At 36.7% G+C, this 72,089-nt stretch overlaps 1 protein-coding gene across 1 annotated transcript; it reads right to left on the bottom strand.

Moving 5' to 3' along the window:
• Positions 1-59,894: 59,894 nt before the first annotated feature.
• On the bottom strand, positions 59,895-71,704 carry LOC139733148 (COP9 signalosome complex subunit 7b-like). The gene is made up of 8 exons (XM_071643988.1): positions 71,646-71,704; positions 69,020-69,291; positions 67,947-68,022; positions 67,061-67,209; positions 66,456-66,598; positions 64,948-65,053; positions 62,363-62,496; positions 59,895-61,810 (listed from the first exon to the last, which is right to left on the bottom strand). The coding sequence occupies exons 2-8, from the start codon at positions 69,188-69,190 to the stop codon at positions 61,771-61,773; spliced, it is 819 nt and encodes a 272-aa protein (XP_071500089.1). The 5' UTR covers positions 69,191-69,291; positions 71,646-71,704; the 3' UTR covers positions 59,895-61,770.
• Between the last annotated feature and the right edge of the window lie 385 nt (positions 71,705-72,089).

The raw sequence follows: 72,089 nt of genomic DNA, 5'->3' as shown, positions 1-72,089 counted from the left end.
CCCCCCCCCCCCCCCCCCCCAGTCCCATGCTAGGAGCTAGTGCACTTGCCGGCTGAGAAAGAGAAGTCATATTTGTATACCCTTTGTTGACATCAGGCTGTGAAAATGTTGGGAAATAATGCTGACGGGGAACTTTGGGGGAAATATTCTGTTTTCAACCCAAAATGGTAGGTTTTACAGGAGGGAACTCCCCTCTACGTGTTCTTTACTTCGCATGTTATACTAATTTTATTCCCACGGAGCTTCGTGCAGCGAATCATTGTCATTTTTTCAATGTGATTTGATGACTGCAAGGAAAGCGAACTATAATATGAATGGGACAGGCAATATCCAGTGGTCGCTATCTGAGACGGAGTCAAGTCACAAATGCATGTTATGCAAGTCACAGCAAGGGCTTTGCTCGTGGTTGTGTGCATTAATAACAAGCGAAGAGCCCTGTCTCCTAAATCAGTCTGATAATCTGATACCTCAAAAAATGTTCGAGTTATTTGTAATTTAGTTGCTTTCAAGTTGACACTCCCGGGTTGACGCTTCAATCTGACGAAAGTCAAATTTCTTTATACTAAGTATTCTATAGCCATACCGAAATACCACGAATGTGTGCTGCATGCATGGAACTATCGGCAAGTTCATCTGCCATATCTGTACTTGTGCAATTCGAAATCATAACTATTAGTTGTAGTCGAGCTGCCCCCCCCCCCCACAAAACCTTGAAGTCTGTAAACTACATGAGTACAGTATTTCCGGAATGATTAGACTTCTTTAATTTACAAAGTTTAGTGTGATAACATTTTCTGACAACAATTCATCCCATCAAGTATTTAGAATTTCGCTGCACATTATCATCAACATCACGTCTATACATCTATCAAACTAGAAAACACAAAATAGAGTGGTAAGAATTCAAATGACTTACCAGTATATGATTATCTTGGTGTGTGGTTTCGGAAGAATTCTCTATGGAGCGCTGTATACACGTGCAACATGCACACATGGCCGGCCGGCGTGAAAAATGCCATCAGAAATGAATTTATGCTCCAGATCAACAATAATGTCTGCTAAATTATTGAGAGAAAAATTCTTGATCAGAAAAGCAATACAACTATATCCGTTTTTTGTGTGTGTGCATGTGTGTGTGTGTGTGTGTGTGTCTATATATAGTCATTTCCGTAACAAGCGAATAAAATATATCCGGTGTGTCTTACCGTTGATTATCTACAGAATGGTCCATGGAGCGTTTTGAGTGCAGGGGGAGGGGAGGGAGATGTCAAAGGTTATGACTTAAAGAAACTATTGAAATGATCGTGACCAATTAAAAAACCATCATAATTTTCAGCTGCCATGTCATTATGACTAAATCTTAATTCTGAGTTTTGTCCAGAAAGGTTAACACAACAAAATATCTATGTTATATTGTTATAACGTGGCATGATGACAAAAGAAAGTTACAAAGCAACTCGTATACCTAAATTGTTATTTCATATTATAGCTGCTTAGATGAAGGTACTTCAAACAACGTTATGTCAATCAATTACATCTTAAAGAAAAGAAAAATGATGGAAATTGCAATCGTATATACAATATAATGTAATTATGTATAGGCTGAGTTTGGCATGGATACTGGTATTAAAACAAATTCTAAATAGAAAGAGAAAGAGAAAGAGAAACAAAAATAATTGCAGTGTTTACGTTCTACATGCCGTCGTAAATTATTACAATTGCTCAAAATGTTTGATTTAATGTTTACGTGTCGATGCCGGATAAATAGTCGCAGGACCGAAACGCACCATACTCATAATTGATTTGAATTGATCCAGTTTACAAAACACGTGATACCCACTAGCCCTTTTAACTCATGTTTATGTGACAATTTTTTAGTATAGTGTGAGAGTGTGGTCTTCCGTTTATCTCATATACGGAAGTATGTCCATTCAAGCAATCAATAATATTTAAAAAGCGCATGACGCTAATTTATAGCCTTCCCTTTCGGATTCCTTTCTTCTTTTGTTTTTACTTAAGTGTTTATATTCTTTAATCAACAAGAACAGAACTTATAATGACCGTACTTATACGGTTTCAATAATCGCTATACCTTTCAAGATGTATACATTACTTCAGGGCTTGATTTCTACTTCGCAGTATTTATCCAAGCAATCAGAAACCATGTTATTTTGAAATTGATAAGCGAAAATGCAATTAACTATAGACCGATTCGGATTCGTTGAGGGCAGCAGACAAATTGTGGCACTGGGCGCAGCCATGAGGTCATTTTGAGGTGTCTTAGCCGACCCCCCCCCCCCACCCCACGGGCAACATGTTTATCGCGCACTTGTAACAAAGGTTCGCGCACTAAGCAAGCATTCGCGCACTCAGTACGACACGCCTATTGGCTAAAACAACCATGCATCAGTTTTTCATTCCGCGCGCGGAAGGTGGTGGGGGAGAGGGGGGTCGGCTGAGACACCGCAGTAATGGCGCTGCCCATGCCAAAAATACACATAGCGCGTCACAGAATCGGTCTATAATAGATTTCATGCCCTTCTGTGGGAACAAAATTAGGAAGGGTTATGGTGCAGGAGACTACTATACAGTGTACCATTAAAAAAAGATATTGAACATCGGACGTATAATTCAAGGAACGTGCGATTGGATGATGTGACGTCGAACACATGAAATATATCTACAGTACAAGAATATGATTATTTGCTAAGATATCTATACATATCAACATTACTGTCTTAGGTAACTTGTCTTATCCTATAGGGATATGGGAAACATAAATTCACGAAATCACGATTATTGACAGTAACCATGGGAATCATTTACATTTAACACATGCTTATAATGGCGGCCCTCTGCATAATCGTTTCTTAACTATAAATGTTATTCTTATCACTGCTGCATAGACATGCATACTGTATATTAAATTTCTTTCATATCGTTGTTTATGCAAGTCAAAAGATTGTGTTAAATTTATTTTACATATTTCCTACATGTTCATGATTATGTACTTATATGTATCGTGGTTTATGCAAGTCAAACGACTCTGCGTTGAATTTACTTTGTATATTTCCTGCATCTTCATGATTATGTAACTTATGTATATTGATTTGCAGAAAATAAGGTATCTATCAAACAAACATTCACATTTATTCACACATTAATGTTTAAACCTTTTTTCATATAGGAAATGCTTGCAGCAGCGGTTTTGCCCCTATAGGGCAACCCTTCAAGGCGACGAACTTTATTATCACATCCCAATCTTTTAGGGGAGACTTATATCCACATGAGTCCCAGCATGTAGCATGATTACGTGCACTAAGTGATTCTTTATGGTGTCCATTTATATAAATCTACACTCAAAATACACTCACATTAGTCACATATATCATCACACAGTTACACACACACATACACACACACACACACTCACTTTCTCTCTCTCTCTCTCTCTCTCTCTCTCTCTCTCTCACACACACACACACACACACACACCCACCATAAAGACCCAAAGAATTAGTCTTCTCTTTGGCTTAATGAACCATGATCTTTAAAAGCTTAATGAAATTCGGACCAAACAAATTCGAAAAGAAAAAGAAAAAAAGAATGGAGCTTAAAAAAAGAGTAGCTTGAGTGACTTTTACTTGCTAATCATTGTATCTGTGTATGAACTCGTACCGTACATTTACTGGCGAAAGCTGTAGAAATAATATGCTGAAATGCAGAAACATATAAAAGTTCTCTTTGCCTGATTTTCTCTGATTATATGAGACGAATATGGCGACGAATTCTCTAGACAAGCCAATTTTGCAGTTCGTGTGCTTATTGTCTGCCCGGTGGCTGTGTTTTTCTTTTAAAGTCAAACGTTTTGCTTCAAGTGTTTCATAAAAAAAAAAAAACGCATGAAAATAAAAACAAAGCAAAAAACAGTTGACGCAATCGCTTTGAATGTTATGCTATTATGGGCAGTGCTATTACTATAATCATCATTTCTATCAAGGGACGCTAAATCAAAAGGTTTCATGTGTGAGAGATACAGAGAGAGCTTCTTCATGAGTGCTCAATTTATAAGGAATTGATATTAGAAAATATCATCATAAAACAGCTATACGCATAAAACTAATGTCATCTGCGATTGGCTTCCACTAAAAAAAGGAACAAACTAAGGTCAAACTTCAAATACAAATACCACAAAGTATATGGTCTGCGTTATCAGGTTGAGTGATCACAGTCCACATGTTATTCGGTGATTCCCCGTCTTCGGTCCAACATGCAAGTAATCCCATTGTAAATTCATGGAGACTGGCATATTATAGCAGGTTTTGAAAATGTGATTCCTGCAATATGATTTTAGACAGAGCATTTCCTTTTCTAGTATATATATACTTCAAAGTACAACCCATCAAGAATTGTTGAGGGATTACAGTATAATTACCATTACCGTCCATAAGATACTCGTATATAGCATGTATAGGCGAAAAAGGAAGACCTCAATGTTAGTGGTCCAATATTCACCTTGAGTTTACAGATAGCCAAACACAATGTACTTCCGACTCGGCATATTTTATCTGTAACTATCTGTGTATATAGCTGATAGGAACAGATCGCTCCTGACTGCAACTACCGTCGCACTGTTGGAACACTGAGCTATTGAATGAAGCAAGCCATTTCCAGAAGGCCACTGTTGGTTACTGTATATATCCATGCAGATGTAATTTGTGTTTATGGCTTTAACGTGTTTGCGCATAATCGAAGGTGGAAGTTTGGCAAGCCTGTAATCGAAGATCCATAAAAATTTTGTTACGTCAACAACGTAACGACGTGCGAAATAAAGTGTAATTTGTCGGGTTGTATCTTGTGTCAAATTGCCTACACATTTTGCAAACAGCTTGAGTTCAAACAGCTTGAGTCAGCAAATTGACTGCTAATTCGATGCCTGTACATTTTTCTTCCAAGTACAACTAGTATTAAAAAGAGAAAACAAATGAGCGCAAAAATTATGTATCATATAACTCAGCAAGAAAACAAACTGAAACGCAATTTCGTTACAGTGATTTTCTTATCGCATACACAAGAAGGAACAAACTCTGTTATATAGCAGGACTTTGACACAGCATAGGTATAGAATCAACCTCGGAATCATCTTTCGAGTAATGAATTATCAACTGGTTAGTGTTTTGGCAACCTCTCGAAGGATTATTTGTCGTTGTACACACTCAGAAGTGACGTTCGTTTTACCGATAATTCGACACGTAATATGTGCAACGGCTAAGTATTATGATTTCCAAATCGTGGAGTTGAGGTATTGGAGAACGAGAATTTAGGATATTTTCATTTTTCTAGCATTATGAAAGAGCACTTGGCTTTTTCAGAAGGCAGGGATATTATACTATCTGTATGAAATATATGAAGAGAAAATAAAAAAATGAAGAGAATTCAACTTATTTTCCCTTTTCTAGCATAATGAAAGAGCATTTGGCTTTTTCAGAAGGCCGGGGATTAGTGTATATATTATACCCTCATTATGTCAGTTTCGACAAGTTGAAGAATGTCTACTTTTTGTAAGATATGAAATGTTGTTGAATTTTCTCTCCATTTTCTTATGTCATTGCCTCATCATGTGGCATCAGGAATCGTTCTACACTCTCCGTGTCCAACGATGGCTGGATTTACCTAATTAATTCAAACCTTTTGAACGGATTTTCAACTTCACTGATTATATTCTACTATGACATTTCTGCGATTACTATTATCATTTTGTTTCATTCCCCTCAAACTGCTTGGCCACGAGAGCTCGACTGTACAAAGTATATCATGTTAACATGGGAAAATAAGGAGAACGTTATCATGGAGATTATACTTGACCTGAATAGACGGTTATAGCCTTGTCACCATCGTAACTGGACACAGCGTAAAACCACATCCTTTGCTGGTAGAACATCTGATGTGTTAATGTTAAAATCTGGAGTCCCCCAAGGATCGATATTGGGGCCTCTTCTTTTTTTCACTTTTTATGAATGATCTTCCGTCTGTTATTGACCACGGTAAAATAATCATGTATGCAGATGACACTGCTCTTATGTATACTGTGCTTCCAATCCAAGGAACATTGAAACATGTCTTAATCATGATCTAAATCGAGTGAGAATTATGGTTAGAGAGAAACCACCTCACCCTGAATACCGAAAAAAAAACATGTTTCATGATGTGTGGAACACCACAAAAAAAAAAAAAAAAAATCAATATTGCAACACCCACCAATCAAAATCAATGTGTCCAATGTATCAATAAAGCAGGTTAACAGTGTTAACTATTTGGGAGTCTGGCTAGACCAGCACATGACTTGGCAGGATCATGTAAAGTACATCTCAAGCAAAATTGGTTCTAGGATGGCCCTATTGCGCAGAGTCAGAAAGTACCATACCACAGATAGTGCCAAATTGCTCGCTAATTCTCTTATTCTCTCTTATTACGACTATTGCAGTATCTCATGGAGCAACTGCAGTAAAGGACCAAAAGATATCCTGATTAAGCAACAGAAGCAGATGGCAAGAATTGTCCTCAAAACAAACATGCTCACTTCTACCTCCGAAATGTTCTGTATCTTGAAATGGATTGACATGGAAAAAAGATGGGAGTTCCAGAAAAGCAAATTATTGTTTGATATCATGAACGACAGCGCCCCATCCTATTTGTGTGACATATTCACATTGTCCTTCCACACTCATGGATATAGAACACGAAGTTCCGAGAATTTTGGTGTTATCATTCCAAGAGTAAAAACAGAATGTGATAAACGTGCCTTTTCAGTTGACGGTGCTCTACTGTGGAATAGCCTGCCACCCCCAGTGCGAAATCATGTGGAGTGAACTTCTTCCACAGTCTCCAAACAATTGAAACTAAATTTGGTAGGCATTATGGCCCTGAGGTATAGATGTGAAACACATAATTTTTGTGTTTGTCACACAAACCGTTGCCAAGGTAATCACAATATTACCAAAACTTTGCAGATTGAATAACTTTTCCATCATTCAAGCAATTTAAGTCAAATTTAGTATGTATTATGATTTAGAAATGTAGTTTTGCAAGACACCAATGTGTTAATATAAGGAAAATGTGTTGCCATGGTAACCACTCATTTTTGTATCAAAATACACCATTCAAGTTATGAAGGTTAAACTTGGTGTGTATGATGGTTTTTAAGTGTAGTGATGCTGGGGAAAAGCATGTTTTCATTTGCTGTAAGTTTTATATTCAGTGTTAACTCTGTAATTGTACAGTAAAATAAAATTATTTTGTTTTTTAATTTTACAAGTGCATAAACTTGGTATTAACGTCATTGCCCTTACGACATCACATATCATAAAGCAACACTAGGGGCGGGGGTATTAATCACCTTCAGTGATAATTCTAGTTGTTATTAGAAATAAATTGTGAATTTTGAAGTATATAATATAATAATGTATAAGTGAAATAAGAGATTAGTATAAATAATAGTTATTGACTTGGTATACTGATAGAAACAGAATTTAATGGTTGTTTGGGTTTTTTTTTTCAGGCACGTATATTTTGATACATATATGATATATTAATATTTATTAGAGAAGGTTCATTTTTTTTTTGATAAACCTAGTCAGTATTTTTTTTTCATCCTGGTTGTAAATTGATATATTTAGTCTTATTCCTTATTTTCTCATTTTTATGAACAGTTCTGTTCTGTATGATATACTATCTATTGTGTTATGTTAATGTTATTTGTTGTGATTGTTACCTTGTATGTATGTCTTTACAGGGCCCCCTGGAAAACAGTACTTGATTACTGACGGGGCCACCCTGTATAAATACTAGTAAAACGAAATAATAATAATAATAATAATAATAATAATAATAATAATAATAATAATAATGATAATAATAACAGATGAATAGGAATTAATGAAATAACGAATGTTGCATGTGATATTATCCCCAAGCTTATTTTTTTTTCTGTATTACAGTAAGAAATGGGGAAAAAGTTGCACAAAGGGCGACTTCTCTATAAAAATGTTGGTGTGTGTGTCAAAAAAAATCAAACAAACCCGCGTTCATATTGTACATGTGCAGACGTTGTTTGAATATTTTGTTGTTTATCATGTTAATTAAAAAACAGCAAATAGTCAAAGTATAAATGGCATTGTCATATCTTGCACACTATTATATATTTGCGTATAAGTGAAAAAAATAGTTAACTTGAGTGAAAGAAGGGTTAAATCTGTTTAAAACTTGTGGGATACACTGGTCACCAATCAGGAGAAATTAAATACCTTAAAGCGAAATTCAGGCTCTGTGTCCAATAGATATGAACAAAGGAAACACGCCTTCAGTCTTTAGAATATGAATCAATGAAAAGAAGTCTTTGTACACTATTGGTTATCTACTTATCATTATTATTGACGTCATCCATAATCCGTTGTATTTTCCATATTTGTTATCATTGTTATTATCATCAACATTGATTTCAATATTGTATTTTTTTCTTTGACATTTTCATGTTTTTTTATTGGTGTCATTACAGCCATTTAGTTGGCAACGTCAAGACTACTATGTAATACGAATACATATTATTTTTCAATGAGAGCGTGCTTCGTCGTGTAGTATCTTTATTTGGATAATTCAAAGCTGGTATAAGATTAAAGAAAGAAGAAGATACTATCAACTTACTAGCTCCACCCGGAGAATCTTCCCCACACGTCGGCTGTTCTTATATTATGGTACACGTAGTGGCAGGTCAGTGTGCTAAATGATTATATACTTCATAACATAGAATACAATTCCAAACAGATTGCATCAAAACAAACGAGAACAGGGTTGCATGCATGATAGATACTTATATTATTACATTCCTATTCAAAACAGTTATCCCCCCCCCCCCCCCCCCCCGAAGATTGCAGAAGAAAGAGTGAAGGAGAAAATGGAAGATTCAAGCTCTGGGAAACCAAATGTTTTCGAAAGCATCATTAACTGCTGCTAGAGATTTCCTCTTCACACAAGTGAGGAATGTAAAACTTTCTGGGAAATGACCTCGAGACTTAATTCGACGTCTGAGCTGAAGAATGTGTTTCCTTCACCATTCCTCTCCTGTTAAAGTCAATCCAATTGCATCTTTTTTATTTCACCTGAAGGACTGATTTGATAAGGTATCGATTTTTGGTGTCCGAAAGTGCTACAAAAGAAAGTTGAGCCCTTAAAGAGAACCTCCTCGTTACGTTCGAGCTGACTTTATTAAAAGATAACATAGAAATTAAGCAAAGTAATAACAGTTTCATTCAATCCGACACGCAAATTGAACAAAAATAAAACGATTTGTAATCATAAGGATTCCAATGTTTTCACAACATATCGATATTAATCAAGATCACTCAATTAGTAATATCAATGGAATCAAATCGTCTCAAGTCTTTAGACTGGCTTGCACACCAACTTCAAATCAATTTCCTTTTTTTTTCAGTATAGAATTCCTGTATAAAGTAATGTCATTCCGATGCCATGAATTTTTTTTTTCAAGAATCATGATTTAGCGACGGTGCCTTATGAAAAGATTTACGGAATTATTCACCGAGATTAAAACCTGCAAAACCTGTAAATATGTAAATATAATATTGCTGCTGTGAATATTGTAAAAACGTTGTAATCTATATCATTGAAATGACTGGCCTCGAGTAGCCTGCACGCTATTGCCAGTTCTTTTTTGCCAAAACTGTACTTCAATTATTGACAGTTGTAACTATGTTGAAGCTGTTCGGTAAATAAATTTCATTTCATTTCATTTCTTGTCATTTCATTTCAGATTGTAGTCGTCCCCATAAAATTGAGATGTGTGAAGTGGCGACATCGTTACCTTGTATGAATAGCACTCACTACGTAATACCGTGAAGCTGGCTTCGTGTTAAAGGTACCGTTACCATTCAATTGGGAGCAGTGATTTAAGATATCACATTATGATGCATATATGTAAGTCAGTTGTATGAAAAAAAAAATCCTGCCATGTAAACATTTCGCAATAAAGCATAGATATAAAGGGTTTTTACTATTGTTCTATATGTGTGTATATATTTTCACTTCTTTTTGTATTCTGAACGTGATGAATGTGATGTTTTCTTTTTAGTACAGTGTGTGAAATAAATTTGAATTTGAATTTGATTTTGAATAAACCATAACTGTGGACGGTTTAGTCTAGAATCATTTAAGATGTAACCATTGCTCATATTTTGTATGTTAAACAATCCCTAATATTAATCAAACTGATTCCAATTTGTACATAGGTTGTTTTTATCCCTAAGTCACATTTCAGAACAATTTTGAAGCACTGAAGCTGGGTTTTTGTTTCATCTGCAAATGGCAAACTATGGTTTTAAGCTTTAAGCTACAACACGTAGCTCCATCCCGTAACTATGGAGACAGACAGCTTTGCCTCCTCGAAAACAATGCGCCATTGTAATTTGATAGCACACTTATGTTTTGCGATTGTTTAATGAAACTGTCACACATATCTGTTGATGCAACTTCACCTCAAGTCCACTCTAACAGAGAGTAAGGAGTTTCCCTTTTAATGGCAATATCTTCCATCGGCAAAATATATTTTCATGTCGCAAATAAGATATTTATACTCCTTTCTGCAGACACAGCAAAGTTGACCACTGGTGTATGTATATATATATATATATATATATATATATATATATATATATATATATGTATACATATGTATGTATATATATGTGTGTGTATATATATATATATATAAACATAAATATATGTATATATATATGTATATATATATATATATATATGTATATAAATGTTAAAATTGGAAGCACAGGTATTGTGAAATTCTTGTCAGAGGAACCTTGAACTCTGATAAGCGTCTGTGAGATGCGTTAATCGTTCAAAGAAGAGCGAATTATATAGACGGAGAAGAATACTGCCATGAGTTACTTTAAAATCCCTTTGCTTTTTTTCTGTAAAAAGTGCAGCTAAGTGTACACGCGCACGCACGCACACACACACACACACACATATACATATATATATATATATATATATTATACACATACATGTATACATGTATATATATATTTTTTCAATATGATAGGCCTGTATATCTAATATATTATATATATATATATATAATTATATATATATATATATATATATATATATATATATATATATGATTTCTTAACTGCTGTAGCTCTCACTGTGCCTCGTGGTTATATGACCACGGCGTCTCTTCATCTGCTTGAATGACAATGCCAAAATTATCATTATTTTGTTTGTTTCCTTTTCACAACCTTGCGTGAACATCCTCTTGTTACCGGATGTATGTGAACGTGCTACATCGGTATAACTTGAGCAGAGCAATCCGATGTCTCTCTTTGGCAAGTATATGAAACTAATGAGTGACCTTGGCCCGTACAACCCAGTCAGGAGAAAGGCGCAAAATATGTTACTAATCTGCAATGAGTTACTACTACAGAGAAAAAGAAACACCTTTGTAAAGAACTCAAGGAAATAACTGAACTGTTTGGTTTGGTTTTGTATTTCTTATCTTACCTATTGAGTTGAAAGTAGAAAATAAAAATGAAAGCGAGGTGACATCCTATTATGACTCGTCAGATGAAATATTCTTTCAGTATTAAATGGGAAATATGATTATGACATACGCCTAAGCAAGAAACAAAAAGTTGCTCGCTCATGAGACTGCAAACCTCTCAAGTTCAGACTTTTATTGCCGAGTCTATGCAAACCTTGCACCATTTACAGTAACGATATATCATGCACATCAGATATACATCTTCAGAAAGGACAATTCGGCCATTGCAAACTGCATGCTGACATATTGCGGATATGTATCACGGTGTATTTCTCTTTACAGCAATCAATATTGATCCGCAGAGTTTAGAAAAGAAACTAAATTTTAAAAGAAATCCTGATCAACCAGTTTCCTCGACACATTTCCTCTGCTGCTGCATTATACCAAGGAAATCATTTCTCGATATGTGTGGTTTCCCATCAGCTTTTGAAATAAAATTGAAAATGAAAGGAAAATTCACCGGGTGTAATATTTCGTCGCATTTTACGGATGGTTTATGATCGAGTATCGCACGCCAAGTAGGCCTACACTGTGGTGTTTAAAAATTGCCCCACCACACAGTACTTGTAAATAACTAGAATTATCACTAAAGGTGATTAATACCCCCGCCCCTAGTGGCGCTTTATAGTATGTGATGTCATGAGGGCAATGACGTTAATACCAAGTTTGTGCACTTGTCGAATTGGATACAGAATAATTTTAGTTTAATGTACAATTACAGAGTTGACACTGAGTTCCACAAGGTTTGAGTAAAAAGTGTGGTCACCATGGCAATGCATTGTCTGATACAAACACAAGGGACATTTTGCATAACTACACTTAAAGACCATCATACACACTAAATTTGACCAAGCTTGAATTGTTTATTTTGATACAAAAATGAGTGGTTACCATGGCAACACATTTTCCTTAAACTAACACATTGGTGTCGTGCAAAACTATACTTGTAGCTCATGATACATACTAGATTTGACTTTAATTGCTTGAATGGTGGAAAAGTTATTCGATCGGCAAGGTTTTGGTAAAATTGTGGTTACCATGGCAACGGTTTGTGTGACAAACACAAAAATTACGTGTTCCACATCTATACCTCAGGACCATAATGCCTACCAAATTTGGATTCAATAGCTTGAAAACTGTGGAAGAAGTTCACTCTACAGGATTTAAAAAAAAATGCGGTTACCATGGCAACGCATTGTCCGATACAAATACAAAGGACATTTTGCAAAATTACACTTAAAGAGCATCATACACACCAAATTTCACCTTCATAGATTAAATGGTTCAATTTGATACAAAAATGAGTGGTTACCATGGCAACACATTTTTTCTTATATTAACACATTGGTGTCTTGCATAACTGCACCTCCCGATCATCATACATGCTTAATTTGACCTTAATTGCTTGAATGATGTGGAAGTTATTCAATCCACAAGGTTTTGGTAAAATTATGTTTACCATGGCAACGTTTTGTCCGACAAACATAAAAATTATGTGTTCCACATCTATTCCTCAAGGCCATAATGCCTACCAAATTTGATTTCAATTGCTTCAAAACTGTGGAAGTTGTTCACTCCACAAGATTTCGAAGAAAACATGCGGTTACCATGGCAACGCTTTGTCAAGTACAAACAAAAAGAGTGTCTTGCATAACTACTCATATTGATCATCATAGATACCAATTTTGAAAATGATTGCTTAATACTATGGAAGTTATTCAATCCACAAGGTTTTGGTAAGAATATGGTTACCATGGCAACGCATTGTCCGACAAACACAAAAATCATGTCTTGCACATCTATACCTTAATATCATCATTTACCCTAAGTTTCATTTAAATTGCTTCAAAACTGTAGAAAGAGTCCGCGACGCAAGATTTTGCAACAGACCGACCTACCGACCGCCCGCCCGACCGACGGCCCGCCCGACCAACATCACGGTGATTCCTATATACCCCCTTCACAACTTGTGGCGGGGGTATAATGATGTTTGGTCATAACATTCAACAAACTTGCTGTACAGTGGTATTACAGTCAATGACATTTGCAACGTTTAAACGGTAATCGTTATATGAAGTAGAGTGTGCAATTTGCTCAGCATCATTTGCTTTTCACCAACCATGTACCAGCTGTTTGAATTTTTCGGGAGAAAATGGAAAACATATTTCCTATATAGAACGAAAACGGCAGAGCAAACAATTATTTTGTATGAAGTTTAAAGAAAGAAAAAAAAAAGTTTTCAAAAAGTTTTAAGAACAAGCCCACCTTCATCGTGGTGTGAAGGATAGTTCCAAGTGTATATTCATCATCTACTAATGATATAGTTGTAACTCAATAGTGTTATAAAGAAATGTCACGTAACAAAAATACCAGTCATTTTTTTAAAAATCTGCATTCATTCAATTCCTTATACATGTGGGTTGAGATAATGCAGCGATATAAGTGGAGCACATAAGTGAAGGTTTCAGGAAAATTAGGCAATCTGTTAAAAAATTATGCATTTTTAAAGTTTCTGTCTGGTCACTGCTGGATGAGAAGACTACTGCAGTTGATGATGTAACATGCGTGGAACAAATGAAGAGTTTGTTTGCAAAAACCGATAAGTCCATATTTGCCAAATGGAGATATTTGCGATTAAAGTTCAAGAAAAATAAAGAGAATAATAAGAAAATTTTTGCTTCTTTTGACCATAACTTCAAAAATATACCTTTATATGTAGTGACCAATATATAATTTAAAAAGGTATTATTTTGTACTTTTTGACAGAGATCGTACTCCAAAATCTTCAAAAATGGACTTATCGGTCTTTGCAAACAAACCCTTCAAATATAAGGAAATATAAAGAGAATTCCACAAATTTCACTTTTTTAAAAGACTTCACTTTTCCTCAACTTGTGACATATGTTAAGGATAATATTACACCCATGCCTTCTGAAAGAGGGAAGTCATGCGCTCTTTTTTTATGCGAGAAAAGTGAAAATATGGGGAATCTTATTTTCTTTATATCTTCCTTATATCGTTCTACACATACTACATCACAAGCTGTATTAGTCTTCACATCCAGCAATCGCAGAACTGAAGCTTCAAAAATTCGTCCCTTTTGAACGGACTGTCCGACTTTACTCAAACTTTCACTTATGTGTTCTGCTAATATTGCTGCTTTCTCTCAAGCCACATGACGACTGTTTATGTAGGTGGACTTGCCCTTTAACCAGATAAAATTACGGATGCTAACAAAACGGCAACATTATGTATGGTGCTGTTGATCACCTAAAAAGAAACTAAAAAGATCCCGTTGATTTCAGCCGAGGAGGAAGTACAATAATATTTCCTTTAGGTCTTGAGCTCATAATTAGCCGGCCTGTGAAAACAGTGCAGAAATTAATAACCATGTGTGGTACTGTTGACAAGATACTTCGCTTACAATTCAGGTGCCATTCGTGAACAGTTATTCTACCTCTGGGCCGTACTGTCCGATAATGTTTCGTTTAAAGTAAAAAAACTACAACTTCAGGTTCAGTATGAAAAGTAGTGATTTAACTGGGGCAGGCAAGCCCCCAGGAGATTTTGAGTTAAGCGTTCAATACAAACCAATATATCCGAGAGCTCACTTTGCCCAAATCGATTTGATAGGTAGCTACATAATAATCTAATTTACATGAATCGCGTTGACACTTCTGCATAGAATTACTTTGATCCTTCCATAATATTTCTGATAATTTTTCAGAAGATTCCTTCATACTCTTTCTTCAATATTGATTATAAAACCATATCTTTACCTTATTTTCATACCAAATGTCGCAGTGGTTCTTTTATTGAGAGATCGCGAAAGGATTAATGCCCATTCTGGTCTGGCGATAAACTCTGATATACTATATATCAATTTGCCCCACTTCTTTTTCCTCAGGAACACTCGTCGCACTTTTCATAAACTAGAGCAAAATCGTCATCATTCAACAACTCGGATTACACTCCCCCACAATGTAATAAAGGTAACCATTTGCATAACTGTGAAGCAGCATGAAGTAGGAATAATTGACTGTGAATGTTTGAGAACACTGACATAATAGTGTTTTATTTTGTTCCATGTGCAGCTGTTGCTGAAGGATTGCTTGCCACTGACTTTGATAATACCAATCTTCTGTCCTTTAAAGATAACTTTTCAGCATTTCGACCAGCGCGTAGTCACTGACATGACATAAACGTGCTTTTTCGTTGGTTTAAATTGTTTGTTTAACGGTTGTTTAAACGGTTTTGTCTCATTTAAGACGCAGAAGAAATGGAAGTAACATAAAATACAAAAGGTGCGGTACAAAAAGTTCATCGTTACAATAAGCTTACAAGGAAAGACGTCTATGAGACATTTTGTTTAGTTATCTCCGTCTTCGGCATTATCAACAGTTCCCGAATCAGAAGAAGGCTTCTGATCCGCTACGTTGTCGTCAAAAAGTGGTGGAGGTGGAGGGGGTAGCGCATCGTCCTCCGCCGCATCGTTCTTGACAACTGCTTCCCCTTGTCCATCATCGGACTTTAAGTCCTTCTCCTGTTCTTCATTCAAACTGTCCTGGTTGCTTTTGGGGGCATCATCCTCCTTGTCCTCGTCCTTTTCGTCTTTATGAACGGGGACTGAAAAAGAGCCGTAGACCACATTGCCAAACGCTGTGTCCCCCGGCTTATTCCGCTTCTCCACCGCACTGTAGTCTCCGTCGACATTCGTTTCTGCGGTGACGTCCTGGTCGGTCTCATCGCTCTTCGGGTCGTCGGAGTTGGTTGCGGCGAATGTCCCGTGGCTGGTGATGCCCAGCCTTCCTTCCTCATAACCTTCAAGATTGGTCTTAGCGTCCAACTGGGACGGGACGAAGCCGTTTTCGATTGTACCTTGCCCTCCGTCGTCGATCTCCAGATCGACGCGGATCTGGCTTGCAATTTTAGATCGAGGTTGGCTGTCCATAATCAATGTGTCGACGTCGTTGTCTGTCTTGGCATGCTCGCCGTCATTGCCATCCTCCTCGTCAGATTCATACGGACGACTAAACAATGGCAACTTGTGACGCAGCGAGAGGATGGCGCTGCGGTGTTTCTTAGATCCATTCACATTCTGCTTCTTTTTCGATCGACGTTTGACATTCTGCTCTACGTCATCGGCAGGTCTTCTGAGCAATACTATGATAATCACGATTATTATGATAATTAATACCACACCACCGACCACTCCGCCAATGATTGCACCAAGCTTAATGTCTTTCGGAACCCCGGGAGCTTCGGTTGTTGTATGTATTGACGCCATCCCAGTAGTGGGTTGCTCGCTTCCTGACGATGTCGTCCCAGCAGTTGCTTCAGTTCCGACAGATATCGCGCCGTCACTAACCTCGACAGATGTCGACGAGGCCGTTCCCCTTGTTATTGTTCCGGCAGTCGATGGCGTCGCTTCCTGACTTGTTTGCTGGCTGGTTAGGTCATCCGATATCGTCGTGAGCTCCGGTCTAACGGAAATCGTCATCGAACGACTAGCGATTTCATCGTTCGGGTCTGCAGAAGGGTGTCCATCATACAGGAGGCACAAAACAGTACCATTGATCTGCTCCGATATCGGAGTGGAGATACTCATCATGATAAAAATGTCGTTATCTGTCAGTACGGAATACATGAATCCACCAACCACCTGCCACCTAACAAATGTGTCCGGGAGTTTGGTCGAGCAGTTCAAAGCTACGTCGCCCCCACTGGTGACATCTCCGTCTGAGACACTCAGGAGAAAATTTTGTTCGTCAATTACAAAGATTGGACCAACAGTACACTGAACGCCTTCCCAATTGCATGTATCGTTTACCGGTGGTTGAGCGAAGCAGGTGTAATTCATCCCGTGCAATTCAGGAGCTCCTTCCAGCGTCACATTCAATTCATTAGTTTCTTCAGTTTTTATTATAGGATTGGTGTCATCCTGTCGCCAGGAGAGCGTCCAGCTAGGATTCGAGCTTGTGGAACTGCAAGACAACGTGATATTCTCTCCATCGACTACAAATGTGTTCCTCGATCCTATCCCGCCGCTATTTTCACAATTTACGGGATAAATGGGAGGGAAAACAGTGACATTGTACACTTCTCCTTCAACCGTTCCGTTCGAGCAACCGTAAGTTCCCGCGTCTCTGCAAGTGACATTATCCAATTCGTAATCACATGGGGATGAGCAGGTGACATTGCTCATCGCGTTACCTTCTGTCCACGTTATGCTTCCACTTAGACTGCAATTTAACGAAAGGTTTCCGCCCACGAAGCTCGACACTACGGAATATGCAGAACATGTCCAGTAGACTTGTGCAGCCGACAAACAGGTCAGGATGCAAAGCCAACGAAAATCAGCCATAATGCAACACGCGATAACACCTGACAGGATAAGAAACACAAAGTGGAATAGATGGGCTGTAACTCTTGACCGCTTAAATGTTAAAAAAAAAAAAAAAAACGCTTGGTCTTTATAACGGTTTATCTGAGAGTAGCAGCGGCAGGTACATATCACAGTCTGTTTGAAGCATACTCCAAGTGGCATTCAAGGACATTTATTTGCAAGTTGACCTAAAACGCAAGCAAGTAGTAGGCATAATTATGCCAGAATGTTTCGGTATTTGTGGAATCAGTGCTTGGTCTCTGTCCTGTGGCTTAAAAATATATGTATATGTGATTTCTGCGCTTCCTCCTTTCCGTGTACACACAGCAGCGGAAACTTACTGCGAGGACTGTATGCAGTAGGTGAAAATAATTATCTTTGCGGTAGCACGCCTTCATGTATAAATAAGAAAAAAAACCACAAGGCTTCTTCAAAAGCCGAGCAGCCTGCGAGCACACGTTCGCCCGCACAATACGAAGGGTGACATTCCATGCGCAGACGAGATCCCTTTGTGGGGGCTAAAAATGAGGAAGTTACATGCGGAAAAAATCAAAGGGGTTGAATAGGGCGCTTTTTGTGCCCAGCTCTTTACCAGTCACATATACAGATTTGGTACACAGTCTAAGTCACGGATCCCGAATATCACTGGCGTCAATCTTTGGACTCGTGTTCAGTCAACCTGCAAATTCGCACAACACTTCTCGGTGTGTTTTGTCGCAGCATGTAATGTTTCCTCATTCGAGCTTCGCAATGTAACACTGATTTTTTTTTCTTTTGTTGTAGCCAAGGAGGACAAAGATGGAGGTTAACCCAATGAGGTCTATAACACGCATTTCTTAAAGGCATCTGCCCAAGTACGCTTGGGACCAGTCTTCAACGGGTTAATGGAGGAGGAGGCGTTGAGAGTGGCTGAGCATTATGATAAAGTTACAAAGACAACATTGACTGAAGCATTTAATGTAGATTGAGAGATAATGAGCAAGAGAGAGAGAGAGAGAGAGAGGGAAAGAGGGAGAATGAAAATGAGAAACACAGAGGCAGATCAAGAAAGACAGAGAAGGATAAGAGAGGGAGGGGGAGAGAGAGAGAGAGAGAGAGGGAATGAGTCATCATTTTACTACCACTTTCCATCTTTCCATTCATCGTTCATGTAGCATGCGTCTATTAAAGTAGCACTGAGCTACTTAATTGTGCTTCCATAGAGGAAAGATCAACGATGACCGAGCTATAGAGTTACCCTTTTTCTTTCAATGTTGTCTTTTCAAATCCATGTATAAGCATGGAGCCACTCCATTGTGTAAGTTATGTATCTCAGTGAAAAGAGATAGAATAATATATATCCGACGAAGGAGAAAGAAGATATGTGTCTGTAAATGATGTCATAATGCAAACAAAATGTTATAGCGAAACCAAAAGTGGAAGCGACGAAAACTTGAGAGGATGGGATATCATCTTTCTTTCCTAGAAAGTTCAAGATTATTGAAAGAACAATGTAATTTTTTGTTGTTGTACATGGTATACTCCTCAGTAAAAATGCGGCACAAAACCCTTAATTTGTGCATTGTTCATTTCACCCTTTTGTCTTCGTCTTGTTATTCTGACATAATCGTTACTCGTAAGTTCGCGTAAGTTTCGAGTGATAGTTTAATAAGAAAATGCTGTAAATGGGATAATCAAATTCCACTGCCTCAGTACTGGCTTTATTCTTCGGATTCTTCTTTTCTTTTTGTTGCTATTACTTTCATTCTGTCATAGCTTTTACTTGCATAATATGTAAATTATATCTTTGTACTACACATAGTCGTCTCCCAATTCAAACACTATCTTATAATATAGAAGAAAATATTTGATCATACTTCAGCCACTCAGCAGTAAGCGAGTCTACCCCCATGTGGAATAAAGCATCGCAAAAACAGTTGTACTCGAATAATAGTGATAATATTGATAGTGATAATGTTAATAATAACACACGACGATGATGATGAAAATAACAACGGCAACAATGTCAACAATAACAATAACACGGCAAAAACTAGACAACTGCTGCACGACGAGAACCCATTACAGAACGTTGTCATGTTTGTCGGAAAAAAAAATGAGGATTTTCTTCGAGTGTATTTCCTCCCTTGATATTTAACATTCCTTACAGTTTAATTCGCACCCATACACACACACACACACACACACACACACATATATATATATTATATATATATTAATAATATATATATATATATATATATATATATATATATATATATATACATATACTGGAAGAAATTAGACTGAGGAGGACGTTGCTCTCGATCTTAGTCTCACTTTCATTTGTCAAGCTTTCGGCCAATCAATTGGCCTTCCTCAGGATCTACCAACAGAAATAGTTATTATATAAATAACCTGATGTGTCATATAATGTGTAATACAATTTCATATATTACCACTCTTCTAAATCATTTCCTTTATATACATCTAACCTAATCTCATCATCAAAATAACATCATATATCCAGAAGAATATATAGATAGATTCTTATATCATAATACTGCCATATAATGATCATATTTTCTCATAAACTTAGCATAATAATCACAAACAGAATCATACATACATTGGATATTTGTATTGAATTGAATGATTGATGTGTGTATATAAAGCAAATGATTTAGAAGAGTGGTAATATATGAAATTGTATTACACATTATATGACACATCAGGTTATTCATATAATAACTATTCTGTTGGTAGATCCTGAGGAAGGCCAGATGATTGGCCGAAAGCTTGACAAATAAAAGGGAGACTAAGATCGAGAGCAACGTCCGCCTCAGTCCAATTTCTTCCAGTATATGCAACCAACAATGAGGCACCGCACACGTTTTGGACCCAGGGAACTATCTCTCGCACTATATATATATATATATATATATATATATATATATATATATATATATATATATATATGTATATATATATATATATACATATATATATATACATATATATATTATTTCAAGTTGTGTGCGCGTGTCTTTTTCAGTGTATGTATGCACGTATGTAGACATGGATTTTATATTATGCATGCGTCCACTTATACAAAAGTCTTATTTGCATTTAAGACTATGTAAGACAATTGAAATTGTAATGCAATATGATATGCCGAAATTACTTTGTTTATGTTATATATGACATTTTGCTGGATGGAAATAAAGTACAATTTAACAGAAATCTAATGTACATCAATCATTTACCCGAAGTTAAGAAATAACACAATTTTTCTTCCAAAGGTCTCTCTTTTCTGTAAAGTTATTTATCTCCACGTGAACAATTGTTACACCTGTGCACTTACACTTCGTGCACTGCTAGTGTAGTTGGCAAATCATTCCGAATGAATATTTGATTGGTATTTCCTTTGTTTATCTTCTCACACCTTAGGCTAAAAAAAAAAAAAAAAAAACCACAAAGCGAAAGTTCTATAGCTTTCTAGTAAACTGTTCACGAAGTGTCGCCAACATGGAATGAACTCAAAAGAGCAACAATCAGTATTGGACTCTAACGTTGGTGGCGCTAAAGCACTGAAGCGTTTCAGATTCATTGCGCTAATGAGTCGAACCTTTGAAACTTCAAGAAATCACATCGCTTTCTCATACATCTGAAAGAGTGATACCACAGAATGTCAAATATCCAATCTAACCTCATCTCATCATCAAAATAACATCATAATATCCAGAAAAATATATAGATAGATTCTTATATCATAATACTGCCATATAATAATCATATTTTCTCATAAACTTAGCATAATAATCACAAACAGAATCATACATACATTGGATATTTGTATTGAATTGAATGATTGATGTGTGTATATAAAGCAAATGATTTAGAAGAGTGGTAATATATGAAATTGTATTACACATTATATGACACATCAGGTTATTCATATAATAACTATTCTATTGGTAGATCCTGAGGAAGGCCAGATGATTGGCCGAAAGCTTGACAAATGAAAGTGAGACTAAGATCGAGAGCAACGTCCGCCTCAGTCCAATTTCTTCCAGTATATGCAACCAACAATGAGGCACCGCACACGTTTGGGACCCAGGGAACTATCTCTCGCACTATATATATATATATATATATATATATATATATATATATATATATACATATACATATATTATTTCAAGTTGTGTGCGCGTGTCTTTTTCAGTGTATGTATGCACGTATGTAGACATGGATATTATATTATGCATGCGTCCACTTATACAAAAGTCTTATTTGCATTTAAGACTATGTAAGACAATTGAAATTGTAATTTTGTTTGTTTGTTTGTTTGGTTTATTTCTGCATTTTCTTTCTCCGAATACAATTGCAAATGAAAACAAAATGATACAGATACATACAAATCAATACAAAAAAAAAATCATTTGCGTAACAACATTCAGTCTGAAGTGGCATAATTATGAATCAAAATAACATATTAAGGCTTACTGTATCTAATAACAAAGGAGAAATCAATACAGGGGACCGTCATCATAAGCAGAGCTTGACGTGGATGAGGCCCTATCTGAATATGTGATACCAATGTAATACAACACCAATTATATATGTACTCATAAAACTCTTAATCTTAATACACAAAACACATTTTGCTACAGAAAAAAAAAAACAGAAAAGAAAAATAGTGACTTGGCGCTTTAGAACAAGAAAAAAAAAACAGCACGCAGCACCATTGACTGCTGCATGGTATAGTAGACAATAAAAGTGTAGGTGTGTGCGAGTGACAGTGCGTCGTGTGTGCAGGTGACAGTGCAAGAGAGAATAAAGGCTGTAGCATGCCTATTTTGGAGGTAAGGTATACGCTTTAATGAATGTATGCAATATCATTATCAAAGAAAGGAAAGGAACGGGAGGGAATGAAAAAAAAAACACTTTGCATGGATCAGGGCTTACTGAGACTTCAGAAAAAAAGAAGAAAAAGTACATTGATCAAAAACTACTAACTGGAGACATATTTCAATAATAAATACTTTTTTAAATGAGCTTTAAAGGAAAACAGTGAAGTACACTGCTATAATTGATCAGGTAGGTTATTCCAGACATCGGGACCGTAATGTCTAATTGATTTCTGAGCTAAAACAGTTTTGGGGTTTACAAGGTGAAAATCTGTCGAACGGCGAGTTGGATATGTGTGTAATGCAATATGATATGCCGAAATTACTTTGTTTATGTTATATATGACATTTTGCTGGATGGAAATAAAGTACAATTTAACAGAAATTGAATGTACATCAATCATTTACCCGAAGTTAAGAAATAACACAATTTTTCTTCCAAAGGTCTCTCTTTTCTGTAAAGTTATTTATCTCCACGTGAACAATTGTTACACCTGTGCACTTACACTTCGTGCACTGCTAGTGTAGTTGGCAAATCATTCCGAATGAAAATTTGATTGGTATTTCCTTTGTTTATCTTCTCACACCTTAGGCTGAAAAAAAAAAGCGCAAAGCTAAAGTTCTATAGCTTTCTAGTAAACTGTTCACGGAAGTGTCGCCAACATGGAATGAACTTCAAAGAGCAACAATCATTATTGGACTGTAACGTTGGTGGCGCTAAAGCACTAAAGCGTTTCAGATTCATTGCGCTAATCAGTCGAACCATTAAAACTTCAAGAAATCACATCGCTTTCTCATACAGCTGAAAGACTGATACCACAGAATGTCAATAAATACTCACCTGAAAATATCGAAGTACTTACACTTACACTTCGTGCACTGCTAGTCACCAAGTGTAGTTGACAAATCATTCCGAATGAAAATATGATTGGTATTTCGGGATCCTTTGTTTTTCTTCTCACACCGTAGGCTGAAATAAAACAAAAAAGCCCATGAAGCGAAAGTTCTATAGCTTTCTTGTATATCACTGTATATGTGGTTAGTAGGTATAGATTATTTTATATACATCATTGTAATATATCACAAACATGTATTCTTTGATATTGTTATAACCATATCTTGTATTTATGTGTTGTACTCTCATACCCCGGAATGGTGTCGGAAGAGTCGAATAAAATCTAAAATCTAAAATCTAAATCTAAATCTAGTAAACTGTTCACGGAAGTGTCGCCAACATGGAATGAACTCCAAAGAGCAACAATTATTATTGGACTCTAACGTTGGTGGCGCTAAAGCACTGAAGCGTTTCAGATTCATTGCGCTAATGAGTCGAACCTTTGAAACTTTAAGAAATCACATCGCTTTCTCATACAGCTGAAAGAGTGATACCACAGAATGTCAATAAATACCCACCTGAAAATATCGAAGTTATTTTGATTGCTCAAAGTCAGTGAAAGTTTGTCATTATAGTGAAAAAAAAAAACAGTCAGCGTACCACCCTAGCAGACCAAAATTCTGGTCTGTACGTTCCTAATAAAAATTATGATTATTTTTTAAGGTTATCTCTTTCACTTTTTTATCGTTGTTTTTCACCAAAAAGTGCATTTCTTCAGGATGTACACACACGTGGTTCTGCTCCGTTCGAATGAAAAACAAATTGTTTTAATGATTGATTCTTTCGGAGTCTCAATTATTTTTATCAAACGCAAACAAAAGGGAACTGATCAGAACTGAATATAATTTTTTTCATGGAAAACTGAACAAAGAAAATGAGATTCCATCGGGATCACTAATCCATTATTTCTGTTTACATTGTAGCAATACTGCTGCCATTGAACATCACATCTCTGCATTTCTATAAAATGTCTATAAAGTGGACTTGTCCTAAAAAAAACCCCAACAAAACACAAAAACGGCTAGCACAGGTCAGTTCGAATAGAATTGCCTGTTGGTGAATCGACGTGGGATGCAGCATACACTCATCAATAACAGCTATCTCCGATCGAGCGAGATTATGAGGCCGCGTGTGTGCTGCGTATACAGATTGAGCAGCACCTCGCAGACAACTCCATGCACGCAGATACTGCGCAGTCCCCGTATGCGGCCAAGATAATGACATTCTGTGGGACTTCTGCTATTTCTTTAGAGGAATTCCTTCACTGAGTTGTCAGCCCCCACGCGACTGGTACACAGGTCACACAGAATATCCGCAAGTAGAACTTAAAGGAAACCAAAACCCAAAGAGAAATGTGGATTGAGTGAAAGCAGCAACATTAGTAGAACACATCAATGAAAGTTTGATGAAAATCAGACAATCGATGCAAAAGTTATGAATTTTTAAAGTTTTGGTGTTGGAACCGCTGGATGAGGAGACTACTAGAGGTTATGATGTCATGTGTGGACAACAATATAACGAAAGTATAAAGTGAATTCCACAAAAATTCATTTCTCATGAAAATTACACATCCCATCAACTTGATACTGACATATGTTAAGGGTAGCAATTATTCCCCCTGCTTTCTGAAAGCGGGTAGTCAAGTGCTCTTTCATTAAGCTAGAACTTGAATCTTGAATCTTTTGGCTCACAGACGTCGTGTAACAGTAAAACATAAAATGTACCTTTATATGTAGTGACCAATATATCATTTAAAAGGTATTTTTTTGTGTGCTTTATGACGGAGACCGTACTTCAAAATCTTCAAAAATGGACTTATCGGTTTTTGCAAACAAACTCTTTTTAACTTCGTAACGTGCATTTATCTTGAACAGAAAACACATCTGTTTCTAAGGCAGCTGCAACACAGCAAATAAATTATCTCGTTGAATTCCAACCTGAATATTTTGAAGTTGTTGTGATTGCTCAATGTCAGTGAAACGTTGCCATTATACTGAAATAGAACAGTCAATATACAACCATTTTGCTCCCATGTAAAGATGTGTTTCTCCCCTCTATATTGCTTATCCTGACCGAGATGAGCCAAATCAAACACTTCGTCACGTTAATGTATACTGGGGACCACGGTATAGAGCAGTTGTATCACCCCTAAATGTGTATATCAACGCTGAATGTAATATCGACCCTAAATGTAATACATCTTAACCCTAAATGTAATAACAACCCTAAATGAAATACATTTTAACGCTAAATGTAATAAGTGAGTTAACCCTAAATGTAATACATTTTAACCCTAAATGTAATACGTGTCAACCCTAAATGTAATATCGACCCTAAATGTAATATTCTTTAAACCAAGATATAATATCGACCCTAAATGTAATACATCTTAACGCTAAATGTAATAACAAGCCTAAATGTAATACTTTTTAACCCTAAATGTGATATCGACCCTAACTGTAATACATCTTAACGCTAAATGTAATACATTTCAACCCTAAATGTAATATCGACCCTAAATATAATACATCTTAACGCTAAATGTAATACCGACCCTAAATGTAATAACAATCCTAAATGTAATTCATGTCAACCCTATTGAATGTAATTACGACCCTAGATTTAGTACCGTAACCAACGCAGAATATCGGGCAAAAGGTCAGGGGGTAGGGGATATGACGCAACCTTCTATAGTATTCAAGAGCAGCAAATGAAAAATAGTTGCTTAGATTTGTTTTTGTTGTTTACCCAGGTAAAAATCGCACAGTCTTGTTAGTTCCTTTGTTTGCTGCAAAGTTAATTAGGTCCATATGACATAGCTTTTAATTCTATTACCTTTATCATACAATCACACAAACATTTTGTTCAGACTTTGCTCAAAGTATTGCAAAGAATTGTTGCCCATTTTTTTTCTTTTTCAACAAAATTGTAAACAATCATGAACACTGAATGAAAATTGGAAGACAAAATTTTTGTGTGATTGTATAATAAAGGTAGTAGATTTAAAACTATGTCACATGGACCTAATCAACTTTGCAGCAACTGTGTGTGTGTGTGTGTGTGTATTGTGTGTATGTTATCTCTACGCATTCTGTTTTCTCCATCTCTCCAAAGAATTTGTATGAATAGAAATAAAATATTTCACCCCTACTAATGAAGCAAAATGTGGGAAATCTGGAGAGCTACGCAGCTACGAAAACTGGCCAGCCTGGCATTACTCAGTTTGGATCAAAACTATTTTTTACATTACCTTATTTCTCCGTTTACTCCGAAGAATTTCAATACTTCGAAGACTTCACTGTGTGGGATTGCTACAAGCGTTACATTTCTATAAAACAAGAGTCACTTTCATTTTTTTTAAGGAAAGGAACTCTTCATAAATATGTATATGTATATATGTATATATATATATATATATATATATATATATACATAGATAGTAGTTGTTCTGCGTATTGGCAGTACTAGAAATAGCAACAGAAATTCGCACTGTCATCCCTGAAGAAGAGGAAGGATCCTCGAAAATTCGGATTATTCATTAAATCAAGATTGGCTATTAATGCATTCCCTGCATTCCTCTGTTGTGACTTTATTATTGCTATATACATAGATAGATATAGATATATACATAATTATATACATTATGAAGAGTTCCTTTCCTAAAAAGAATTGAAAGTGTCTCTTTATATAATTATATAAATATATATGTATATATATATATATATATATATGATAATAAGATTAAAAATAGTAATAATAATGGTAATAATGAATGACAATAACAATAACACATGTCAGGACCTACACTGTATGTCAATCACTAATGTGACATATTTGAAATCGACAGTACGTTCTCTTCCATAACCTGTTGTAAGTACTATAACTATCTTTTAAGTTTATGTCCCCCCCCCCCCCTTAGTTTCTGAGTTTTCCTGTATATGCGGCACATCTAGAGTGCACTTTCGTTTTGTTCTCACCTTTTATAAGCAACAAAGGTTGCTTAGATGTACGTGTGTGTGTGTGTGTGTGTGTGTGTGTGTGTGTGTGTGTGTGTGTATCTGTGTGTATCTGTGTGCAATATACAAGTTAAGCTTTTTAACAGTCTCAAGTATTTCCAACAGGCTACCCAGCTGCCCATTGTTTTATATAGGTTAAGTAATTCCTTGAGACTTCTTCTAAATCTAGCTGTACTTTTGTCAAGCGAAAATTCACTTACAAAAATATTTTGTGTTCACAAAATTAATAGTCACGTTGTTCTTGTATTTGTGTATGTATGATATTTCGTTGTCTATGAAAATAAGTGAAATCAAATACGCAAACAAGGATTAGTCATTCTTCACAGGGAGATACGCAGCATAAATAGCGTCATCACATTCACATTGCTCAGTGTCACGTCCTGGGCGCCTGCTCGCCTTTGTCTTTTCACAGTGTCATCGGGACGGCTGGCATCGCCCAACACTATTTTGTCGCACTGTAGGAAAAGCTACACATTTCCGCATTCAAATCTTGGTTACTCTACTCTGACGGTAAGTAATCACTCATATGTTACATTTCCTCTCTGTTCTAATGACAAGTTGTTTGGCCTTCATGTATCGGGAAACTTGGAGGTGCAACGCTGTGCGTCATGAATTATTCAGAATTAATGATATCGTTTCGCATAACAAGGAAGATTATATTGTATTATGATCATATTACAGTTTGGATGTGTTGTGAAGTAATCCAACCGCTTCCCTCTTCAATCCCCCTACTAGCAGGAAACTATAGGAATCTTATAGCAAGTTATATTTCTGATAAAGTTCCAACAACAGTTCCTCAGCAGTTCAGTGAACTTGAAAAAAAAATTATCAGACAGAGAATACGTTGTTTCCTCTTATCACCTTATTAACGTTACACATGGGCACATACTCAAACTTCAAAACATGGCTGCCACTTTCTGTCTAGTTCGCTCCGCCATTGTAAACGATTTTTAACCATATGGTTCCATATTACCTACAAAGTAATACATTTGAACATCTCAAAAAGTAACTACTTCGCAGCGAGTGAGTTTAATCGGAAATCAGATTCTTTGATACAAGAAACGATCCATCAGACCCAAAAGTCCTATTTTTTCCATATCAATGCGAGAGGTTTAAGTGAGGATTTCTATGTTATGATCGTATAGTAACACACCCACCATCTATTTTATGTGTTGCATTTATCTTTTTGTTTCTATTTTTTCTAAGTTTTTGTTTTCCGGATATCGGCTTCGATTTTTCAAAGTAGATCAAGATCAAGATCAAGATCTTGATTGCACCAACTTTCCAGATATTTCTTAATTCATGTCTCCGTGTATAAGAATGTAGCCAATTAGAGGTGATTGAAATAGGTCATACATGTATCCGCTCTTTACTTTTTAATATGGCAATTATAGAAAGTATTCTTGAACTTAAAGTTGAAACAATGTAACAATTACCATTTTCTTAGAGGAAAAATGAGCAAAGAAAATGGGATAGCTCAGTCGGTAGAGTACCGGGCTAGCAATCAGGGGGACTCGGGTTCGAATCCCGATGGAATCCCATTTTTTTTTTTTGCTCATTTTTCCACTAATGAATTATATTCTTTCTGGTCACTTTATTCTGTCTTCATTTGTTAATTACCATTTTAGTCAGGACAATGCAGGAGTGCTTGAATGAGTCATGTATCCGCTCTTTATTATAGGTTTTTCCGGCTGATTTCTTTTATTTTTTTTCACATCAACATCAAGCGCAACCCTTCGGATCACAATATAAATGTTTTGTATTAAAATGTTAGGCTTAAAGAAAAACTATATAAACAAACAAACAAACAAACAACTAAACTACTAACATGGACACCTTGTGAGTATACGTAAGTGTTTGGAAACCGACCTTTAGAATACCGGAAAAAGTGTTACGCATGATTATGATTTTGAAAGAAAGAAGAAATTAAAGACTTAGAAAAGTAATAGACACTGAAGACACAAGAATGTACAGTCTTAACTATTAATTTTACGCAATGTACACTTCAGAATGAATAATATGCAAATCAAAGTGATAGAGAAAGAGAGAAACGGTGATATACTGTAGGACGATAGATTGTATACAATAGACGGAAAGATAGTGAGAGGAAATGACATAGGAAGGACTGCAGACAAAAGGATGAGAGTGAGATAGATGAAAAGGAAGAATGAGAAATGGAAATAGAGAAAGTGTGTTTGAAGGAAGAAGGGAATTAAAGAGGAAAATGAGACAGATACCAGACCGAGAAGGGTAAGAACAAATACTGTTCTTAGAAGAGTGTAATTTTACATGTTCATGTAGACTTGTATAGAAAGAATGAAAACAGCCAAACAGTATGGTAATTGTTTCTTCGAAGTGAGACCTAAAACAGTAAAGATTTGAAATTTTAGAGCTCCTGTGTTTTAAAAGATCATCAACATTATTCGCAACCACTCACTCAAATTGGAGTAGGCAGCATAGTTTACATAGCATCATATTTCAAGTCTATTCACTAAATTCCGTTTAAGTTATACCAAACGCACGGAATCGTTGAGTCTTTAAACCTACCAACCTACCAACCTACCAACGATTATTTTTATTAAACATGTTAAACATAGTAATTAAATTCGTGTACGAGCTGTAATTTCAGCTATGGCGGATGTAACAGAGACATCAAAATTCAACACTTTCTTCTGGCTGCGAATGTGTGAACGAGCAATTGGAAGAGGAAAGCTAAAACTTGACGTTTCCACGTCATTTCATGAATCAATTCTCATCCCTTCCTCCTGAACAGTTACGCTTATCTGTTTCAATGTTTACTGATCCATCTCTCCGACAAATACCTATATCTACCCGAGTAATGTATTTATAATTAATTAATGAATTTATTAATTCTTCCGTCCATATCAATGATACGATATCTATTCTGCAGAACCTGATCTGGATTCATTATGTTTTCGCCGTGGTCAACTTCATCGGGTTTATCGCTTAGTTGTCGGCGCTGTCTTCTGCTGCAAGGGACTGACTTGTTGCCGCTCTGGTTCGGACAGGGCAGTTCCGGTGAGAATTGGTCCATGAGGACCACTTTTACAATTTAAACAAACATTATACTAAAGGCGTTGGGAATGAGGGCACCTGAGTTAGTGAGGTCACGGTTTCACTTCGCTTCATCGATGTGTAACGGTTTTTTTTTTTGGCGTCCTGAACGCTAACTGAAAAGTCTGTACATCAGTTTGGTTTGTTTTTTTGTTTGTTTGTTTGATCGTTTGAATGTTTTTGTTTAAAAAATAGCTATCTTTCGAGGAAGGGCAATTTCGTTAATCATTTGTTCTCTTACAAAATTAAAGAACATTCCATGCTACACAAGCAAAGCGAAGTACTATTAAAAGAGAGTACTAAGGCAAATTGTTAAGAGGGCATCTGGTAATACAGTGACAATAGTGGACAAGATTTTTCTAAGAGAAACTCATTTATCAGAAGACAAAACAATCCATGTAAAATTATATCTGAGCAGTTCAGTTCTTGTATCTATGCCGTTTACTTGTCAGAGATTCGTTGTTCTTGAATATCAATTGATATTCATTCAAAACTTCTTTTTGTTCTCAAGATCTACGCGTTTAATTCTGCACCTTCCAGAGGCTCTACCAAAGGTGAAAAAGAGAGAGTTTATTTTTTTATACATTGAATATATGACAATTATCTCTTCTTCTTTTTTTTTTGTATCCGCCATTGATGCCCGACTGTTTGAGTCAAACATGAAACCATCATAAAAAGGAACATAACTACTGGTGCATGTGTTTATAAAACTAAATACAAATAATACATATCATATACAATATACAATATATGTATATATATATATATATATATATTCTATTTATGTTCGTGTACGACATATAGTATACTAAAACATATTAGTATAACTATTCTTGAAAGCTATGATTACTGGAAAAAATATAGGATATACATAAAAGATCTTTTCTGAGATACGGGCATGTAGACTTCTTGACGTTTTACTTCCTTCTATCGATGAATATATATTTTGCCAATGTTTACTTTGAATTGGTATCCCTTTGTATGTGCTTGGGTGTCGATTTTTGTGAATTACATTTATTCTTTGTCTTACCCTCTTAGACTCTGCTCCAGTTGAGTCCATGGCCTAAACAGGAATCATCACCCTCTTCCCAGTAATGAGTGTATCTACTGAAATTTAATTATTATGATTTCATTATTTTTAGGGGGTATCTAAATCGATTATGTCATACGTTGTGAATGCGTGGATAATTCTTATTCCTTTATTTGGCAATTGTTTATTTATTTCCTCTTTTTTTGCTGTTATTTTTTTCTCGAACGCAGCATTCTTCTACTTTGATGTTATCTTAAGGTGTGGAAGCAAAAGGACGAAACAAAAAAGGCCTTTTCTCACATTACATTACACTACATTATAGGTATAGGTACCCTTTCATTATATGCAGCAAATCTACGCTTTGATTAATGTGTTGTATAAAACTATAGACTCGCAGTTGTCTGTGTATCTATGACATGATTTTTTTTCTTTGCGGCAAATAGTTATTTTCCACTGACAAATACCTTTTCGTACAGTAAGCTGGTAAGTGTATAGTAAGTGACGTCCTTTATTGTTCTGGACTCTCTTCTTTGGCAACTACGTTCTTTCGTCTGCTTGCAAATAATATTTGCTGCTCATATCCTAAATCTATATTGATGAAAATAAGCTTTAGCACCTGCATCGTCAGAATCCTATAATGTGGATTTGAGTTTTGCAGCATATACAATTCTTATGTGTTAACAACGACCATACACACGTATATCAATTCATGGTACGTGTACATTTACTTAATGGTATTTATCGTGTATTTTTAATGGTACCATTTTTGCAAACATTAATTTCGTTGTTGTACAGTTCTGTTATTTAAATAAATCGATTCTGAATGCATTTTCTTGAAATTCTCGTCGAATCTTGCTTAAGGATATCATCTATTCTTTTGGCTTGCAATTGGGATTGACAATATTTGAAATACATGTATTAGAAATAACTAAGGCTTGTAACTGCCTTTTTATGCCTCCGCCACGAAGTGTCGCCGAAGGCATTATGTTTTTGGGTTGTCCGTCCTTCCGTCTGTCCGTCCGTCCGTCCGTCCGTCCGTGGTCAATTTTGTGGACAGCATAACTAAGAAACCGTTTGAGGTACCAGTATCCTAATGAAACTTGGCAGGTATATGTATGAGGGGGTGAAGTTGTTCCTGTCATCTTTTGGGTCCAGATGCTCAAGGTCAAAGGTGAAAGTCAAATGCTCAAAATTTCACTATTTCCCTCATATCTATACGCAATGCTTGAAGGTATTTTCTTGAAACTTAGTGCATACATGTATTACCCAATTGATATTCTCTATAGTGAGAGTTTTGCATCATGAGGTCAATGTTCAAAGGTCAAGTGAAAATGTTAAAATTTCATGTTTTTTCTCCGTATCTTGGAAACGGTTCCAGGTATCTTCATTGAACATAATACATATGCATGTACTGACTGATGGTGACTATCTAGGAAATTTGGGGGTCATGGGGTCAAAGATCAGGGGGTGAAAGGTCAAGCTCAACTCATTGAATGCAATGCCTGCAAGATTTTTCTTGAAACTTGGTATTATACATAATGTATTACCGAACAGAGATTCTCTGGGAAGTTTTTGGCCAAGAGGGTCAAAGGCCAAGTGGTAAAATGTCAGGTGAAAGTGATAGATTTAACTTCTTCCTTCATATCTCGGGAGTGGCTGAAGGTATCATCATGAAACTAATATTTATGCATGTTCTGCCTGACAGTGATTCTTTTGGAATTTTTTAGGTCATAGGGTCAAATGTCTAGGGTCAAAGGCCAGGTCAAAATTCTAGCAACTTACAGAAATTACACTTTTCCTCTATACCTTTAAATTTCCCAATGCATAGACTTTTGAAAAGGTTGCGGTCAAGTAAAAGTCCTCAAATTCCAAAATACATGCTCTCTTAAAAGAATGTAGTCATTCATCCAATTAAATCTAGTTCAAGGAAAGTGAACGCTCAACACATTATAACACGTCATTTAATATTTTGCCAAGGAGATGAAACTGTCATCACACATTGTCAAGATGTACTATAGACCTATTAGGAGAATGATACATTATGGCGGAGGCATACCAGTCGTCATAGCGGCATCTCTAGTTTTGAGATGTATTCTATCTTCACTCTACTTTTAATAGATAAAAACGCCTTCGAAAAATTAAGAGTTACAAGGAAATGGACTTAGGAAGAAGTTAAATGGCTAAAAAATCATATTAGTAATTGTTGTAGCTTTGTAGCTGGTATTCCATTTTTTAATAGAAGACTATAATTGTCATGAAAAACATCCAGTGATCCTAACTCTTTCATAGCAGACACTTATACTGCACCAAGTCGCACAGAGGACTCTGAAGACTCTTTTAATGAGTGAGATAGGTTCCTCTTTCTCTTTCTCTTTCAGGAGCAATAAGCTTAGTGCAAATACAGTTGAAAATAATGTGGTAGAGGCATCGCATCGCAGTGTCTATTGATTAGCAAACTGTCAGTTTTTGCGTAAATTATAAAACCCAACAAGCCATATACGATTTTGAAGCTACGTAACAAAAGTACTATAGGGGCCCTTCTATGTTCGCTGTTATCGCAAACATTAAGCTATTTAAAGGAAATCAAAACCCAAAGAGTAATGTGGGTTGAATGAAAACAGCAACAATAGTAGAACACATTAGTGAAAGTCTAAGGAAAATCAAATCAATAATAATAATAATAATAATAATTATTATTATTATTATTATTATTATTATTATAATCATAATTATAATTATGATAAAATCAAATTCTTATATAGCGCATTTCAAAGCGCTTTACAAACAAGTTATACCATAATACAAAATATAACAATAAAAATTGCAATTTACCAAACACAATATAATTATTACTCTACAATTACTATTTCTTATACGTAGGCCTACATAAAAAGTCAGAGTTACTAATACATCTGACATGACTACATTAATAAGTTCAAATTCGACAAACATAATTCTATGCTATTTTGTCTAGATAGGTTTTGACTTTTGTTGGAAATTGTCTATAGGCATTTGACTTCTCAGTGGGTCTGGCAGAGAATTCCATAAAGTAGGTGCGGCAAAAGAAAAAGCCCTCCTCCCATAAGACTTTGTTCGGATGGTAGGTACAAGTAAGTTTCGAGCAGAGGATCGGAGACATCAAGAAGGCTTGTATGGGGTTATGAGTTCTGTTATGTATATAGTGCGTGGCTGTTCCATGTATGCAAACGTTATGAATCTTTAAAGTTTTGGTGTCGGAACTGCTAGATGACTTGAAGAGACTGCAAGAGGTTATGACGTCATGTGTGGACAACAATATAGAGAAAATATAAAGGGAATTCCACGATTTTTTTTCATGAAATGTTGTGATATACATGTATATATATATATATATATATACAATTATATACATATATATACATATAATTATATACATATATATACATATATATGTTTAATCATATTACATATAATATATATATATATATATATATATATATACAAATAATGTGAATAACATATTATGAAATACAAAATAAATGTAAGACATAACGCATATAATCCTAAATTCTACCTTAGGTGGACTTGCTTTTAAAAATCACATTGGACTTTGTTTTTATGTTGTCTTATATATTCAATTCAGCCCCAATTTAAGTAGCTCTTTGTTGAAAAACATTGGTTTAAACATTAGATGAACATGACATACATGACATGTCCAGCTATTGTAAAAGACCTTGTAATGTACGTTTTCGAAGCATGCAAGGTCCATCTAAGGTAGGCTTTTTATACAGTATATTATGTAGGCCTACACAGCATAGTTTGGATCTATTCATGTACCATTTTGCCGTCTCCGAACCCAACCTTGATTGCAAGTGAGAAGACAGGCAAATTACAGGTGCAATGTTTTTGATTTATAAAAGGCTTCATGTGATCCCTCAAACACACGCAATTACAACAACAAATTCATGTCCCATGATTTTTCAAGGAAACAGAAACAAACTCACTTTATAATCTATACGAATAATATTGTTTCCCTGGTGATTCTATTAATAGATGCGGCGATCAAATATAGAGCACTGTTCGTAGCATACTAACTTTATTGCGGAATTGTATCGCCAAGTACCGGTAGTTCCATTGTCATAGAGTGCTACAGCGCCTCAAGTGCATACGTCATATACCTTATGTCTTGAATTGCGTAATATGGTAGATAACAACAAGACATCAAAACGAAAATTGAATATTTTGAAAGCATTGATAGCACATTGTCGATCGACTTTTTATACCAGTTGGCACTGTTGAAATATCAACAATAACTGGAAAATTGGGGAATTGTAAATAATTATAGGTCTTACTTACCCAGGGCATCAATACTCCAATGTAAGCACAGTGTTCGCTCACTGAGCCCTGTTATTATCTTTCATCATCAGTAATGCACAAATTTATACACCTGAAGAGAGACATCGTGGATAAAACATATTTAGAAGGAAAAAAAATTGTAATTAAACCGACCTGAAACCTCCTACTTATGAGTTCTTACATATAGTCCTATCCACTGAATCACCGTGCGCCGTGTTATTGAGCAATTAAAAAAAAATACAGATCATGAGACATAATGCAATAATTATACATAAAGATAACTATGTATCGGGAAAACGATGCACACTATGCAATAGAAACGAAAGAAAATTTCAAACAATGGTAAAAAATGATCTACTAAGATGCAAAGCTTGTATACATTGTAGATCACTCGAGAGGAAAAAAAATAAAAACAATACAATGCAAATAACGGATACATCCATATTCATTAAAAATATGTTACGTTAAAGCATTTGAGATAATTATGTAATGTATATGATTATGACGCCACAATGATATAAAACAATAATAAACGGAACATATAAAGTACAAGAAAATATAAACACATATTAATTACGTAATACTTTTTTTCACACAATATTGACAATTGTTTCATTTTCGTTACTTTACCAACCATTGAAATGTATTCTTACTGTAAGTTTTTAATAATTATTTTCTTTGTGTAAGTTTGATTAAAATAATCAAATGGGCTAAAGGGGCTATGAGCAGACAGTACTTTGTGTATTGTGCTGTATTGCAACTTCACTTAGCTTTTCATCGAGAAATGATTCAATTCAATTCAATTCAATTCAATCCAATCCAATTCAATTCAAATTTTATATTAGTTTTCGACGAGAATATATCCCTCTCATTTGTAAGAGAATAAGGTTTCATAAGCAAAACAAAGCAAACCGAGAAGAGTACTAGTAAACAACAATAATATTATTGTGGAACCTTATAGTAATTATACATTTTCATTAAAACTGAAATAATGAAAACAAAATAGCATTACACAAACAACGAAAAATGGAGGGACCCACTAAAAAGACAAAGCTTGTAGAATGTGGGCACCTCAGGTAAAGAACGTAAATAGAAAAATAAATTGATGCATGGAGAAAAAAAAAAGTCTAAAAAGGGGGATCTGAAGGCCCAGTGAAAAGACAGCTCAACAAACAGACACACATGAAACGAGACTGGAACAACAATGAAACTAATAAAGGAAGACTATAAGAGAAAAGACAGAATGAGACAAGCCCAACACGACAGGAAGACAACACAACAGGCAAAAAGGCTCAAAAGACACAGCGATCGTGGACAAATGTATATCGAAAAAGATAATGAATAATGAAAAGGACAACCAAACATAAAGAATATACAGATGAGATTAGAAATAACATAACTAACAAGACTAGAACAACAATCAAACTAATAAAGGAAGATTAAGAGACAAGACAGAATCAGATAAGACCAACATGACAGGAAGACAACACAACAGATAAAAAGGCATAACAGATCCAGCGATCCTCAACAGAAGTAATAATGATAATAATAATAATTGCATTTATATGGCGCTTCATACTGACGTTTTTAAGCGCACTTTTGCTACTCATACAAATAGACTAGAAAACACAATAACATTAACAAAATCAGCGTTAACAGTACCAAAAGAAGAAGAAGAAAGAAAAGAAAAGAAATGAAAAATACATGTGATACAATGGTACAATAATTGATAACTGTGTGCGCCTCCAGAAAAAAAAAATTACAACTGATTAAACAGGTGAGTTTTGAGAAGAATTTTAAATGATTCGACAGATGAGGCATTCTGAATATACAGAGGGAGTTTATTCCAAAGAGTGGGAGCAATATAAGAGAAGGCTCGGTCACCATAACGGGTTTTTGTACGTGGGCCATGAAGTAATTGAAGAGAGGAAGATGAACGGAGGGGTCTGACAGAAGAGGAGGAGCGGAGAGAGACTAGGTTTTGAAGATATATGGGTGCAAGATTACGTGTGATTTTGTACGTCAGAAGTAGGATCTTGAAAGTAATACGGGAATGGACTGGAAGCCAATGGAGTGAGCGGAGAACAGGAGATATATGGTCATGTCTCCTAAGTATATCGAAAAGGTAATAGATAACTGAAAAGGATAAGGAAATATAGAGAAACAGATGCAGAAATAACATAAAGAGTCGAATCCTCGTCCTGTAAATGTATTACAAGTGTATCATTGGGGACGAGATAGGTGAAGGTATATCAGCGGTAACGCAAATTCTTCGAAAGCGTAATAAAATAAGCCAACTAGTTAAATTCTGTTGAATCATTAGATTGTAATGCAGAGAACTTCAATCTCCTTTTGAATGAATACGCTCATAGAGTAGAAGGGGCATATTTTATAATATCATAATTCAGAGAATTCCCATAAGTTGGGCCAGCTTAAGTAAGTGTGTTCTTTCATACCAAGAATTGTTCGTAAAAAAAAAAGTATGTAAAAATTCATTGGAATGTCGAGTGGGATATTAGTGGAATGTTGGGATTCTTTAAGGAACATACAATCGAAGATGAGTGGAAGTGAGCTGTTGCTGTACATGTAAATAAATTGTCCTAAATTGAATAAAAACAATTCTTTAGTTTTTGACATTATTAGAGGCAAATAACAGATTTGTATGAGAGCGTATGGGAGAAAAGCAGTTGAAGCGGTGAGCTTTCTTTTGTAGCAGAGACACTCTATCTTGTAGATTCTATTGAGTAGTGCCACACAATAAGACACCATAATTAAGGCAAGGTAATATCACTGAGAAATATAACTTAAGTAATGTTTTTAGGGATATACACTTTCATTATATCGATAAGGTCTATATCAACTGCTTATAGGCCTAGCTAATTAACTATCTGCTAAAGTCTGTACAAACCGCTAATTAACTTATAACGGCTGTGATAACTGCTTACTCAGGAGGTACGTCTATTCTGTGCCAATGAGTCAATTGTGCACAAATTTCACGTACAAACCAATGCAGAGAAAATTATTGTGACACACAGAGGGTCAATAAACTGCATCTGTATATTGACCTTATTGTCACTCTACAGTGCAAATCAGTAGGTCAAAAATTGTTAAATTACAACTTTACTACATTCGAGGTTACTGGAAATATGGGGGGGGGGTGTCAAATCTGAAGCGCGATGTTTTCTTATTGATCGGGATCAACTTCCCTAGCCCCAAGGGGGTTTCTTGGCATTTCAAACATGAGTTTCTCCGTGAACAGACGATCTCGACGACTGAGGAAGGCATTGGCTGTGACGTAATACCTCATGTCGTCGTTCAGCTCATCTTTGGCTATGTCGTCGAGGAAGACCAGGATCAAGTTTTTGTTGCGCTTGTCCTTGAGGACGCGTTGGTGAGCCGTCTTGAACTCAAGCAGTCTCCATTCGTCTTGGAGGAAAGTTCGGCTCAAGAGAATAATGCTGCGACGACTCGACTCCACACTATTGACGATTGTAGTTGCCATACAGCCTCCGGGGGCAAAATCGCGATGACGCACACACAATTTGTAACGATAGGCATTTTCCTCCAGCATCGGCAGAAGTTGCCGCAGAACAAAATCAAAATCGTCATCGCTGTAGGCGATGTAGCCATCGTACTCCCACCTAGGCTCGTCGCCGAGAACGTCATCATTTTCATGCAGCAAGTGAAAACCGTACCTCGTGTAAAGAATCACTCGAATGGCTCTGCGGTGACGGAAAGTCACTGCGAACACGATGAGGAACATTGACATCAAAACAGATGTCGCGATCACAGCCGTGTATTGCTCTATTGTCAAGAACCGAACGTCAGAGCCGTGACATCCGAAATCATGGTCGACGACTTGTATGACTGGAAACATCTCTAAAGTTGACGAATTGACGTAACACTCGATATCATAGATGTTTTCAATGCTGTCCAGATTAGACTGAAGCCATTGCTTCAGCCAGAAGAGCGAGCAGTTGCAGATGAAGGGGTTGTCGTGGAGAGTCAGTGACTGCAAGCTCAGGCTGTAGTTAAAGACTCCGTCCTCCAGCGTCTCGAGGCTATTGTTGTGCAGGTGTATCACCTCCAGGTCAGGATTTGCCTCAAAGGCTATTTGAGAAATAGAAGAGATTTGGTTATGGGATAGGTCCAAGAGGTGGAGACTGGACGAATTTGGGAAAAGAACATCGTCAACGAGCTGGAGCGTATTTCTTGAGAAATCCACCTGCTCAAGATTTTCAAGTTCCACTAGTGCCCCTATTCTTATTGCTCTGAGACCAACATCTCGCAAAACCAGGTCCTCGAGATGCATTCCCGGTGTCAAATCTCCTGGCTCCAGAGTGTCGAGTGCCTCGGACAAACAGTGCGTGCAATTGAAGATGGCGGTGTTTTGTGGAATCTCGGGAAGTCTCTTGTGTGCTGCGTGTGAGCAAAATAAGACGTGTTCCCTATCGATATCCCTTTCATAGCAGGTGCACGCTTCTGGGCAGATACCCTCGTAATAAGGGCACCAGAAGTTTACGAGCGGGACAGATACCATGCGTTTGTCCTCCGTTGGTGGTGGCGTTGAACAGACCCATGTAACGTTGTCGGAAATAGACAGTGCCGGGAAGTAGTATGCGAAACGCCCCCTTCGGATGAGAAACATAGTATCACAACCACACGAAAAGGGGTTACCTGCTAGTAATGTGTCCATGCGAATATGCGGAGGCATGACGATACCGATGAACGTCACTAAAGATTCGGGATATGAGGTCAGGTTATTGCTTCTGAGATCGATGAAACGAAGGCTATCGACATCAACCACATCTACTCTATCGAAGACGTGGTTGAAGGACAGATCAACAGATTCTAAAGACGATAGACCGCTGAAAGTGCCATAACGCACCACTGTCATCAAATTGTGAGACAAATTTGCACGGACGATGTTCTCAGAATAGAAGAATAGAGAAGGAGAAATCTCCTGTAGAAGATTACCGCTCAGATCCACCTCTGTCAGGTTGGTACTTCCGTCGTCGAAGGCGGCCCCGTGAACTAGTTGAATGGAATTGCGGGAAAGGTCGAGCGAAGTAAGACTCGGCATTGATTGGAAAGCGGCCTTAGGAATCTGCTCGAGTCGGTTACCCTGCAGTAGGAGATGACGAAGCGTTGGCAAGGGGACACAGGTGACTTCAGACAAGTTCCTCAATCCCGTCTCGGAAACATCCAGCGAGCTCAGTTGCGATCCCAGGTTTCTTAGAGCGCAAGTGCTCGTTAACGGCGTCGGATTTGGGTTAGATCGCAGACTGAGAACGGATAAAGATAACAGACCTCTGAACGCATCACCTCCGATAGCACTGATGTTGTTGTTTCCCAGGAAGAGCTTCTTGAGTGCATGGAATCCCGAAAAAGAGTCGTCTCCAATCGTTTGTACGTTATTGTACGATAAATCCAGAACAGATACGTTGCCGATCACATTGCCAAACGAACTCGAGTCCAAGATTTTGAAGTCATTTGACACAAAGTTAACCGATGCAGCAGTGGAAATACCGCCTATTGCCTTCAGGTGTCGTGTTTCCAGCCCCGTGTAGAACAATTCCAAGCGCTGAAGTGCTATTAACCCGGTGAAGGTATTTGATGGCAAAGCGCCTATCATGCAATTACTTATCTGGAGATTCTGCAGAGTTGATGTATGTCTCTCAAATATTTCTTGATCGAGATCTTTGAAATCAGACGGATCACCAGATATGCAATTTAAAGAAATATTCCTGACAAGAGGTATGGTATCGAGAGTGCTACTGAAGTTCGAACCAGCCGATATGAAGCACGTGACCCCGTCATATGACCCCGTTTCTCCTTCACTGTTATCCTGTCCTCTGCAATAAAAGCAATTATTTTTCGTAATGCAGTTATCTCTCTTTTGACGATAGAGGGCATCATCGTTTCTTAAGAGATTGCCTCCATACGTCTGAGCAAACCTGTCAAAGCTTCCAGCTGTGCAGACGTCTATTAACAAGAAGACGAAGACCCCAGGGACACTGGAGAATGCGGCGTCCAAAAGTTTCATCTTGTCCTTTCTCGGCTTGTACTATAGCCCGCAGTGGATGTGTTTCACCCTGCAAAGAGCAGAATTATATATACATAGTGCATTGAGAGGTAAAGACAAATGTTGAATTGGGTATCATATTCATATACATGCATTTGAATATTAGGTACCAGATGAACGACGCAAATCATACATAGGCCTACTATACACTACAAATCCGGAACTGTGTTTGGACGTATATATTTCAAACATATATATATTATATATAATATATATACATGTGTGTGTGTGTGTGTATGAGCTTATATAAGTTTATGTAAGTGCGTATACATGTATGTGCATGAGCTTTCAAACAGCAACCGTGATTGAAATACATGTACATGCTGATCTATTTTTGTGTTATCGTTTAATTGTAAGTATGATTTTCATATTGAAAGACAGGCGATTATATAAAAACTAAATATTTATGTAGTAGTAGGCGGCATAAAAAAGAATCATGGCTTTAACTGATAAACAATGACCATCATTACAACGAGATAGCATTGTGGATGGATTGCCACCGGAGTTTGAGCTTTAATATCCTGGTAAAATCATGCCCTTTGGTACAGCCTGCATAAATTATTTCGCCAATGTTTTCTCACAGTACCTCACACTAACACAGCACGCAGACGCTCAAAACAATCATTCATTATCATTCAACGACCAAAGGACTCCTGACAAACGCTCTCGCATAGGTCTTTTTTTTTTTGCCTACGTGTAGTGTCGAACTCGTGAGCCCTGTTTGTCTAATGTCGGACTCATGGGCCTTACCAGCCTAGTGTCGAGCTCATGGGCTGTATGACTCGTGGGTGTCGAACTCGTGACGCCCATCCAATAATTCAAAGCTAGGCAACCGATCAGTGGAAAAATAAATCATGCTAAAATGCTAACTTTATAAGAACAAAGTTCAAACAGGAAACCCTTTCCTCAACTTCTATCATCCCGTTTTCTGACACTTCCCCGTATATTATCATAATTCATCATACATTTTGATTATGCCGTCGTTGTATTGATATATATAATCATGCAGATACATACATTACGTATACAAGCAGGATAGGTCCCCTGAATTACTTTGCAATATACCTGTCAAAGTAATTTAGATATATTGTTTTAATTTTAGCACAATTAATGTATATGAATGTTATGAAATTTTAGTATCATAAGTCTCCATTTGTGCTTAAGTGTTTCTTCCTTTTTTTCTAATACATAATTTTCATTTTCATGTACATGTAAATATTTTCGTACTCTTGTGTGTGATGTATTTTTATGTGATAAGGAGGATACGGACTAACTACAAAACATGCGTGCAATGAATGAATGGATGGCTGAACGGGCTGCCTCAAAGATTTGGAGTGGTTGGGCCACTCACATTAAAAGTGCTGAAAACTGCAACAGTTTTTGTTAATTAGCAGAAATTGTCTTCGGTACATATACAACGGTCCTTAAAATCCTAGATTCGCAGGACGAGAATAGGCTACGTATAGGCCATACCAATTATAATGATAATAAAAGTAATGTCGATTTCTAACGACAATAAGTATTACGTATAAGTAATCTCCTACAAGGTGACAGATCTTTCCTTTTATAACACTAAGGATATACCGTCTTGTTTATCTTATTAACATCCGGTTTCACTGAGATGGAAACTTCCGCAAAGTTCACTGATCATAGTTCTGTGGTTTTTTTTAATGTCACTTGGAAGGCACCTCTGTTTTCTCCATACATACTGGGACATGTATTATGATCAGTCAGAACAAGATAGGACAACCCAGATAGATAGATAGATAGATAGATAGATAGATAGATAGATAGATAGATAGATAAATAGATAGATAGATAGATAGGTATGTAGATATTGAGAAAGCAGAAAGAGAGATCAGGAAAAGGTTAGGCAGAAAGCACAGGAATAACAACAACCAAAACGATGCGTCACTAGATTTGCTCCGCTCGTTAAAGTTGTTTAGAGTAAGATGGTATCACCGTCTTCACGTTCAAAGGGGTGATTATAAGCAGCAGCATAAAATGCTCAACTATTATCACAATGCCTCGTATCTGCTAGGCAGCAGTCCCTTGTCTGCATGCAATATGGGCACGTGAGCATGGTGACAGCAGATCATATCCCATACTGGACAACAAAGAACAATTAGGATGTGTATCATACATGCACTCTTCCTGTCACGGTGTGATATGATACTACTAGCCTACTAGTAATTGCAAATAATGTTCCTTGTACGAAAAGAGGAAATTGTGTTATAGAGATCAGGCATTAGGTGGGCGAGTATGTGTAAGTGATTATGTGGCAATTTGGCAAAACGATTCCTGGTAAATCAAATGTCCCGTCAAATTTGGGCTGAAATCATCAAAAGTGGTTAAAAGTGGAAAAATGGGCTGGTTCAAACATGATCACTTCTCTGTTACCATCTTGTTTACATACCAGTTACTTTCTTTGTAAAGGAAATTAAATACACATCACCAGCAATTGACGTCTATCACCAGCAATTGACGTCTTAGACTGACATGAAGCTAAAAGGGGCAGCATCAATTCGCATAGATCTAAATAATATAATTATGTTTATATTCATAATGATTTACCGGAGTTATCTCTGCGGTTGAAGCACTCTTTTCTTATCTAGAGTGCTCCGCCATGCTTAAATTATCCTAGCAGAGCTATCATAACAGCTACCAATATATAGAGGGATACTTGATTAAATTTGAAATATCTTCCTTAAAATCCCCCCCCCCCAGCATTATTTGAATCCAAGATTTCTCCAGCGCTTTCGGAACTCTACCACAATGCTCTGACAGTGCGTGCTATAATTTTACTTCCTTAGCACACGCAACATCAGGGCCAACTGTTCACCTATCACGGCTCAATTGGAGAGGGAAAAATGATGTAACAATTAACACTCTTTCGACCTACTACCATTTCGCTCCGGAATCAACAAACCAATTTACATAGTGATACAAGGACGAACTCGGCAATCAACGACGAGAAATTGATACTTCGATTCACCCTATCCGGGCTGCAACTGACCTATAATGATTTTATGTCCATTATCACTCAGAAGGGTCAAATCTACGACGTGTCCTGTGAACAGGTATGGATTTCTTCTTCAAGAAAACAGTTAGGTAACAATCCGAAAGTCATAAATGCTGCTCTGAGTATTTGGACTACAGAAACTGAACAAAAGAGAAAATACTACGGGACACAAGTGAGTAAGTCGGCGTTTCTTCCGTTGTTACAGCACAGGCCAAATACCCAATGTAGAAGCCTATCAAAATCACACGACTATTGGTCTGACAATAATCAATCCTAGTCTTAAAACTGATATAAAAAATAACACAGGAAGGATTACTCGAGTTATACAATCAACAGCCCAAACTTGGAGTATGGCATCAAAGTGCAACATCAAAACATTTCTTGACGATTCCTTTTGCATATTCAAAAAAACAAAAACATTAGCAAGTTGACGCTGTCATGCTCTCACAATTTCTTATTCATCTTATAAAGAAATCGCGAAAATCTCATATTTCAGCTAGATGTATGAATATACATTTTGCCTTAAATCACCTAAAATGAAAAAAAAGGAAAAATATTAACTCTGTTATACATCTTAGTATGAGAAAATTCTTTTACTTGAATTAGCTAAAAATAACAATTTTTACGAATTTCATATATGGCCTACCAGAAGATTTGCGAGGTATGACATCATCAACTCGCTCATTTGAATATTCAGAAGGACTGGTCAAGACATGTTTTTCGAAAAAAGTGTGAAAGTTTTAAATGTCATATCTTCCTTATTTCTCATCCGATTTTTGCCATTTTTGTATTGTTCTGTATGGAATACTTTTCTCTTTTCTTTTGAAGTTTATTTTCGGGGTAGATTTCCTCTTTGATAGCTATATCGGCAAGCAGGGACCGAAGTATAAGCAAGTGTGTTCTTGGTCAGTTCCTGTTGTAGACTCTTTCTTTATTCTACCCACTGATGGGTTGTTCCACAGGCTAGTGAATTTCAGTATTCAAATCATAAGAAATACAAATTACCCAAAACGCTTTACAGACCTGAGATCACAAATGAAAAAAACAAACAAACAATGGAAAGTAAAGGTAAGGTGAAGTTAAATGGAAACAGAACAAAGGAATCATGAGGTATGGGGGTGAGTGGATAACACTGAGTAATTTATTTCAGATCTGCCTGGATACTGGCAATATCCCCAAACTATGGAAGACATCCACTGTTATACCCATTCCTAAGTGCAATAAAGCACAAGAGCTCAATGATTTCCGCCCTATTGCACTAACATCCAATATCATGAAATGTTTGGAAAGGTATCTTCTCGCTCAGTTGTTAAAGGAGACACATGAATGCATAGACCCCTTTCAGTTCGCATATCGCTCGAACAGAAGCGTCGAAGATGCTACCCTTGTTTATCTCCATAAGATATATGAACATCTTGATCGCGCCAAGACGTACGTTCGGTCTCTTTTCATAGACTTCTCGAGTGCATTCAACACGATTGCGCCGCATTGTTTAGTCTGCACGCTCATAGACATGACCGTAAATCCTGGACTCATTCTTTGTATCAAGAATTTTCTCAGCTTTAGGTTTCAATCCGTTAAAGGTGGAAGCCATCAGTCTCAACCGATTGTAACCAACATAGGAGCACCCCAGGGTTGTGTTCTATCACCCGTTCTGTTCTCACTGTACACTAGTAAATGTACGGCCACAAAACCATTATGCAGTATCTTAAAATATGCTGATGACACCGTGATAACGGGATACTTGTTCAATGAACCCGATGACTACGTAGCCCAGGTTAATGATTTTGTCAGTTGGTGTGATGATCATCACCTCTCCCTAAATACAAAGAAAACCAAAGAAATGATCATCGATTTTAGGAAAGGTAGTGCACAACACGAACCTCTACGGATTCATGGGGTTGTCATTGAACAAGTTCACGAGTATAAGTACTTAGGAACAGTTGTTGACAACAAACTCTGCTGGAGACAAAATTGTTTGTCTATTCAAAAGAAATCAAATCAGAGGATGTTTTTTCTCCGAAAACTTAAGAAGATGCAAGTTGACAGGACCATCTTAACCCTGTTCTATCAATCTGTCATTGAAAGTGTGGTCACCTTTAGCATCATTTGTATTTTTGGCAATCTGACGAATGAACAAAGGGGCAAAATTGATCGAACACGGAAAGTGGCGCAGAGGGTGATAGGCACAGAGCTCCAATCTACGCAGTCGTTGTATGCCAAACGTGTACTATCCAAACTGAAGAAAATAATGACAGACACCTCACATCCACTCAATGGCTGTTTTGTGTTCAACCGTTCTGGAATAAGGTTGTGTCCACTTCAAACTCGTCGAGCACGTTTTAGGCAATCTTTTATCCCAAACTCAATACATATGTTCAATGCATCAGTTAGACGATAATATTTTGATGGGTTTGGGAATATTTGAGTGTGAAGTTGATATCAGGGTAGTATTTATGTGAGGTCACTGAATGGCTTTATGTTTTTATGAGTGGATAAGGTTGTGTTGATTGAAGGTACTGTTTGTCAATGGAAATAATTATTCGAATGATCTTTAAATGATCACATTGATTTTTGATGGATGTAATTTTGGGTCAGTTGTGTTATAAAATATTCTGTTATTTGGGAGTTTTGTAGTTGGGCTTGAAGTGTAAAGTTTATTGCTATGAGATCTGGATGTGGATAGATTCATTACAGCTGCCGTTCATTTTTGTATATTTGACAGTGCCCGACATTATTGTCCTGATTGAAATGTTCACCGGTATGTTGGTAGTTTTGTTTGTAACCAGGCTTGTTTGTAACTCACATTTTGAAACAGGTTGATTATAGCTGCGGTTCATTCTTTTTATATTTGGCAGTGTTTGATATCATACAGTGCTTATATAGCGTTTTAAGGAGAGGGATATTATTGATTATTAATAATAGTGTTTTGATGAAATGTTTATTGGTAGGTGCTTATGTTGGTTTTGTTTGTAACTCATATTTTGAAACAGTTGTATAGCTGCTGTTAATATTCTGTATATTTGGCAGTGTCTGACAATATTGCTCTGATTAAAATGTTTACCGGTATGATGTTGGTAGTTTTTGTTTGTAGCTCATAGATTTTTTTTTCTTTTCTTTTTTAAATTCCTTGTTTCATCTGCATATACGTGCTCCAGGGAACAGGATTATGGGCCAGGGACAAATTTCACATTCCTCTCTCCTCCTCTCTCTCTCTCTGTCTATCTGTATCTCTCTCTCTCTCTCTCTCTCTCTCTCTATCTCCTTCCTTGGTGTGGGTTATGGAGCAAAGGGTTTTGGGTATATATTGTAAGTATAAATGTTGAAATAGTATTATATATATGTTTGAAGGGATTTGATGTATTTATTTAACTTTATAATAGGGAATATTAGAGGGTTTATTTAGCTATGTTATGTTTGATATTACTGGTTGTCATGCTGAGACTTATGTTAGTTATTTAGGTGTGTGTGTGTGTGTGTGTGTGTGAGTGTGTGTGTTATTTTGAATTTTCTGATATAAGTTTTGTTTGTAGTATTATGTTATTATTTTGTAAATTTAAAATTGGGGGTTGAGAAGGGTTGAAGTAGTTTGATTTATACAATGTATAGGGTTATAAAGAATTGATATATTGTATATGTATTGTGTAATAGATTTGTAGGGTGTTGTTTGTTTTCATTGTGCTTATCATAGACGTAATCATGTAATTGTGATGTAAACTATGTGAACTGTTACGATCATTTTGTTGCAATGTAATGCCAGTGGAAGCCAAATTTCTATGTCTGATATAGACCAATAAAGAATGAATGAATGAATGAATGAATATAGGGTATACTGGAAAGTATGGGCACATGGAAGAGGAAAGAAATTTGTATGGAAAGCTTAGTGTGGAGAATTAATCAAGGGGCGTGTAAGGAAAGAAAGAATATGTGGGATACTGAGTTAATATAAATCGTTTTCCTGGTCAAATTAACACCATACATTGCAATAAAGCAAGAACATGATATCTTTCCCCGCATGAAAAAAACACAAACAGTCTAACAAACAAAAAGTCTTCTACAAAAGCGCGCTATTAGAATAGTTAATAAGACTGGGTATTTATCTTATACAGATGAATTTTTCAATAAGAACACAATTTTGAAATTGCCAGATATGTTGCATTACTATCTAGGGATATTCATGTATAAATTATCCAAAAATGATATTCCTGATATTTTTTTTTCGCATAATTATATTTCAAAGAAATTATTCTATTCATAATTCCCCCACCCGCCAACGAGACGCTTATCATCTTCCACGTACCCGAACCATTTTTTTTTCGAAAAGAAAAGAAAAACAATTATGTATACAGGGCCCAAATACTGGAATGATCTCCCCGTAGAACTCACAGGTTGTTTGTCATTGTCGACCTTCAAATAAAAATTGAGACAGAATTTATTGAATAATTACATTGCGTAAGTCCATTGAAATGTCCTTCTATCTTGTATATGTGCCTTTTGCTGCTGTATATTGGTCATTTAATTCAAATCAGTAAGTCCTCTCTGTTTGCGCTCTTAAATTCATTCCTCCACACCTTTTTCGTACCCTAAGACCTTGGAACGCGTGAACAGCTGGCTTTGTTGTATACATCTCAGTGCTATGCTGGCTAGTAATTCTAATTATTTTTTCAGTGTAATGTTAGTACTCGTATGTTCACTCTTTAGGCTTCCCGTGTCTCTTCCGAGGACTCGCGTGTCGAGTTGTTCTTTTTCAGCATTATTCAAATCGTATTATTACACCATATATTATTGTAAACATTGCTAAATCAGCTGTTCTTACGTCTGCAGAATGTGGTTGTCTGTTTATCACTATCTGTATTGAGAAGATTCTGTTATTGCACAGGGCAATTTGCCTTTCTTTTTTTTTTCTTTATTTTGGTCCTACGTTGCATCCGTGCTCCTCATCTGTATCTTACAGTCTGTTCAGAATTTGGGACCTACGCTTAACAAGCTAGTTTTTAAGTAGGTTCCATCATATTTCTTTAGCGTTATACATAAAGCCAAACTTACGAATATTGACCGCTATGTTTTATATGTTTACATTAATTTACTGTGCATCCAAGCCGAATAATACATATGATTTCCTTCATTTTATTATATTTGATGTACATTCCTTCATTGAGAAACATGAAAATAAATTGAATTGAATTGAATTGAAAAATACGGTGTCCCATTTAATGTAACAAGACAGTTGAACCGGAGTACTTTTCATTTCATTTCCATTTCATTTCATTTTATTTTATATACTTGGTAAAATATAAAATTATATGCAACTTACAAGCATTTACAAAGAAACAAATACATGCCAAGACTCCTAAGAAGAAATATAAATGTGCTGATAGCTGGAGTCCACAAGCAAAAAAAAAAAAAAAAAAAAAAAAAAAGGGTAAAATACATTCAACCAACACTTGTGACATATTATGGACAAATGCATACACAAGATCAGTCCAAATTGAAATAACACATATATGTGCATTTGGCAGACACACACACACACACACACACACATCCATCCTAAGTGCACAAAGAATAAGAGATGAGAGAAAGAAAGGCAGAGGAAGAAAGGAAGTCTAGTCAGTCACGGATACATTGTTTCCACACAGTCACTTGTCTATTCAACACAATAAAACACTGCTGTAACTTAAAGGGATCGTATAGTTTGGTTGAGACCTAATTTCAGGTTTCTAACATTTTTGGTGAGATAATCAGAAACCTCTTAGAGATATGAAAGAGCATGTAATTCTATGAGGAATTCAACATTTATTTGATGAAAATTTGTTTTAAAATGGCAGAGATATCCAAAAAAGAGCAATTCTAATAAAGTGTGGGACCCACACTGTATTACGATCGCTTTGTTTTACTTTGTTTTTGGATGTTTCAGTCATTCCAAACCCGATTTTCATCTAATAAACTATGAATTCCTCTTAAAATGGTACGGTCTGTACTATATCATAAGTGTTTTCTTGGTATCTCGCCAAAAGTTAAAAGCCCAATTCTCATCTCCACCAATACTGTACCATCCCTATAATACATTGCATACGCCCTGCTGTGATAGTAGACCTATACTCTTCCTGTTATTTTGCTTATCTTCCCAGTTAGAATGTACAGTGATGATTCCTGACTCACTTATTATTAGCTTCACTATGGAGCGTAGCTCCATGCTGTGATTGAAACGGTATCGCATAATCATTACTGTTTTTGCAATGTAAACGCTTTTATATGGGCAAAGGAAACTAAACAAAACAACACTTCATTCACATGTGTTGAGAAGTGTGGTCAGTCTGTGGGTGGTAATTGATTCATGAAATCCATGGATGGATGAAATAAGTAAATCATGTGGTCACAAAGTACCATTATAGTTTAATTGGGTGTTCTGCATTACGCAGCAATATGCACTGTACACTGGCTTTAAACGTGAGATGAATAGCTTATCAACACCTCGGTATATTGGCCTATACGTAACATAATTATGACGATTGAACTCGGGGTTACATAACCCTCACTAGAAAATTGTTGAAAGAAGCTGGAAAACAGAACACGTCACTTCATTTTGTATGACATATCAGTGAATGACAACAGGATTTTATGCTGCATTTTGTATTAGCCCAAGAGATAAAAACAATACCAGCATATTTTGTGAGTGTAAAACGGTTGCTCTGGGACGTCAAGTAATTAAGATATCGACGTTAATGGCATGCATAGGTCCAACAGTGCACTGTGCCACTGAGGTTCCAGCGGCAACGGTGCTTCTCCTAATGCCCCTGCTGTGGTTCCGGTATCAAGTTAATCACAGTTAACATCTACAAACAAGCTTGTAAATGAGCCGATTACCATTAACGGTCCTCGATCTCGTTGTATCCGTTTTGTGTGGGCCTATGAACTGTCATCTTCATTGCTGAGAGCATTTATGTCAAAATGTACTCTACAAAATCGAGTGAAAATATTCACTCTTGAAGGAGTGAATAACAGAAAAGAGTGAGTTTAGAGTGAAATATATGAAGTGAGTTTTGAATGAAAATGTTCATCATTTCACTTATCTTAGACATGTTAGAGTGACCTCAGGGATTACTCAAATATTTGGAGTGATCCCTGAAGTCCCTTCAAAATGAGTTAGAATAAACATTTTCACTCAAAACTCACCCCAATTTCACTCTAAACCCATTCTTTTCTGTTATTTACTCCTTCAAGGGTGAATATTTTCACTCGACTTTTTAGAAAGTAGTGTGTGTGTGTGTGTGTGTGTGGGGGGGGGGGGGGGGCTTTTCTTTTGGTTGTGTCTGTATTCCTTAACCATGGACATACATCACTTTGGTGCCGGCACCTATCATGCAATAAATAGGCCGTCATAATAGGCATTCTGCACTGTAATTCCAAACCGGGGAGAAAAGGAAGATCAAAATAATATTGAAGGAAGGTACATGTATAATTCTATATAGGAGCTGAAAAGTGAAACGGAATGGAATAAAACGTCGGAATGGAAGAGAGACCTCCCAAGCAAACTGATTGCTCGTATTACTGACAATTGAGGTAAATTTTGGAAAGTGGTAACCACCACCACCTGATGGCGACGGAGAAGGGTACGAGGCAAAGAGGTTCTAGGACCTCTCTAATGGTACTAGGAGAAAACAGATAAAGTAAAATATTCAGGTGGAGCTGCTTGTAGAAACATCCAGCAAAGGGTAGTGGAATTTCAGACAAGAATGACAGAATATACAAAAAAGAATGTATAGTAATATAGCCATATAGTCGAAGGGGGAACACTGACCAAGATCATTAACTCCTTCCTTCAGTATAATTATACATAAGGAGATGAATAGATAGATAGATAGATAGATGGGTAGATATAGATACAGACAGACGGACAGAGAAAAAGGAGAGAAAAATAGGGGCATAGATATCTAGATAATTAGACAGACAGCGGATAGAAAGATAGACAGACAGGTAGATAGATTGATAGATTGATTAGATACTAGTAGATAGATAGATAGATAGATAGATAGATAGATAGATGGATGGATAAATAGATAGATAGATAGATAGATAGATAGATAGTTAAAAAGGGACAATGATCGAGAGAAGGGGGAGGCAAGTACGAACTCTCGTTCTGGACCGTATAGGCGTTTTTTACTCAGAGTTGTCCTACTATTTGATCCAAACACACTGCTAGAAATACGAGAGAACTACCATAACTTATGCTGGTTAATCAATATTTCGCCGCCTGTTCATCTGCCCTATGCCGATCTTCTGGTAAGGTATTATTTCATCGGTTAACAATCATCTCTTCAAGCAAGACAAAGGGGTAAAAGGAATGATTCTTGTAGAATAGGAAAAAACGGACACAAATAAGTCATTCAAACATTTTTTTCCATATCTAACTCAATTCCTCCATTAAGTTTTCTAGTGTACAAAAATTTACTCACTCTAGACTAAAATCTTTCCACATTAAACCTGACTTCAAAATGAATTCTAAGCTTCTGTCATTCGGAAGAAACTACATCCCTCTGCAGTCTTAACCGTCACCGCTTGCACGTCTGTATCTCTCCAAGATCTTGGCTGCCGTATTTCCTTCTAGCTCTTGAATATTCTTACCTATATACGAAATCTTATACGTCTAAATCCTATAATACCAAACTTCTGTTGCCTTGGCATATATACGAGCAAATGACTAGGCCCACATAATCAACACGTGAAGGAAAGCATGCAGAAAACACAGAATCATAACTGCTTACCTCTATACTGTGGACCATGTGAACGTGACGAATTGACTAAACGTGCGCTGTTACACGGTAGAACAATGATTACCGGCAAGAGTATGTGGGCACGTATAGAGACCACGTGACCTGATCGTGCCCAAACTTAAGTTTGTAGGTCAAGACCTTTGCGGTCTGGGATGGTGTAATTTTTCGATTTGGTTGTCATCTAGAGATATCTGCTCTTCTTTTTTGCCGCCCCGCTCTATCTATAGATCTACGGGTTGTATCTATCTATCTACCTATCTATCTATCTGTCTATCTATCTATCTATCTATCTATCTACCTGTACTTATATCTATCTATCTATATATCTATCTGTCTACCTATCTATCTACCTTTCTATCTATCTATACATCTATCTGTCTATCTATCTATCTATCTATCTACCTTTCTATCTATCTGTATATCTATCTATCTATCATTCTATTTATCTATCTGTCTATCTATATCTTATCTATCTATCCATCTATCTATCTACCTACCTACCTACCTACCTATGTATATATATCTATCTGTCTATCTATATCTATCTATCAATCTATCTATCCATCTTATCCCTTCATATGCATGTTTATAAATTTGGCCCTGCAAGTGTTATACAACTAATTAAATTGTCTCGATGTCCTCTTTTTTTGCTTGTTTCTTAATGTCTCTACCATAAAATCTCCAAAGAGTCTGAAAAATACTATGTATCTTATTTTGTGTTTCTGTTGTTCAATGCAATCGCTTAGGTGTATCTATTTGTGTGATGTATTATATTATATTACTGTTTCATATCACTGATATTCTATTTTCTTTGTGGCTTTTGAAATTAGTATTCAATCTCTATTTGATTGAATGAGGAAATAATCAAATCAAATCAAATCAAATCAATATGCATGGATGATTCATGTGATTCCCATTTACATTGTTCACAAATTGAACATAATTATTATCACCAACGATACTAGTAGTCACCTTGCTCTTCCTTTTTCTGTAAACTTCCTTTCTAAATCTCTAACATGACTGAACCCGCATTTGACAGGCATTTCCTGGAAAGGAAAACAAAAAATCTGTCAACTATGCGGAGGTGAAGGTTAGCCACATGACTTCCTCTCGCTACAGTGTTGCTCAGTGTTTCGTTTTTGTTTTAATCTTATTATATGAGGAGTTTGAGTGCAAAACGAATCAACTCCATTCTTGTCAATTTGAGATATTTGCGATAATACGCGTTAAGCAAAAAAAAAACACAAAACAACAACAAAAACAAACAAACGCTAAAAAAAAAAATATGGGAAATTTCAATTATTTGCCTTCGAGAATATCCTTTGTTATATGCTTTGTAAGAAGCGAATAAAGAATATAATAATAATAATAATAATAATATAAACATCAGGGGCGGATCCAGGAATTCCGTAAAGAGGGGGCGCGTTTACAAAATTAAATGGGGAGGGGGGGGGGGGGCGCACGCACCCCTCCCCCTATTTTTTTCTTTGTATTTCTTTTGTTTCAACAAAAAATAAAGGGGGGCGTGCGCCGGTTGCGGTCCTCCTGGATCCGCCCCTGAACATGCAAACAAGTGGGTAGCATTGGAAAGGTTAGAGTTTGGTCTTTCTGATAGTGGACTTACCTTGAAAAAAAAAAATGAGAATGCCGCCACTCTTGTAATCATGTCTAATTAGCCGAAGGAGGGTTGTTTATTTTTATAGTTCTCTGAAAGACGGACAAGATTGCAAGATTACTACTTGTAACATATAAAAAAGAATAATATGGAAATTAACGCTGACAAATGACATTTCTTTTTTTTTCTATCTTTTGTTAAAAATCACGACAGAGATGTTGACGTATGCAATCAATTGAGTTTATACCAAGCCTACGTAAGAAAAATTCCGTTTCAACATGAGAACATGTCCCTCGGATAGGACATAAAATGGAGGTCCCGTGTATGAGAGAGTCACAGCTCATGCACGTAAAAGATCCCGCTTCATTCATTCATCGCAAAGAGCAGGGTGTCTAACCCGGTGAAGTGGCCCCACCCCACTTCCAACTGGACCCCATGGAAGACCAGCTTAGCGTAGCTGAATATGGGCTATCCAGCCATCTTCACAGATGGAAAATGAACAACAACAACAACATGAGGAACAATCCACACGCCGTAATTCAAGAGCAACAAATTTGGTAGTTTCTATGGTCATAACCCGACATTTCTCAACAAGATCTAAAATTCTTTAACATAGACAAACGATCATATACAAACACTGGCACGCAATCGCAGAAGTGCTGAAAATGTCCAATTGGTCCATCAACTAAAGACAGAAAGAAGCTCGACTATAAGAAAACAGCCTATAACCCGCTGTATGTGAGCAAGGAGATGTGAGATGTGGTTACTATTCGTAGCCTGAATACATAGTTCACTTCCAGTGGCAGTGTGTGAGTTCAGTCACGGGAATGGAGTATAGGGTTATTGGTGTGGGCGTAAAGAGGCGAAGAGGGTGTAACTGTCTAATCTTCTCCTTCTTTCGTATGAGGTCTGCTGCTACTACCGCTGCTCACTGCGTCACGAAGCTGTCATAAATCACCCCACGGTGTCATCGTTTGGGTTGGTCAAGTCGATGGGAGGAGGGTCCCCAGGAAGTCCAAGCCTGTATGGTACAATCTGACAGGGTGTGATCCACAGTCTGCTCTGGAGCACCACACATGCAAGCTGTCTAATGATAGAGTTTATTATTTGAACATCTAGGATGGTTCGACACTTTCAAGCTTCCACAGTCACGCTCAAAAGACACACATTAACCCTTTTATTTACAAAGGCAGCTCCACAATATCAAATGTCACTGGTATATTAAAGGAAACCAAAACCCAAAGAGCAATGCGGACTGAGTGAAAGCAGCAACATTAGTAGAAAGCAAATTACATGTATAGAAAGTTTGAGGAGAATTGGACAGTCGATGCAAAAGTTACGAATTTTAAAGTTTTGGTGTCGGAATCACTGGATAAGGTGACTACTTCGGTTTATAACATCATGTGTGGACAATAATGTAATGAAAATACAGCTGTATAAAGAAAATTCAACATACTTTCACTTTTCAAGCATAAGGAAAGAGCACTAGACTAACTGCTTTCAAAACGCAGAAGGAATATTATTACCCTTAACATGTGTCAGTATCAAGTTAATGGAATGTGTAATTTTCATGAAAAATATTTTTTTGGGGGGTGAAATTATCTTTTCATTTTTTAAATTAAATTGTCGACCAAAAATGTTTTTCTTTGGGTTTTGGTTTCCTTTAACTACTGGTTACAAGAGAGTTAAACGATCTTGGAAGTTCACTCCAGCCTCATCCCTTTCTCTTGATAGTCCAATCTTTCTGACATGGACACACATACAAGTACGTTTTTAAGTCTAGTCCAGAAATGAGAAGTGAGACACATAATGATCTGACATTTGTAAACTTTATTTATTTTCACCTCTTAAATGTACAATACCTGTGGTACCCTGATCTCAAAAGTACCAGTATCACATGTTGAATCTCCATTTTCATAAAAAAGGGTGGACTGACATTATTGACCAGTAAATTCACCCCATGCTTACATAAAGGTCTCATGTATGAAGTCACATCCACTACAAATTGTAGTTTCCAGGTTGTATTTGAATTTTCATCCTCAGAGTTTTGGCCTACGTGATATTGTACAACTATGTTAAGCGCCAATCGCGAATTAGTAATGATGCAAAATTCTCTTGATAGAGAGACAAATACTAGTAGGAATTGAAGGCAATGGTGTATACAGTACATACATGCTACTAGTTACCAATTGGAGATTATTCCACATACCGTAATTTCAAACTGAACCTAGCTGGTTTTCTTTTCAGGAACTGGAATATGCCTACAGAACTCATGGAAGTGTTAAATTCATTGTAAATGTCACTTGCAGAAGACATTTCGTAGTACAATTTGTACAGTGAAAGGGTGAAGAGGAAGAGATAGAACACATGCAGATAACATTACTGTGAATCATTTTTGGACAACCACATGTTGTTTTAGACTCCAGGGCTAGTTTCAAAAAGTAATTCAGGGGCAAAAACGACAGCAAAACAGGGCTGCGAAACTTTGTTTTTCTGTCATGATCACAGTATAGCTGGTATCATAACTCACGCACTGTTTACAGACATGGGAAGTGCTTTTTCCCCATTGAAACAATGAGCATATAATTTTTCTGTGCATGTGTGTGTGTTTGTGTTCACGCTCATGTGTGCCCGACATAAATGTGTGTGTGAGTGTGTTAATATGTGTGTGCATGTATGGGGGGGGGGGGGTGTGGTCTTGCTTGTTGCTTAAATTCTATCAGGATCTGAATACATTATGCAATGGACTAGTTGATCCAAGACAGAAAGTTGTCATTATGAAGCATAGGGTACGCACGTGACCATTTTCTAACTACATACATGTATTCACAAGGGTTGCCCAAAACAAAAACCCATATACTATGGCTGATCTCTTTTCACAAGAAAACTCCAACACATAGAGAGTATTGCCTACACTGTAATTACAATTGAGAACCTTCACAGAGCATTTCATTACAGGGCTCCATATTATGTGCTGTAATTTTATGATTTACAAAACAGTTTTGCATTACAACATAAATGACTTCTGCTAAAGTGTGAACAGTAATACAATGTACAATGTAACCTCATTAAAATGAGGACTTTAAAAAATAACAACCTTGCTGTATCAGGTTTCTCATTATATCAGGGTGCACAAACAAATAGGTATAAATGGTTGGGACCTGCGAAATCACCTTGTTTTAAGAGGGTTTTATTATATCCTGACATCTTTATATCAAACATGTTCCTCTGTACTTGTATAATGGTACAGTTATATTACAGTGCAGCTAAATAGGTCATCCATGGAGAGGTTTTTACTATCACTGTTAAATAAAAAGTCCTCTATTATATGCACACAAATGTGCCTACAGTGTACTGTCTTGCACAAGATGTGCAATGCATTCCCCTTCTCTTAATTAACTATGCCACACAATTGACTCCAATGTGTGTGATTATTCCCTTGGATCAATTTACAGTACATCTTGTAGTCAACTTTGCCAAAGTTAAAAGTTGCAAAATCATGCCAACTCGAGCTGAAGTCAAAGCAAGCTCTCAGACCAAAATATGAAGTGTGTGTGTTTTTGTTGTTTTGTGCGAGTTTTCAGTCCCAAAAGGTTCAACATGCACAGATTTGATGGTAATTTAAGCCACTGTTCATTATATCTGAGTGCCTCAGAACAGTTTAAGCCGTTAGGCAGGGCAGGTCAATAACACTGCATAATGATTTTCCCAATGGAAAAGGTGATAATGCTACATGTATGTTCAATGTTGAGTACACTGTACAACAGTAGTAGTAACCATAACAATAACAACATTCTTTTTAACTTCTAATATGATTTTCATCATTAAATCTGTTTCCTAAACTGTTCTCATGATCATTGCAATACGGAGGAATTTTCTTATACAGGGAAATTCCATTATAACAAGATCGTCGGTTCTGGGTGATTTTTCTCGTTATATCTGGATTCTTGTATCCAAACACTTGCGGAAAGTACACTTTATATAAATATGCTCTATTAAAATTGGGTTACATGCATTGAATAATAAGACAATGTGATGTTGATGAACAGAAAAACAGGAAATGCGACTGGGAATTGGGAGAGCATTCTCGTGATAATACAATCAGATACATGTATGTAATGAGAACCATGGAAACACTGAAACTCCCTGGGTACACCAGAGACCTTGTTATATCAGGGATAAAAACAAAAGAACATAAAAGGAATGAGACATGCAAAGAGCTATATTTGACATTCCACTGTCATAAAATAGACACGAGTGCATGCCATCAGGGGTAATTAATGAGTTTGCAGAGCATCAATGCGATGTCAATGAGGTAACAAAATACAAACAGACAGTCCATTTCCTTTTTTTAATGTCTCAAACTTGTATTCTCTGTGATGACATCCAGCTGTGGCACTTAATCATTGGTCATGGTGACCAAAAAATGATACTCTGGACACATTCTTTGATGTACACACAGATTCTGTATGATTTCTGATGATGACTATGTAGTATAACAAATGGAAAAGAAAATGTGCTGTAAGAAATAAATCAATCATGAAAGCTTTTGAACAATCCTGTAGTTTCAGAGGCCAGTATTCAGGAGAAGATTAATGTTCTACATTTAACCAAAGGTAACACACAGCTCTGTCATCTTTACTGGGTCAAAGACAATAAAAGAGGTACCACAATACTTTCATTGAATTTTGCATCCATTTCATAGTGTATGTGCATTATTACATAGATGTGCTTCATCTTCACAAATAAGAAATGAACCATACGATGTTTCCAATTCACCGTGATGTTAATGTTGACAAATTTTGCCTTTCAATCACACAGGGAGCTATTGTTTAATACAAAAACAAGATAGATTACAATGAAATTTATTGTAAAACAAGAATATTCGCATGCATTTTACTTTCGCAAATTTTGCAAAATTAAAATGCACACGGAAGTTCTTGTCTATACCCTATGCAATGAATGTCAGAAGCAACTTGCAAAAATGTCATGCTGTGAAAAAGGCCGTTGGCTCCAATTGGCAAAAATTTCATGCACGAAAAATATCTCATTTTAGAGTATTCATGAGAGCACTGGAGCACATCACACAGAGAAACATCATTCAACACTTTCTAGCAGAAAAAGACAATTGTTAGGGGAATTTTTGTTTTGTTTGTAAAGTCAACCTCTAGAAAATCACCCATGATTCACTGTGCAAAAATCATTTCACACATGAAGGATTTCACCTGCCTGGCCTTGAACACTGCTACCAGATGAAAGAAATTTGAAATACTTTGCAGAGTACACACGCCTCCACCTCGAAGAGTTTCTCGTAGATTGAACTCCTTTTCGTATGCAATGTTCACTACACTACTGATGTTGCCAGGGATCTGTCTAAGTTTCCTCATCTGTGGAAAGGAGCCTTACACGCTAGGTAGCTCTAAATGGCGGTCCTTTGCCAAGAATTCCATGGTGCGCATTCCAGACAAAAAAATGGAGGAACGCGGAAGCGTCACACAAAGCCGAAGACCCACATCAAATATCTGTGTCAATCATCTCTGACTTCACACTGCTGATGAATATTTACATCACTTCTTGCATCTCCTAAGAGACAGACAGATAGATAGATAGAAAGACAGATAGATATATATATATAGATAGATAGATAGATAGATAGAAAGATAGATAGATAGATAGAAAAGAAGACAAAATGACAGAAAGAAAGATACAAAAGAGACAGTGATACAGATTCAAAGAGTGAAAAGAAATATGGGATAAGTAGATACACACAAAGACAAAGAGAAAGAATGAGCTGAAGAGAAGGAAAGGGTGACTTCAGAGAAAGAAAGAGAAAGAGATGAATATGATATTTTTTCATCTTGAAGACAGAGCTCCAATGTACTTCTGTTTTTCCCCTCTGGTTCACAGTTCCTCTCTCCTCTGATTCACATTCAAAAACTGCACGAGAGTCTGATGATAATTGCAATCAGCAAAGAAACGAAGTGGTGGCTGATGGTGACGAAAGCAGCTCATCCTCAGTTGGACTTGGTCCAAAATTTCCCACTTCCTCTTAAACTGTGTGGGTAAAAGAAGCAAAAAAAATCTTTATGTGAGAGCCAATAGAAACACATACAAACACAAAAACACATCTCCTCTGGCATCCTTGAGGGTGGAGGGACAAAACTTGTCTGCAAATGTGACATTTTCCAAGCCTTCTGAAGAATGCAGCGAACTTACTGTGATGTACATTCAGAAAGTTTACGATAAAGATTCCTGAAAGGACAGATTGTAAAAAAATATTTTTTCAAGTATTCTTCATCCATAAGTTTTTAAAATGTGATGATAAAGCAGGACACCTATTTGTACTGAACTCCACAGTAGCAAATCCTCACAAAAACTGGAATGTATTAAAGTGTAAACTAACTTCATATTGACTGCACTTTTGTACTTCTTGTCTGACCTTACGAAAAATTTACCATTCTGTTTAGTTGTTGTCACTTATTTTCAAACTTTAAGTTAAAGGGAAACTGGAATTGCACTTTCATCAATTTGCTCCGGCATATGAAGTGTTGCAATCTCTGGACCCAAGGCCTAGAGCACTGCCAATCTGGATGTCTTCATACTGACCCTTTAATCTTTGATGTCTTCTTGGTTGGCTTGATGGCCTGCGCCTCCATCTCCCTCGTGTCCACACCCATGTCCGGCTCATCTCCCTCTTGCGTTGCTGACGATGCCTTGATGGCCTTCTTTATGTTAGACACCTGTTAAAGGCATAATTCACCATTTGCAGATGACACAAAAACCCAGCATTAGTGCTTTACAATAGTTCTAAAACATGAGTTAGGGATAGAAACAACTACTGTAAAAGTTTGAATCCGTGTAATCAATGGTAAATGCTGCTAAATACACAATATGTGAACAATAGTTATAACTAGAAATGTCGCTATGGCGAATGGTATGCCTCCACCATGATGCATGATTCTCCTTATAGGTCTGGATAGTACATGTGGACAATGTGTGATTACATTTTCACAAAATTGGCTAAATATCAAAATGACAAGTTTGTCACAAATGTGTTGAATGTTCACCTTCCTTGACCTAGATTTAATTGGATGAATAGGAGAGCATGTATGATTTGGGATTTAAGGACTTTAACTTGACTTTTACCAATTCATACATTTATGCACTGAGTAATTTCAAAGGTATGGAGAAAAAGTGCAATTTCTGTATTGAATAGTAAATTGTTACCATTTTCATCTGGCCTTTGACCCTAAAATTCATAAGATAATCACTGTCAGGCAGAACATGCATAAATATAAAGTTTAAAGATAACTTGAGCCACTTCCGAGATATGAAGGAAAAATTTAGTTCAGCACTTTCACTTGATCTTTGACCTTTTGGCCTTTGAAGCAAAAAAAACAAACAAAACAAAAACTTTCCAGAGAATCTCTATTAGGTTATACATGCATACACCAAGTGTAAAAAAAAAATAATCCTGCTGGCATTGCATAAACATGAGGGAAATAGAACAATTTTGAAGTGTAGCCCTTGACCTTTGACCCCTGACCTTTGACCCCATGAACCTTAAACTGTCTAGATAATCACTGCCAGTCAGTACATGTATGTTCCACAAAGATACCTCAAACAATTTCCAAAGTACGGAGAAAAAAGTGAAGTTTTAATATTTTTGCTTGACCTTTTGACCTTTGACCTCATGACCCTAAACTTTCACCAGAGATTCTTAATTGGGTAATACATGAATACACTAAGTTTCAAGAAAATATCTTCAGGCATTGCAGAGATATGGTGGAAATAGCGACATTTTATGTATTTGACCTTGACCTTTTGACCTTTGACCTTGAGCATGTGCACCCAAAAGTTGATGAGCACAACTTTACCCCCTAATACACATACATGCCAAGTTTCATTAGGATACCTCAAAAGGTTTTTTAGTTACGCTTGCCACAAAATTCATTACGGATGGACGGAAGGACAGACGGACGGACGGACGGACGGAAGGACGGACGGACGGACAGACGGACGGACGGACAACCCGAAAACACAATGCCTCCGGCACCACTCTGTGGTGGAGGCATAACATTAATGTTTCCCAACTAAACTGTCTACAATTATGGTTTATTGAGAAAAACAGATATCTCCTTATATTTAAGGCTTTATTGTGAAAATTTTGTATGGTAGGATATTTTGTGATACAACAGACCTACACATATGCATTAAGTGTGATATCTTGAACATTTCTGAAATCACTGCTCCCAACAGTAAATTGCACCATTAAAATCCAGCAAAAGAAAGGTATAGAGGAATAGCCAGGGTTATAGCTATTACACTAGATTGGCTGTAGGTAAGCAACTCCTAATGCGGTGTTCTAATAAACTAGTATTCCAAATCGTATGTGTGTGGGTTTAAAAAAAAAAGAGAAATGTCAGAGAGTTTCTCATATCCACTGTAAGAACAATACATTATAGATGCAACATCCTATCCTTTGAGCTGTGCGCAGAGCCAGGGTTAATTGAAAGTCTAATCCTCACATACCCTTTTGCATCGGGTGGAATAATTAAATATGCAATGAAGTGAAAGTTGCTAAGATTGTTAACAATAAACAAGTGATGATTTTTCTTTCTCTATCAATAAATTCCAAAATTTAAGGTTAGTGCAAGAAATAGGCATTTGGGACACAGATGGCTTTCAATAAAGACAGAAACAATGTTATGCACATAAAACTTTCACACAATAGTCAATTTGTAAAGCCAGCAGACCATTCAATTTCTTTAAAGAAAATAAATATTGCATTAATTTCCCATCAATTGTTCTGTCTAAAAAGACAAAAATAGTCATGAAAAGTAAAAGTGTCTTTAAATGCCTTGCCATTCTGCTTCATTTCTTTATTTGTCAAAATAAGTTGTAGAAAACACAAACGGACTTTTAACTCATGTTATTATGCACAGTGAGTATTGTGAACTCCCATTATATATTGAACATTTATTGAAATAAAAATACTGTTACAAATTCAGGTCTCGAAATGATCACCTACATAATATCCTTATATGCATAAATGTTCAGCTATAAGCAAACTTCTATAACACAAGATTGCCAGTTCCGTGGACTTTGTTGTAATGGGACTCGTCTGTACAACATACTGACCATGTCACTATGACATACACAGATTGTATATTTCAACTTGGGCATCTCACCTCTGTTTCTATTTGCGTTTTGATTTTGAAGCAGTTCTCTTTGTGCTTGTTGGCCTTGTGTATCTGCTCCTCAACACCATTTAGCATTGCCTCACAGCCATCACACCTGAGAGAAGAGAAAAAACAAGGAAAAGTAGAAATTACGCTGCGCGTAATATATGCCCCCGCCGGAAGTAGCATTTTGTAGCAAAATGTGCAATATAGGTCAAAAATCAAGGTCAACGGTCAAAGAAGTCAAAGGTCAAAATTCTGTGTAAAGTTTTGAAGCCCTCACCTAGTGCCATCACATAAAGCAAACGGAATCGAAATCGGGTTACAAATGGCAAAGGAGTAGCATTTTGTAGCCAATGTACAATATAGGTCAAAAATCAAGGTCAAAGGTCAAAGAAGTCAAAGGTCAAAATTCTGTGTAGAATTTTTGAAGCCCTCACCTAGTGCCATCACATAAAGCAAACGGAATCGAAATCGGGTTAGAAATGGCGAAGGAGTAGCATTTTGTAGCAAAATGTACAATATAGGTAAAAAATCAAGGTCAAAGGTCAATGAAGTCAAAGGTCAAAAACCTGTGTAGAAGTTTTGAAGCCCTCACCTAGTGCCATCACATAAAGCAAACGGAATCGAAATCGGGTTAGAAATGGCGAAGGAGTAGCATTTTGTAGCAAAATGTACAGTATAGGTCAAAGGTCAAGGTCAAAGGTCACAACTGAAATTCTGTGTACAAGTTTCAAAGTTCCCATGTAGTGCTATCATATAAAGCATACAGAATCAAAAGTGGCTCATAAATGACACAGAAGTAGCAAATTGAACATTTTGATCACACACGGACGCACACACATACACTCATGCACACATACACACGGACACACACAAGGACAAACACACGTACGGAGCCTGTTTCATAGTCCCCTGTTCGAACTCGTTCGGTGGGGACAATAAGCCTTAGCGTTAGAACAGGTATTTTTTTGTGTGTGTTCAATGGGCAAGAGAATGTTTGAAATTTGTTTCTCAAATGAGTACCAGGGTAGTACCTATCAACACAGCATTTCAAAGTACTAGAAATGGTCACAGAAGTATCAGTTAATATGAGTAGAAACAAGTGTACTGGTATTGGAAGTGGTTGTGATACTAGGAGTTGTAGAGGTTGTGATTTTTAGTTGAAGTAGTAGTGTTAGTACAGAGTAGTGGTAGTTGAAGTGCTAGTAGAAGTGGTAGTAGTGGTAGTGGTGGTAGTGATGGTACAGTGCATTCCCGTTTTATCGAACACAGTTAAAACAAAATTCCGGTTACAGCAAAAAATAACAATCCAGATCGCAAAATTATCGCCTCTACGTTTTTTTATTGTTTCTTGTTGGTTATTTATAATGAAATTTCCATGTAATGAAAAGAAAACTGCTTTTAAAAAACTTTTATTACAGTATATCAAACTTCCATTGCTATTAGATATGCTAGTCTTGCCTTTGGGAATGTTACACTGTAGGGTAAACACTAATTAATTAGCTGAAACTCACCATTCTTGTAGGACACTGACAATATCTGAGATGGCTTCAGGCCTGATGTCTCGCCCAATGGTGAACTCTACTTCAAGGAGCTGATTCTTCTGGTCCAGCTTTCCCTGGATGATCTCTGAGTATATTGTCTCTATGATGAGATCCTGCAAAACAGAGATATCATTCACAATTTTGAAGGGTCTCTAACATGAAACTTATATGTATGTCCTGGAATGTAGATAAGAAGAAGCAGATACTTTTCCATGAGTATATAAAAATGTGTCATTTTCATTTTTAATCGTGCAGAAAACAACATGACATGATTCAAACCAATCTATTTCTTGAACAGTTGAGGTGATGACTGTCCCAAATGAGACAACTTAGAAAAAATACAGTAACATGACAACGGATCAAGGTAGCCAGGGATAAATAATAGATGAAGGAATTAGAATCTGCACGACTGCAAAAAAAATGCATTAAAATAATAACATAAAACTGAATCATTCAATGATGAACCAGAGCAGAGTGTGCTACCCAAGGAACAAAATTGGATTACATCATATATTACTGGAATAGGTAATGCTCTACGAGTAAAATACATAACAGGATTTGCTAGATGATCTCACCTCCAGTTCTCTGAGATTCTTGATGTCCAGTTCTTGCAGTAGCACGGAGTAGGGTATCCTCTTGGACTGGGCAGCTAGTGACACAACTGAAAGGTGTCTCAGTTTACTCAGCATCGGCGGCGACAATTCTGGAAACTTTGATTTGTTGGCTGCAGGAGGAGCGAAAGAGGAAATTAGGTAACCAACACATTCCCTTAAACCGTTGGGGACGAGTCCCGAGTATACTCGGGCAGGTGTCTATGGGAAATGCGCGTTGTAGCAAAATCAAACTGTCCTCAACGGGATAATAGGGACTTCACTTGGTATAAACCTGAGATGTTAAGCTTCACAGCAATGGTGTCAAGTCCAAGCCAACACACAACATACAAGTGGCAATGAATACAGACATGCAGTTCAATGAAGTGGGGCACTTCTTACTTAAAACTACTTCCAGCAGCAGATTATGAATGTATCAGGGGCATAAAGAACACATAATTACAGACAAAACTACTGGAAAAATGAGATGAAATGTATGCAATGTAGTATCCTGATTATGTAACAACCCATTTTCCTTCGAACTCTCTAGGATGTTTGCTTGTGTCAAACAGCATAGATATGCCATAGTAGTAAGCTATACTTTTGCTAATAGTAGTTATTTATCATCGTGACTGTAACATTTTTGTATTCCAACAATCACTGAAATTTTTGTTTTCATATTTCAAGAATCAAAGTCCATCAGCAGGATGGCAAATACATGAATACTCCTTCATTAATTGCTATTCTGACACTCAGTACACACATGGCACAACACATTCATCCACTACATAATTAGATGTGAACTATAACATACTGAACATTACTGTCTATAAATAGTATCATACTACAACTTTTTTTCAGTGTGACTTACCTAAATAATCACTGTACGTTCCAAATGCAAATAAATTCAGTAGATCTAGATAGCTTGAATTAGGACCATTGGCCAGCTGCATTTAGAGCGAGTTGGGAGAGAAGCAAAGAGAAGAAAAAGGGAGAGAGAAAGAGAGTGTGTGTGTGTGTGTAGAGAATATAAATGAATTGTTAGAATACAGGTACCAAATTAAATACAAAAAGGACATATCATATTTTCAAATCTGTTTGAGATCAATTCACGCCAAAGAACAATCTTGCAAGTATGAAAGCACAATGGCACAAAGCATAACAGCATAAGGTGCCAACAGTAATATCCTTAAATGGTGTAGTTCTATCCAAACATGCTGCTAGAGATATAAACTAGTGACTCGCACAGAAGGTCAACACAAAAATTTGTGATGAGAGAGTGAAGCAGGTGTATTTATACAGAGTTCTGCCTTGGAAAAATGCATGAATGCTTTTACAAAGAAGGTCTGAAATTTGAATAGAAATGTTACTGTAAAACAGATTGAAATCATATTCTCTTGACCTACATGATAAGATTGGCAGACAATATCTTGTTGTCATCAAATGATGCAGACATCTACATTGACAGAGATATTACACATCTTTCATGGAGCAACATAAAACAACTTTCACTAGCTCCAAATTAAACCTCTTTCTACAGACCTTCTACATAAATTTTGTGGGTTGTAATCTCACAATTTTCAATGTCATTAATTGTGACATCATTGCATGCACAATATTATTTTTCTTCAAACATTTTTGTACATTTTTACGCTGTGTCTCTAAAATATGAAATGTTTCACAAACCCACAGGAAGACAGTACCGGTAATCTAAGGTCATCAAATGAAAATAAAATCATACATGCACAGAACATCTTCTTCCTTTTCAAGTGGATGGATCACATAAATTAGGTTCATTCATCAGCTCTTTCAAACAATGAATGTAATTACTGTTGGAAAGTCCCTCATTCTTGCTCCCTTGAGACATCAAGTGTGTCATATCGATACGCATTATGGCTTCTAAACATTTCATACATAGTTGAGCTTCGCCATGGAAGGGCTTACCTCTGCAACGTTTTGCATCTCTAAGAGTTCTCCAAAGACGTAGACGCCCGGAGCCTCCACACACTGTTTGATGAGTGCCACCATTGCTGCCCCCTTTGCTGTCTTTGCCAACAACAGGTACTGCTCCAGTGAATGGGGGTTGTTCAGGGTCGACTTTGTGAGGGAATTCATCCTGCCGGAGGATCCACAGGAAGCTTGGGAGTATCAGTGGATATTATCTCCCCTATCTGTAATCCGCCAGAAGTGAACTCTGTGACATGGGCATGTATAAGCTGCAGGATTGGAAAGAGAGATTTTACAGAGGTGTGTTACTTTCATGATCTCATGGGAAATTGATATTGGTATGTAATTTCTCTGCTAGAATGGGATGTACAGTACATGTGCAATCATTATTAAGCATCATCATCATCATCAACAATACCATAACTGGACCAATTTCTCATGAAATTGATTTTTAAAGTAACACAGATACACTTGGTTGTACAGACAATCTGTACACTTTAAATTGTTTGGTTTGGATGGAATGGTATTTTGTTTCAAATGCTCCCCTTGGTATTAAAGCTACAATGCGAACCCAAAAGACAGACCTATAGTTTGTAGCACCAAAGGTCAGACCATAGAAACATCAATCATGTTTGCTAGAAGACGCTTTTCATAGCTTGAGTAAAAGTAGTTGTAAAAAAAGAAAAGAAAAGAAAAAAAGAAATGGAGAAGTGAGTACCAACTTGGGTCCAGTCTTAAAGGTAAAATATACCATTTGCAGATGCAACAAAAACCCAGCTTTAGTACTTCAAAATAGTTCTAAAATGTGAGATAGGGATAGAAAAAAAAATCACTGTAAAAATTTGAATCAGTATGATTCATGTTAAGCATTGTTAAATGTACAAAATGTGAACAATAGTTATAACAAAAATGTTTCTAGACTAAACTGTCTACAGTTATGGTTTATGGAGAAAAATACTGATATCTAGGTTATATCTTATTCTTTATTGGAAAATTTTTACATGGTACGTGTAGGATGTTTTGTAATACAACTGACCTACACATAATATGCATCAAATGTGATATCTCGAACATTTTTTTAAACCACTGCTCCCAAAGGTAAACTGTTCCTTTAAGGGGTGCGGTGCATTTCAATTCCTCACTATGGGTGGGTAATGCCACTTAATTACAAATTTCAATACAATAGGAGCCTAACTTCTTTATAACACAGAAGTAGACTAGTGTACTACTCACTTGAATTTCCTGCAAGGTATAGCAAGCCGCCAACAATAAGACCATAACTCCATCCAAAATTAAACCACATGGAAAACTACATGGAAAACATACTATGCTTTTGCCCTCGATCAAATTTTGGCATGGGAGGTCAAAACCTTGGTACTGGTTTTGTAGGTCTTCTGTGTTCGTCAAATCTAAGAGGGGTCTACTTCATTAGTACAGTACCTGGTAGCGTTTAGTGATATCATTTATCACTTCTTGCTTCACACACTTACATACACATAGCTAGTTTATACATTTAGCTGTAGCTGCATGCGTGCAGTTATATACAGCTAACATACAATGTAACACTAACACTACAGGCTGTTTGTAGGCTCATTACACATCTACATGTTAATAGTGGTGTCTGATCATGCTGATCTAGATTACCTCAGCTAGCTATAGTAGTTCATCGTGATTAGTTGCACATCACATTACAGTGCTGAGTTATTTTCTATCCAGAGTTAAATACATCATAAAATTTCTAAAAATCCACAAATATCATCACTTTGATAATCCCCCAGAATTTGGACAGCCTCTCCAGAATTCTGATGATGGACATGCACTATGCGCGTTCAATGTCAATACGCATACAAGGTCACTGAAAAATGAGTGCTCGCCATACCCTGTTGGCGCAAGGTTGCATCGGGGACATTGCGGCACCCATTCATATATGTCCGAATTGTGACTCGGCACTTGCATTCAGCCCCTGTACATTTAGTCACATCACTGCATCGGCACATACATGTATGTTGCTGTCTCTACTGAGATTTTTTTTTCTTTAATGTTTTTGAGGCTACCATGATCACATTAACTCGCTACCTGTTAGCGTTTAGAGTTTTCTAAATCTAGAACCACCTAACTGTTAGGATCTACTTACAGTACACACTCGACAAAACCCCCATAAAATGCCAATCACTGTTCCTGGGCCTGGACAATCAATAGTTTGCAGGCACTCGGTTGTGAAGGATTTTGTGGCAAGACTAGGTTCTACTACATGCACCACTGGCAATGTCCCATAGGCCCTGTACTGTAGATTATCACGGTAAACTGTGGAGGGAATATGAAAGAGAAGCTTCAGCACAGACTCCTTCACCACAGTAACAGACAGACCGACATGCGACACGACAAGGGTTTGTGCCTGCAAACTAACAAAACCCTACCAATACTACCAGCATAGATATCAGCATATGGGACTGCACAATTAATTGCCCGCTTGCTTACCTCCGTGGGACCGTGATCCGTTTGATGGTAAATATGAGTTTATTTCTATAGACTTCCTAGAGCATACTTATAAATGGCAGGAATGCACTTTTGTAAACATATAAACTAGCATCAACAGACCATAGAAGAACGAAAGTGAACTTACTGTGCAAAATAAGAACCACAGATATGCCAAGTCAGTCCCGTAGAGGTGTAACAACATACACATGACACACGTAATGTACACGCACAGCGATTTGTGTGCGCTGCATGCTCGCGCTGCGCTGGTGACGAATACGCGCACACACGACACAACACAGCGTACTCCAGTACAATTATAGTGTATAAAAGGGGATACTTTCGCGGAATCGGAACGTATCAATGGGACTGTTAGGGAGGTGGGGATTCATCATGAGAAACTTCATATGAAATATGAAAGAGCATATTCAACGTTTATTTGATGAAAATTGGTTTTCAAATGGCTGAGATATCCCCCCAAAAATGATAATAATAGAAGGCGACAGGCCACAACTTTATTAGGATCTCTTTGTTTCACGTTGTTTTTGGATATCTCAGCCATTTCAAAACCGATTTTCATCAAATAAACTTT

The sequence above is a fragment of the Diadema antillarum genome, unplaced genomic scaffold (genome assembly GCF_040938485.1).
Source record: "Diadema antillarum isolate AM-2024a unplaced genomic scaffold, OU_Dant_1.0 seq00000462_RagTag, whole genome shotgun sequence".
Taxonomy (NCBI): domain Eukaryota; kingdom Metazoa; phylum Echinodermata; class Echinoidea; order Diadematoida; family Diadematidae; genus Diadema; species Diadema antillarum.
The sequence above is the reverse complement of the archived record's forward strand: the minus strand, read 5'-3'. Positions and strand labels throughout refer to the sequence as shown.

Bases quoted from the DNA above. Each gene is read 5' to 3' on its own strand.
- LOC139733148 (XM_071643988.1), bottom strand. From the start codon at position 69,190: ATGAATTCCCTCACAAAGTCGACCCTGAACAACCCCCATTCACTGGAG. The intron at 65,054-66,455 runs GTGAGTTTCAGC...CTCTTCTCTCAG, and splicing joins GTCAGTGTCCTACAAGAATG to GTGTGATGGCTGTGAGGCAA. The intron at 61,811-62,362 runs GTCAGTATGAAG...TTACCCACACAG, and splicing joins AAGACATCAAAGATTAAAGG to TTTAAGAGGAAGTGGGAAAT.